At 36.5% G+C, this 72,089-nt stretch overlaps 1 protein-coding gene across 3 annotated transcripts; it reads left to right on the top strand.

Moving 5' to 3' along the window:
- Nucleotides 1-14,567: 14,567 nt before the first annotated feature.
- CHIC2 (cysteine rich hydrophobic domain 2) lies at nt 14,568-47,698 on the top strand. Of its 3 annotated transcripts, none has more exons than XM_045533039.1 (6): nt 14,568-15,044; nt 28,636-28,690; nt 28,832-28,987; nt 42,120-42,176; nt 42,343-42,402; nt 46,271-47,698. In XM_045533039.1, exons 1-6 carry the CDS (start codon nt 14,926-14,928, stop codon nt 46,319-46,321), a joined length of 498 nt encoding a protein of 165 aa, XP_045388995.1. In that variant the 5' UTR covers nt 14,568-14,925; the 3' UTR covers nt 46,322-47,698. The 3 variants fall into 3 exon arrangements, with proteins under 3 accessions (XP_045388995.1, XP_045388994.1, XP_045388996.1); XM_045533038.1 differs by lacking the exon at nt 46,271-47,698 and adding an exon at nt 45,026-45,289; XM_045533040.1 differs by lacking the exon at nt 46,271-47,698 and adding an exon at nt 44,817-45,289.
- The last annotated feature ends 24,391 nt before the right edge of the window (nt 47,699-72,089 follow it).

The raw sequence follows: 72,089 nt of genomic DNA, 5'->3' as shown, positions 1-72,089 counted from the left end.
AGCTCGTTCAGATTAAAAACAGCAACAGCAGCTCACACCTGTAATCTCAGGACTTTGGGAGGCAGAGGTGGAAAGATCACTTGAGGCTGGGAGTTTGAGACCAGCCTGGGCAACATAGTGAGATCCTGTCTCTAAAAAATTAAATATGTAAATATGTCAAGGGGTCTGAAGATCTTTATGGTAGATGGACAGTCTTTGAAGGATGCTAAGCAGAAAACTGAAGTGATTATATTGTAATTATTGGAAAGGCTGGATTGGAAGAGAGAGAAACCAGAGATAGTGTCTAGTACAAAAGTCCATGCTTGAGATGGTGAGGGTCACATTAGTCAGTGGTGGTGGGAATGGGGAGGAGAGGATACATTCGAGAGTCATTGGAAAGGAAGAACCAACAGGCTTTGGTTACTAACTAGATGGGATGGAGTACAGAAAGAGAAATGAGTCAGTGAGGACTTGAGTTTCTAGCTTGGCTGTCTGTGTTGATGATGCTGGTGTTAAATATAGTGGTTACAGATGACAGATAAACAGGTTTTGGTTGTTTCAGATGGTATTATGGGCACAGTGGGTAGAAGAGGAAGAAGATAAAGTATTTGGTTTTAAACATTTTGAGTATTAGGTGCTGGCAGAGCAGCCAAGGAGAAATTTTTGAAGTATGGTAGTAGTTGGGAATAAAATAAGGATCTCAACTTAAGCGTAATTAGGATTGGAAATAAAAATGGCATCAGCCTATAGTATTTAAACTATATGTAATATTTGAAGCAATATGATAAGATGAAATTACCCAGGGTTGGGTCGTGGTTAGGATGGTGGTCAGAAAAGGCCTCAAAGTCATTGTTTTGGTACAAGTCTTATCAGAGCAGTTTGCACATAGTATGTAATATATTTGTTGAATGCCGAGTCTATTCCAGAATCTCACTTCCCTGCTCATAGGAATTGTATGATCTTTTGATGAGTCTACATAGGTATAGTCCCATATATATACCACTTGACAGTGAGACTGGAATATACCTGGGAAACCAAATCAAGGATGTAAGGCAGCTTGGTGTGAATATGAGATTAGAGTTATAAGCAGCCCACCAGGTGCCTCAACCAGGAAAGCTGGCTGAGCGCTGTTTTTTCATCTCATCCCATCTGATAGAAATAGAGTGCAGTAGGGAGATTCTGATGCAGTGTTCAGACACCATGTCTTCTTTTCTCTCCAAAAGTCTTTCTTTTTTATGTAGACCTTAGATGTTTTCTGACTGAGTCAGCTTTATATCCACCGGGCCTGTTGACAATTTAACATGCCGAGGATCCATAGAGTGGAGCAGTCAGATGTTTGGGGCCTTGTGCTGGCTTCCTTCCATAAGCGTTGCAGATTCCCAGTCTGAGTCAGAATCCTGAGCCACTGCTCCGGGTCACAGGATGCTTGTTTGTGTTTCCTGAAGGACTTAGAGTGCTTGTGAAATCATCTGTCTTTCCACCTCCAGAAAGAAGATTGCTCATCTCTGAGATCCCATATAGATGGAAAAAGGAGGGAGAAATGGCAAATCAGTGCACAAAATTATATACATATCACCATTCATCATCAGCTACAACTGTTGGTTTTCCATCAGTCACCTCATTACCCATCTAGCTGCCCTCATCCCTTTATGTTCTGGATCAACCTCTCTGCTTCATCCAGGTGCACGATGGTGTCTTACCGTATAAGGGGCTTCCCACTGACACCTTCCTCCACTTAAAGTGCTTCTACCCTTTTCTCAGTCATCCGTTTTTAATCTTTAAGATGCTGTTCAAAACTGTAGCTTCTCCACCAACCTTTTTTTTCCTACTGGTAAAAACTCAAATCATCCCAAATTCCCCAGTGGTTTCATACATGGCAACTGTAAGTTTTATCTGTACATAGTATATCCTGGGGTATAATTTCTCATTTACTCATTTAGGTGTAAAGCACTTATTTATGTATGCCTAGGACATGTGCCCTTAATCTTTCCATAGCCATATCTTACAGACCAGCCGCAGCATCACCTAGAGAGATGGGTGACTGGAATAGAACATTCAACTATGTCAAATTGAAGTTTCTTAGATGATGAGAATAATAATGATAATAACTATCATTCATCGAATGTCTGCTATGCCAGACACTGTGCTAAGCATTTTATTATGTTATTACATTTGATTGTCACAATAAAGAATGAGAAGGGTGTCATCCCATTTTGTAGAGAAGAAAACTGAGGTTCAAAGAGGTATTTAGCCAGGTGTGGTGGCACGTTCCGGTAGTCCCAGCCACTCAGGAGGCTGAGGCAGAGGATTGATTGTTTGGGAATTTGAGGCTGTAATGATCAAGACTGTGAATAGCCACTGCACTCCAGACTGGGCAACATAGTGAAACCCTGTCTCTAAAAACAGAAAAAAATTAAAAAGAGGTAATTTTCCTGAGGTCTTAATTAGTAAGCAGCCAAACCTGGATGCAAACCTATGTCTTTTTTCCCAGGTTTATTGTGGTATAATTGACCAATAATAATTGTATATATTTTAGGTGTACATGTGATGATTTGATGTATATACATTGTGAAATGATTTTCACAATCAAGCTAATTAACACATCTGTCACCTCACAGTTACCTTTTGTGTGTGTGTGTGCATGTGTCAAGAACACTCAAGAAAGATCTACTCTCTTAGTCAATTTCAAGTATACATTGCAGTATTAACTATAGTCACCATGCTTTACATTAGATTCCCAGGACTTATTCATCTTATAACTGTTAAGTTTGTACCCTTGACCAACATCTCTCCATATCTCCCCACTCCTCATCCCCCCAGGCCCTGCCAACCACTAGTCTACTGTCTGCCTCTGTGAATTTAACTTCTTTTAGATTCCACATATAAGTGAGAACAGACAGTATTTGTCTTCCTGTGCCTGGCTTATTTCACTTAGCATAATGTGCTTCAGGTTCATCCATGTTGTTGCAAATGGAAGATTTCCTTCTTTTTTATGGCTGAAAAATATTTCATTTTGTATTTATGCCACGTTTTCTTTATCTGTTCATCCATTGATGAATACTCAGGTTGATTCCATAACTTAGCTATTGTGAATAATGCTGAAATAAACACAGCAGCGTAGATCTCTCTTTGAGATACTGATTTCATTTCCTTTGGAAATATACTCAGCAGTGGGATTACTGGATCGTATGATAGTTCTATTTTTAACTTTTTGAGGAATCTCCACACTGTTTTTCATAATGGCTGTGCCAATTTTCATTTCTGCCAACAATGTACGAGTGTTCCCTTTTCTCTACATCCTCACCAATGCTTATCTCTTGCCTTTTTGATAATAGCAATTCTAACAGGTGTAAGTTGATATCTCATTCCTGTGGTATTGATTTGCATTTCCCTGATGATTGGTAATATTGATCACCTTTGCATATACCTGTTGGCCATTTGCATGTCTTTGAAAAATTATCTATACAGGTCCTTTGCCTTTTTTAAATAATGTCTTTGCAGTGATTTGGAATTCTGCCTATTTTTAAATCAGGTTAGCTGGTGTTTTACTATTGAGTGGCATGGTGAGTGCCTTACGTATTTTGGATATTAACCTTCTGTCATATGTGTGGCTTATAAATGTTTTAGCTCATTCTGTAGGTTGCTTTTTCATTTTGTTGATTGTTTTCTTTGCTGTGCAGAGCTTTTGAGTTTGATGTAGTCTTACTTGTTTATTTTTGCTTTTGGTGTCATATCAAAAAATTTGTTGCTGACAGCAATGCCAAGGAGCTTTTCCCTTATGTTTTCTTCTAGGAGTTGTATAGTTTCAAGTTTTATGTTTAAGTTTTTAAGCCATTTCAAGTTAATTTTTGTGTAAGATGAGGGTCCACTTTCAATCTTTTGCATGTGGTATATTCAGTTTTCCCAACACTATTTATTGAAGAGTCTATCCTGTCCCCATTGTGTATTCTTGGTGCCCTTATCAAAGATTAATTGACCACATATATGTGTCAAACCCATGTCTCTGAGACTCTGTGGCTCATAATCTTGACAGTGCACCATGTTTTAATGCTCGTTTTTTTTTAAGGGCAGAAATGTTTCCTAGTATTTTCTTGATGTCTTTCTATTCCTCCTTATGCAGGGGTGTGTACTGAACACTGTAATTAAATGGGCTCTTTTACGTTACAGGAACACATAGATGCTTAACTTCCTTCAGAAGAATGAGTATTTTTGGTAATTATATACAGATGATCCCCAACTTACAATGTTTTTTTTTTTTTTTTTTGAGACAGAGTCTCACTCTATTGCCCAGGCTAGAGTGCCGTGGTGTCAGCCTCGCTCATAGCAACCTCAAACTCCTAGGCTCAAGGGATCCTCCTGCCTCAGCCTCCCAAGTAATGGGGACTACAGGTGCTTGCCACCATGCCCGGCTAATTTTTTGTTTCTATTTTTAGTTGCTTGGCTATTTTCTATTTTTAGTAGAGACAGGGTCTCTTGCTCAGGCTGGTCTCGAACTCCTGACTTCAAGCAATTCTCCTGCCTTGGCCTCCTAGAGTGCTAGGATTACAGGCAAGAGCCACTGTGCCAGGGCACGAAATATTTTTATATTTAATGTTATACATTCTAAGTGCAAAGAAATTTTCTTAAATTTTAATCTTCAAAAATGACATATGGTTTAAATTTTTGTTACAGTTTTTCAGTGAGCAATTAAAACACCTTTGAGGTATTAGTAAAGGAAAAAAACTTCACTATGATAATGGTTAAAGGAAAGAAATAATATATCTCAGGAGAAAGAAAATATAGAAAAGATTAAACAAAACAAAAGGTAAGGATAAAAGTAATTTTCTGTAAGGGGAAGTTTTAGCACTAACCTGGAAAAGAAAGTACATAGTAAAATTTCTAAGATTGTGTAATTTAATGTCATGTAGGAAAATATAAAGATAATACTTAATAACTCACAAGAGATATTTTGATGTTGAGTGGCAGAAAAAATGAAAGGTAGGCTCAATACAAATATAATCCAAACTATATTAATAAGGTGGTTCCTATATTATTTTAACTATCCAGAAACAAAAGGGGAATTAAAAAGGATTGCAGAACTGTTCCCTAATGGCATGTGCCTAATATAACTAGATTAAATCTGATTGGACTGCTCTACTGAGCACAGTGATCAAAATGTTTTGACCATCCTTGCAATAAGAACAGAAAATAATATCTGACCCTTTTACAATGGTATTTATCAAACTGACATCTTACATAGATACGATGGTAGGGTCCTGAGCTACCTAAAGTTTGTAAACCCATTTCAGTCATCTGAAAAAAAACCTCTATTGGTGAGTGCTAATTATGGAATCAACATGTGAGAAACATTACATTCATGGGTTGATTGGTATTACTCTTTGTTGATCCGAGATGATCATCTAAAAGATTTTGATTTAGGATTCAGTTGCTAAGTTACATCATTCCTAAAGCATCTCAAATCAGGCAGGACAGGATAGAACCAACGCTGATGTCACAGGGTGTAGATGGCTCCGGATGGTTTAGTCAACAGTCATGCTCTAATCATGAATAATCAGCTGCTCTGAGATACTAACAAGAATGATCACCTGCTCCCATGGCATGCCCTTGAACAACAGGTCCTCATGGTCGGCATGAGGGCTGCCATGGAAATGAAGTTATAGGGACCTAGCAGAACCACAGACAGAGTAGGATCTTTGGGTCAAGGTGAGCAGCAGCCGCGACAGCCTCACAAGTGCATGTTGAGGAAGCATCTCCTTGTGGAGAAACCTCTCACAGGCTAATGACTGTGCTAATCCTCAGCAAAATAATCCGTCCATTCCTTAGATGACGCATGCATTGCCGTCTCAATGAGCCTCTCTCATAGACAATGTGAGCTGTTCATCTGAATCTCAGAAAACAATAAAGTTAAGTTGGCTGTTCTTTCTGGTTCATCATTGAGTTCTTACATTGCCAGGCAACCCTTTTCACTGCCCCATGGTATGGCTTTGCTCGGAATGGCAAGGAGAAAGACGGGAAGAGAGAAATGGTTGCAGGATCTTCTTGTATTTCTTCAAGGCTTTGTGAGGTGCTCAGAACATGATCCATTATGGTGAATTTTTTCTGTGAAGAAGGCAGCTAGAAAGGAATATTGTCTTCATTCTCTAGATAAGAGAATTAAAGAAAGATAACTTATAGTTGGCTGATTATAATGCAGCATAAAAACTCATATCTACTATTTATCTAGAATTCTAGCCACCCTGATTAAAATAACAACATCATTAATAACAACGGACATTTATTGAGTACTTATCATTCTTTACGTATGTTATCTCATTTAATCCTCCCAACGACTCAATGAATGAAGGAATGCTATAATTAGCTCCATTGCACAAATGAGGATAACAAGTGTTGTGTCAACCCAGTTTCCCCAGTTTCTTTTTTTTTCTAAACTCATTAATTGTTTATTTACCAAGAGAAACTATTCCTTAGCCTACATATTCATGTTTCATAGTTCAGGGACACAGGTCAGTGACAAACTTCTGTGGAACTCAATCCGAAGAAATTCTCTACATTCTGAGAGCACTTTGCATTCTGAAAGATACCAGGCTTCTTTAACTCCTCAGAATCTTTCCTGGAATCATAATATCCTTCTGCATATGACTTCTTTCTTGGTTTAGCCAAGGCAAACTTATAGAGAGCTTTAACCCCCAGGGATGATACAAGTGCTCCAACAATATGAAATCACAGCTGCCTGGCCAGAAAGGCATCTGAGCTGTCATCAAAGCCATGGTGGTTATTGTCTTTAATACCAACATCCTTCCTGGCCAATGGAGAAATGCCCAGTTTCTTAAATACCATCCTGTGATTATTAAATGTTTGGGGAGACATATAAGCTTTTTAATAATCACTCAGCAATTGCTCATTATACTGAGTATAAATGGTTAGTTTCATTTTTTTATTAAGTTTATATTTTCTACTTTTTCCTTCTTATTTATGTTCTTTTCCTTGTAGTGGAAACTTTTACCTACAGACTGGAAGTCTTAGATCTTAATGTATTTCAGCCTTTTAGGAGCCATATGAGCTTCAGTAAGTCATTTCACTTCAGTTTCCTCTGAAGCTTATGTTGTGAGGGTCAGATGTGACAGTACAGATGAACATGTTGGTAAACACTAATATAAATATTATTTCTACTTTTTCTTTGCTTCATTTTCCCCCTTAGTTTTCTGAATAAAGAAATTGCATTCCCTTACACGTTCATATCCAAATGTCTTCTAAATGGTGTGATTACAACAAAAAAAGATAATAGTAAGATTCCTGAAGAATTTCATTTAAAACTGTTTGTTCCTCCAAATCCAAGTTATTCTCCCACTAACTAAGGTGCATGTAATTTTCTGAACCTCCAAATTACCTGTTACAGCTTCAGAGGACACATTGGTATCTTTAAATATATCAAGTGCCACATTACTGGATGATCCCAAAGCCTAAAATTATTCATGCATCTCCTTATGTGCTTAACGTCACTAGGAGCAACATGACACCTTGGACATTGAAGCCCTAAAGTTAACTGACTTGAGTAAGTTTGCTTTTAAAAATTTTAATTCTGCCTAAGAGTAACTCAGGTTAAGAAGAGGTTGAAACATAGTAGTCAATGAAAGTAGAAAAGAAAGAAATTTGAAAAGTATGAATGTAAAAAGTAGACATATTCAGAAAGAAAATAATATGAGAAAATATTATAAGAAAAAATTAGATATGAGGAGGGAGGCTGCAAATTTCAAGGCAGCTCTGAACTTGTAGAATAGACAGCATAAGCAAAGCTCACTCTCCTGAATTGAAAAAAATTAATGTTGCAGAAATGTCCAAGGAATATTGCAGGGATTTGATCCTTTTATGAATCCTGTGATAGATGGATGTGTGGAGATGGCAACTGTGGGCAACATAACAATATTGGAGCGGTGGTAATACAAGGAAATAGTATCATCATGTTAGAAGCCTGGGAAGAGTATAAATAATGGCTGTTCAGCAGAGAAATCCACATCCTCTCTCCAAAGGGCCTGTTTTGCTATGATGTAAAAACTGGGTCATGTATATTTTCCTATTGAACTTTTTATTAAATAAACTTTTGTAATAGTCAAGGGGAAAAAATTAGACATGAAGAAAGGAACAGCGTAGCAAGGCCCATGTGTGTGGGTATCGTGGGTGGGTGTGGGCAGCGGAAAAACATAGGGACAAATCTCTTCTGAGTTCCCATGTGAAGCCGGGCACTGCCTAAAGCAAACCAAGTGAGACCAGCATGATTATAACTATTAAATCCAACTCTTCCCTGTACCATATGCGAAGAACTACAGAAAAATCTTAACACTGGTGAGTAAGAAGGCCCTTGGCTACCAGTGACAGTTCCAAAAGGGTAGAGACCAGCACTCATTCAGGAGTAAAAATTGCTTGTGCCTCTCAGGCCTTAAAGGTAAAACCCAATATCCTAAAAGTTATGTTTTGAGTGTCTATGTAAGTTAAGTATGGCACTCTGGCAATGCTATAGAGACAGTAAGCAAAACAACTTACTTAAATATATACCTTAAAAATCTTTTACACACAGACACACCAAAAAAAAAAAAAAAAAAAAAAAAAACCCAAACAAACAGCACCTAGGCTAGGCATGGTGGCTTACAGCTGTAAGGCCAGCACTTCGGGAGGCCAAGGCAGGAGGATCACTTGAGCCCAGGAGTTTGAGGTTGCTGTGGACAAGGCTGACACAATGGCACTCTAACCCAGGTGAGAGAGAAAGACTCTGTCTCCAAAAAAAAAAAAAAAAAAAAAAAATTGGGGGGTGGCGGCATCTTCACATATTTGAAGGACTGTCACACATGAGGAGTAGACTAGTTTTGTGCCTCCTCAGAAATTGGAATGAGAACTAACATGACATATTCTTGGATTTTAGGCAATATTCAAGGGCTTAGAAAACAAAAATAGCCAAGACATAGTCCTAGACTTTGAAGAATCTATTCCTAGTTTTTTATGTGGAAGAAAATAATAAAGTCTTTTTGTATATGCTCAACGTGCTGTAGATATTTAATATACGTATTGGAGGTGTTCAGTTAGAAAAGGAAGTGCCACATGATGTAGACTAATGGACAGTTTTGAAGGCCAGTGTGGACAGGTGACTTCTGGGCTTCATTCTGGCTTTATAAGCCTCTGATTCTAGGAGCAGTCTCCAAACCTTCATGAACTTAAAAGATGGTAGTGAAGAGAACCCCCTACAACTTGTGTTTCACATTTATACTGTTCATTTAAATCAGATATTATTATTTAGATATTAGTATTAAATATTAAGATTTAGATATTGTAGGGGAATCTAAGAGAATTCACATGGATTTAATAGATTTATTATAAAAATATTTGGGGACAGACTTTGAACTAGATATGTATATACTGTGTGAAATGATCTGGAAAAAAATGAAAGCAGGATGATTTCATACATGTAGCCATTTGTTTAATATTTATTAAGCACCAATTATATGCCAGGCATTGTTGTAGGTGTTACAAAGATAGAAGTAAGGAGCCCAATATTTCTGTACTGGTATTTAAGACCAGCATAGCATAGTGGTAAGATCATGGGGTAATGAAATGTACTGTTTAGGTTCAAGTCCTTGTTCCACTACTTCCTAGATGTGTGGCCTTGGGCTTGGTTACCTATCTTCCTCATGCCTCAGTTTATATAATGTATAAAACAGAGATAAAAATGGTACCTCTATTATAGGGATGCTTGTAGGGCTAAGTGGGTTTATATGTACAAAGTGCTTAGAACGCTGCCTGGAATACTGTATGTGCTATACAGGTTGAGTATCCCTAATACAAAACGCTAAAATCCAAAATGCTCCAAAATCTGAAATTTTTTGAGCACTGAAATTTTTTTCCACTGCTCATTGGAACATTTTGGGTTTGGGATTTTCAGACTAGAGATACTCAACCTGTATAAGCATTTAGGTTTTTCTCCAAACATAGTTGGTTCTACCCTCAGGGATCTTCCAGTTTAGTTTAGATCATCTTTTTTTCCTCTCCCTTAATCACCACAGTTGTATGGAAGCCAAAGAGGATCGCTGTTGCTCCCCAAAGGCCTTTCACATAGTTGCATTGCGTACACATTTCCTTAATGCTAGGGTACTGGAGCAACAGTGCTATTTTCCATTACTTATACTCTGGGTATCCAAAACTCTAAGGTTGGGGCATATCCTACAAATTTTGGTAACATTGCCACTGTTGCAATTGGGGATATGGTCAGCTTAACACAATCACCTATACTGAGGATGAGGGGAATACGATTTATTAAACATCCGGGGGTGGTGTTACAGAATGTGTGCTGTTTGCAGAAGACAGGGTGGAAGGGTAATGCATGCAGGGGCGCCTGGATTATTGGTCTCCCGTTTGGGGAGTTTCAAATGCACATCTGATAGTGTCACATCCTTGTGTCCTTTCCTTTTAGCATGAATTTCAGACTTTGTACGAAGGCCATCAGGTTTCAACCAACCTCTTCGACCCCATCTCAAGTCCAGCTCTGCCTTCCTCACTATGATCCAGCCACACTGGCTTTGGTTTGTATCTTATTTGAGCCATGCTATTTTCTACCTCAAGGTCTTTAAACATGCTATTCCCACTGTCTGGAACTTTTTCCTTTCTTCTCTCTACTTTCCTACCATACCTTTGCTTAGCTCATTAGCTTAAATATCATCTTCCCAAAGGAGAAATCCTGATTTCTCAGAGTGAGTTAGGTCTGCTTACTACTTGCATGGTCCTTGGTACACAGGACTGATGACAATTCTAATAGTTATTTACATTTATAATTATCTCTCAGTCTTCCCCAGTGGACTTTATGCTTGTGAAGGCAGGGATTGTGTTTTGTTTACTACATTACTAGTAAATCTCCAGTTCCTGGCATAGTGTGTGGCACATGGGAATGATTCAGTGTTTCATGAATGAATGCGTGAGCAAATGAGAGCTTATATGCTGTCTTAGCTTGGGCTACCGTATAATATACCATGGACTGTCTCCTAGTCTGTTCAGGCTGTTATAACAAAATATCCTAAACTGTGTGGCTTATAAACAACAAACATTTATTTCTCACAGTTTCGGAAACTAGGAAGTTCAAGATCAAGGAGCTGGCAGATTTGGTGTCTGGGGAGAGTCCACTTCCTTATTCATAGGTGGCTGTTTTCTTGCTGTGTACTGACATAGTTAAAGGGGCAAACAAGCTATTTGGAGCCCCTTTTATAAGGGCACTCACCCAATACATGAGGATTCAGCCCTCATGACCTAATCACCTCCCAGAGGCCCCACCTCCTAATACCATCACTTTGGGGGTTAGGATTTCAACATACAAATTTTGTGGGGACATAAACATTCAGTTCATTATAAACTGGGTGGCTTATGGTGGTAGGAAAGAGAAACTGCTTTCTGGTAGCTCTTCCTATAAAGGCAGTAATTCTACCATGAGGGCCCCAGCCTCCTGACCTCATCTCAAGCTAATCACCTCCCAAAGGCTCCAAGTACCATCACATTGAGGTTCAGGGTTTCAACATATGCATTTGGCAGGGGTTGGGGGGGCACGAGTCAGTCCACAGCACATGCATTATCTCATATGATCCTTGATAACCCCATGAATTGGTTCCATTTTAGGATGAAGAAAAGGAAGCTTAGAAAGTTGAACCTGCCTAAGGCCGCTCAGCTAGGTAGTGACAAAACTTGGAAGTTTTTGAATCTAGGAATATTTGTATTAAAAATGACAAGACCTGCTGCCTCCTGAGGCCCTGAGGCACTATCCTGCTTGGCTTTGAGCCATTTGGTCTGCCGGGAAATATGAAAGTGTAAGGGGAAGGCAGACGGAGCGGAGTCTATGGTGGGGGAAGGGCACTGTGCAGGGTGCAGGAGAGCACCTGAACACCAAGGAAGAAGATACTGAAAAGGGTGGTTCACCCCCAGGAAGGAACTGGGGGGAGGAGTTTGACAGAAAACTGGACCCTGGAAGGTTGTTTGGAATTATGATGTCAACTGTCAGCAGGGAAATATTTGACTCATCTTCCCTCATCCTCTTGGCCTTGTTCCCAGGTCCCACACCCTTTTGCTGGCTCTGACAGGTTTTTCAGAAGAGGAAAAAAAAAAAAAAATAAAGCAGCCCCCACCTTACACCCAGGCGGTGGGAGTTACAAAGGTCTCTCTGTTAAACAGATCTTAGAATAAGAACTTTTCTCCCACAGAACCAGTGTTAAGATAAGGGTGAGGTTCTCACAGTTCTCTGAAGCCTAATTAACTCATGATGTTCTGGAAATAGCACTAGTAACAAAGTATCTCAATTCAGATAACATACATCGAGCTCCTTCTCTGAAGCAGGAACTGTGGAAGGTGCTGGAAACGTAAGGAGCGGTGGGTGGCTTCCTCTGCCCTTGGGAAGTTGTCAGCTAAGTGATGACTTAGTCACTTTGGTGCCCCAGCCCTTTGTCTTGGCCACTGTTTCTGCATAAAGGTGCATTCTCAGCCACAGCGCACCAGGTGTGGGGACATGCCCGGGACATGCTGACCTTACTTTCTCTTGTTCCCTTTCCTGTCCTCCCACTTGCAGAGACTCCTGGAACTGAGTGCAGCCACTGGCCTCCTGGTTCCTGCCAAGAAGGAAATTCAGGAGCTTTGCCCACCCAGTGCACTGAGTTAGAAGCATTCAATAGTCATGTGGCCATGAGAAAGCTACATAGCATCTCTGAAACTAAGGAATAAATTATATACCCTCCTTGCTTACCTCACAGGCTCTTGGGGCAATATTAAATAATATGCATGTGCTCCATAAACTGTAAAATATTATATAATGCAAAAAATCATGGCGATCCTCATAGAGATGATGAGCTGGGCGGGTCCTTAAGGCTCGCCTGTTATCACTCCACATTTACTGTGTGCTGGGCCCTTCTAAGCACTTCACAGATATTAACCTGTTTAATCTACTGAGCAGCCCAGTGGGGTAGGTACTATTTTGATCCTCCTGTCCACATGAGGAACAGAGAGGTGAAGTGTCTTGTCCAGGGTCACATAGTAGGTGGCATAGCCGAGATTCAAAGCCAGGGAGTCAGGTTCCAGAACCCATTGTTGACCACTAGACAAAACTGCCTCCTGTGTGCTCCGTTAGCACCCTCTGTATACTCCTCTGTGAGCACCTGGCAGGGAATTACAATCGCTTGCTTAATGACAGATACGCTACTGGAAGGCAGACACTGTACCTCATTCTCTCTCTCTGTCTCTCTCTCTCTCTCTCTCTCTCTCACACACACACACACACACACACACACACACACACACACACACACACACGCCCAGTGCTTGCCACATAGTTGGAGCTCAGTAAATATTTGTTGATTGAATAAGTATCCTCTGGGGAAGTGTACAGTAAATCTGACACACCTACTGTGTTTTCCTGCATCTTTCCTTGGTTAACCATGCTCCTTTCCTTCCACCAATTCCAATAGGACCCTGTTTGGCATTTCTCACTGTCCTCACTGACCTCCTTTGCACTCTCTCCATTTCAACCATGACCCAGCTAAAGTGAACTGCCAGGACCTGAGCACTGGACTTGGAGAATAGTCTGGCTGGCCTTGGGTCCAGGGGGAGTATCCCTTCCTCCCCCTACAGGGCTCTTCTAGGGGGCCCGTTCCTGTGCCTGTACCATTTGTATGCCTGGGTATGGTTTTGACTATGAAACCAAGTACCCAAAGTGACCTTTAGGCCTTTACTAGGTGAGGAAGCAGAATTATTAAGCTTTTCCCTTCCTTCCCTTCTTTTCCTTCCATTTCCTTCCCTCCTTTTTCCCTCGCTCCCTTCCTCTCTTCCTTCCTTTTCTTTGTGGGAGGAACTAGTAAGAAAGGAAAAGGGATTCCTAAGGTTTTAAGGGAAGAAAACAGAGTATGTTTGGTAGGCGAGTTGGGGCAGGAAACTGCATCTTTTAGTATGGAATCCAGAGAATTCCTGGACTGATAAATTTATCAGTTTTGTTTCATAGCATGACTACAGTGAGATTTCTGGTAAGAAAAAGAAATCAGCATCGTTGGCATCACATATTGGACTATATTTAAGGGGATAAAGGGACATGATGTTTGAATTGGGAGATGTTTTGGAAAATCCGCTAGTACAGTGGACAAAAATGTTCGCAATTTTGGGCTCCACAAATAGGCAAAGTACAGATTCTCGTTCTCCTCATCGACCTAAAACACTGGCGAAACGCGAGATTCTGTTATTAGATAAACTGGCAATCACACGCACGAACAATTTTCTATTCCAACCACGGTTTTTCTTTTCGGTTGTTTGTTTTGGTCAGAGACGACTTTGGGGAACTGTGTGTCCCACTGGACGCTCCGAGCCCTGCTCTCCGGGTCGGGGTCACGACCTCCAGTCCGCCGAGCCGCCGCCTTCGCGGTCCAGACCCGGGAGCAGGAGGGCGGGGCCGCGCCGGCGGGAGCGCGCGCCCAGGCGCCGTGGCGTGTGGAAGCGGAGGCGGGACCGCCGCCCGGGAGCGCGCGAGGCCGCACGTGCGCGCGCCCGCTCGTTCGCTCTCCCAGCCCGCGCGCCCACGCGCCCACGCTCGCGCCCGCCCGCACTCCTGGGAAGTCTCGCGATGCCGTAGCCGGCTGCTCCCGCTGCGGGTGGCTCCGGCTGTTGCTGTGGTTGCCTGAGTTGCTGCGGCGGCGGCGGGGCCGGTGGAGGTGTCGGCCCCCGGGCGGATGTTGACATTGTGTTGTTGTTGCTGATGGTAATGGCGGCGGCGGCGGCGGCCCGGACCCCATCTCCTCTGTAGCCGGAGCGGAGACAGCCAGGAGCGAACTCCGCGGCCTCCGAGCCGGCAGCGCCGCGACTCCCCTCGGCCGCCGCCGCCTCGCCAGCCCGGCCCCCGGCGCCGGCCCCGGAGTCAGGCCCCTCGGGCGGGGGAGTCGGAGGCTCAGGATGGCGGATTTCGACGAGATCTATGAGGAGGAGGAGGACGAGGAGCGGGCCCTGGAGGAGCAGCTGCTCAAGTACTCGCCGGACCCGGTGGTGGTCCGCGGCTCCGGGCACGTCACCGTGTAAGGCCCGGAGGAGGGCGAGGGCGAGGACGGGCGGCGCAGGGCTGGGAGGGCCCCACTCCCCGGGAGCCCCCTCCCCGGTGGCCGTCCGGTGTCGGGGGCCTTGGGGAAGAGTAGGCGGCCAGGAAGTGCGAACTTGCTGTATGTTCATTTGTTTAGGGCTCCGGAGTGGGGACAGACACTGCCCTTCCTCCTCCACACGCCCCTTCTGGCAGGCCCTGCAGGCCCGGGCGCTGTGACGGAGCCGGCGGAGGGTTTGCCTTCAGGGTCTGCTCTTTGGGCCACCCCTTCAGCCTCGGGCTGGAAGTGCCTGTACTTGTGAGGAGCCTCCCTCTTGTTTTCTCGCCCGGTTAGCCCCTGGTTCTCTGTGCTTCGGAGCCTAGTGACATACGGCTCAGAGGCCAATCCGGGCCGGGTGAGACCCCAGTGACAGTCGATACTAAGGTTCACTGTCGTGGGTGTGCTTCACACAGACCCACAGGTCTTCTCACTTTCCAGCAGTTAATTTCTGTGGGACTAATGCAAGTTCCTGTAATTGTATCTGATAAAAACGTACAGATGAACATTGATTGGAGATATGCAGAAAAATAGGCTTATAACTTTTTTTTTAAAAAAATCAACATGAGGGACACACACTCTGCCCAGATTACTGAGGGCTCCCTGTGGACTAAGTCCTTCCTTGGGGCGTGAACTCCAGGATGGCCTCTTGATTTGGTAAGGGTTCCTGTAAGTCCGAGTAGCAACATTAAAAGTCCAATATTATTCAAACAATAAGCAATGAGAGCTTTCCGAAAGGTCATGACTAATAAAGGAATGTGAAGACTTGAACCAAATTATGAGCTGTCCGGAAGCAGGAAGTTTTGTAATGTTTCTCTGAGAAGTCCAGAGTTTTGTACAACTTGAAGTATTGATACTCTTTCATTTTAGATCTGTTGTTCAAATCACAGATTAAACTTCCATGCTCGTCAGATATCTCTGGACTTTTCAGTAAAATAAAAGGGCTAGCAAATCCGAGTGTCTGGAACAATTTTCATTATATTTTGGTATAGGGTGAGTGGGCTGTGCTGTGAATAACTTAGTGAAACAGTAAGACTTCTCATATAAGATTGTCAGCAGAATCCTTGCATTTTTCAATACATAACATGACCAGACATATTGTTGTTTGGATATGCTTATGTAGTGCTTTGATTTCTTTAGCACCTGTTAGTTTATATTCAGGTGACTTAACAGGGTAAAAGCACTGTATCATTGCTATCACAGCACCATGACAAGACAATGGAATTTATCACCACAGTAACAGTTTCTCAGTGTTTTGTCATCATTAGCTTAATGAAGAAATATAGCCGAATATCAGATATTAAATTTTTCACACATATCACAGAACTTTTTTAGTCTCGTAACCCACCATTTAATTTTTAGTTTGACTTTCTGTTGTTGTAAGCCTAAGGAGTATGTGAGTGCTTAAAGGAGGGATTTCCAAACTTTTTCAATGCTATCTACCTTTCCCGCTACTTCCCTCATGTCAAAGAAAAGCTGGCAAAATTTTGTGATTTAAAAGGGTGCAGCTATAGTTGTAATGTTTACTCAGTTTAAAGAGAAGAAAAGCTAAGCACTTTGTTGGGTAAACAGAAAATATAGTAGTCAAAGTGCTCAGAACCAAATAGGTGATCAGTGAATTTGATTGTAGTTGGCTAATTAGACTGGGAAAGAATTACTAGTGTTTTTCAATCATAGGTGCCCATTAGAATCACCTGGGGAGCTTTAAAAAAAAAAAAAGCCCTGCCCACTCCAGGCTAATTGAAGGCCAACTACTGAGTGATAGCCAAGGCCAAGTATCCAGGCATCGATAAATTTAAAAAAAACAACAAAACAAAACCTACAGGTGATTCTAATGTATATCGAGGATTGAAAACCACTCTATTCCAGGAGATAAAGGGACTATCTGCCACTGATAAACAGTATTCCTGTCTGCGCTGGGAGTTAACATTTCTATGATCTTCCTCCATAACTTCTCTTTCCTTCCAGGAGAGATTATAGCCTCTAGGTTCAAATCTGTCTCAGCCACTTCTTGGATAAATTATTTATCTATGCCCCTTCAGTTCAGATGGAGGTAGTTATAGTCCCTACCTTTTAAGATTATTAAGGATTAAATGAGATAATAAATACAAAGAATTCATCATACTGTGTGGTAATGTGGTTAATAAATATTAGGCTTTATTAATTATTCTCCTCAGATACAGTTTTCCACTTTGAGAAACACAGGTGTAAAATACAGTACTATGAAATCAGAACTGCCATTTTCAAACCTAACAGTGATGCACTTCAGTCTTATTTTCCCATTTCTAGACAACTTGTATGTGCTTAAATTACTGTATGAGGTATTTTGATGAGAATAAGGATCTTTCAGTATTAGACACTTAAGCCTGTTTTATGGTGCCATAGATAGAGTAATACAAAACTTTCTTTTACATGACTCTGGGCATACTCTGCCCATGGGTAGCCCAGTTAACACTGGTAAAAGTTTTTGGAATTGGTGCTTATGTGTTACTATAACTGTTCAGTTTTTCCTGCTTTCAAATATAAATGGGAAGAGCTATTAGAACAGTTGTAGTAAGACTGGTTAAACTTACCACTTCCCCCTTCCTTTTTTTTTTTTTTTTTTTGACTAAGGAACTGATCAAAGTAGTCTTCCCTTACCAATTTGCTAGTAAATGATAGTGTAAACGGAATCATTTGTAATCCAGATCAGCCTGGAAGGATATATAGATCTATCCATAGGTTTTTCACAGATTTAACTTTTGAGTAGGCCTTTTCAGTTGAATATTTCTGCTCTTTTTTTTCTACCTTAATATATTACAGTATTACTCTTACTGTATTTGAGAAATCATTCTCATGTGACATGATTGGCATATCCTTGTGATGTGAGAAAGTAAGTTACCTTATATTTTCTAGGTTAGTTTTGTGGCATAGTCAGATTTTGGTGACATAGCTTGCAAAATGTTTAATTTCCCTAAGTAAGTCTGCTTTACGGTGGTCTTTAATACAAATATTTTTATATTAACCCCAAATCAGACTCACACTTTGTACTTCTCCCATGATCAGTATTCTTTCTTGACATTCTTCTGGCTAAGTATTAATATTTTCTTTCATTGTTAGATTTGCATGTAGCAATATGGAGAAATCTTGTACAGAAGCATATTTTGAGGAATGTGGTATTGGAAGGAAGGGAGGGAAATGATAAATTCATATTATTGCGTAATATTTATATACATGTAACTTAAAAGTCTCAAACTTACAATTCAGTTAAAAGTGGATTTCCTTTTTTTGTTTTTGGCGGTGACTTCTCATATAATGAAGATGAGGGAAAAAGTGACTAATTAGGTAGTGTCAGCCAGATTCTTTAATATTTTAAAATTATGGCATTCTTTATCCCTTAGAATAAATTTGTACAAGTTGGTTTAGGCCAATATTTCCTGCCTGATCTATCATTATAACTGACATTATTTGTTCTCATCTTACTTCTTACCCCTCCTATATCAGAATCAAACTTGGACCTTTGCTATAGTATGTGTAATCTTGACTTCTGTCATAGAGCCAAGTTATTTTGCTGAGGTTTGTTTCTAATGTTATTCTTTTCTAATTTCACTAAATTACTGTCTCTTCATGTACTCTGTCCTGAGGTGTAATCTTTTTATCCACAAATAATTCCTCATCCTTCAACACAAGTTTTTATCAATGGCTGTGGGACGCCAATCTTTGCTTGTTTTTATCTCAGATATGCCTAGGAAAATTGAAGATTTAGAAATGTGAAACTTGAAAAAGCTTGGAAACTACTTTGGGGTAAAATATAATTTTTGTCTAGGGGACATCACAAGAACACCTTAGTGTTTATTGGCTTTTCAAATGGTAGAGTTAATAAAAATTTGTCTGTCTTGAAATGTGTATCTCGAGACTGCTACTAGATTCTGTGGTTAGTACTAAGACCTGAACTTGATTTATCCAAGTTACAGAATCCCTTCAATTAAGCAAGTTTTTTAAACTTTGTAATTCCTACCTTTTTCCTCCACCCAGCATAATATATAAGAAATATTCCATTTATAGAGATTTAACTTTTTTTTGAGATTTGTTTTTGGGATTATTGATATTTCGTCACAGTTGTACAGTTCGTGAGGGCAGGGATTTGTGTTTATTGGTCTTTATTTCTCTACTATTTAATATGGTGTCTGGAATATTATAGGTCCTGAAATATTCTCTGAATAAATGAGTTAATTGCATACATCTTTAGATCTTGTCAGAATTGTAAAAGGAACCAGTGTTCTTCCCTTTCTGTGCCTCCTAATGAAGGCAAACAATATTTTATAATAGAACACTTACCACATTGAAAAGACAAATGGCACCTCTTTTTTTTTTAAATGAAATTTGGTAATTGTGAGGAAATCGTCAAATTAAGGTATACTTCCCCCCCGCCCCCGCCAGAGGTTTTTCTTATTCCTTATAATTTGAGAAGAAATTAATTTGATTATAGCTTTGACATGTCTTTGGTAATATGAAGGATTACCAACTTCTAAAGCTTCTTAATGGATAGCTTTCCTTGAAGCAGTGAGAAATATGATAATGAACTGAGGTTTCAAAGTTTTACTATATTTGAATTTGAAAATTTACATGATGTTTCAGTCCAAAGAGTTCAATGTTGAATTTTTGCTTACCAAGAGAGATGAAATTGACTAGTACTTAAAATTTTATGTGATTAGCTAAGTGGAATACAGGGACTAAATGGTGAAAAGTAAATTGTATGTAATTATTTATGATGGTAAATAACTAATCAAATACTATTATTCTAAATAATAACATAACTTTAAATAATACTACTCTAAAGAGTAATTAATTGAAGAGATACTCTTGAATTCCAACTTGAGTTTATACTGTTAACAGTTAAAGGCCCAAGGACTACAACTATATACTCAAAAAGGAATCTTTTAAATCTCTTTCATAGCTGTGTCTGACTACTATAAAGTTATTAAGATTTCATTCTCAATAACATTAAGTTTTAAATATAATATGTAGTAACAAATGCTCTTAAGTATCCTTACTCTAGTATCTTTTGTGTAAGATTTTTTGGTGATTTTTGACCCCACCAGAATCCTTAGGAGAAGAGTCTAGGAATTTTCAGTTTTAACAAGAGCTTAGGTGATTCTCATATCAGATATATTTGCAAAGTAATGGATGATAAACGTGGGAAAGGTGTGGTCTTGATGTTAAACAGATTGGTTTCAATTCTCAGATACTTCCTGATTGTAACCATTAACAGATTAACCTTTCTTGACTTCAGTTTTCTCATCTGCAAATGTGAAAATATCTACCATAGAGGTTAGATGTGAAAGTCAGAAATAATTTAATGACCTGGACCCATCATAGGCATTCAACAAATTATTATTTATCTCATATTTTAATGTTTATCCCTGTATGCACATTATTTGGTTAATCTTTAGAAATGAATCTAAAATGTGATATACACCTTTTAGCTTTAAGACAAGATCCTGAGCATGAGTCAGAATTATCTTACTGACTAGATGAATCATTTAATCAAAAGCAGATATTACCAGGTTGGTACATAGTGATGCCTTAGAGGCCTTAGGTATGTTGGGGTTTGAGAACCTTCTCTAAAATGTACTTCTTTTGGGGCTGTTTCTTTCTGTTTACCTTTTTCTCTCATTGTAGTTGATCAGCTATACTTGGAAATGAAACAACCAACCTTATTAGAACTATGTATAAAGTAAAGGAAGTTCATTCTGTGTTGAATAGAGATGCTTGAATTTTAGTACTTGGGTCTTATGATATTTTTGTTTGCTTAGCATACTTTTTGCTTAATCTTTGACTATCAGCTGTCTTATTGAGGTTTACTGATAAGTAAATTAACAAGTATTTATTAAATGCTCATTTTATACCAGGTATTATGCAAGTCTCTGGGTGTAGAGTTGTGAATGAAACACACATAGTTCTTGCCTTTGTAGAGTTTACAACTAATAGACAAATTATATCTGAGAAAATTTTGGCAAAGGAGACTGATAGGGTGCTGTGATTAAAAATAATGTGATTAGGAATAACCTCTCTGAGGAAGGTAATATTTACGAAGGATGAAGAGCCCTGTGAAGAGCACCCCAGATCTGGAGACTAGCAGACTCTTGCCAAGATTTGGCCTGCCTGAGGAACTGAAAGGATGCTTCTGTATCATGGCTAGGATGTAGTGAATAAAGGGGATAGTGCCTTGAAATGAGGTTGGAGGGCTCAGTAGGGGCCAGAAAGGATTGTAAAGGGATTAGGATGAAATTGAGGGAGGTGATCAAAGCAGTCTAGGTAAGACCTGATAGTGGCCTGAGGCAGGGTGTTGGTCTTTAGATAAAAGAGTTATTACAGTCTGGTTATAAACCATCAAATTTCACAACTTTTCCTATGAGGTATGGAACAACATAGCAATGGCCATTTTTGCTATCTGGTTTCCCAGTTGTTGTGTTTGTATGGTTTTTTGTTTTGGCTTTGTGGAGGGTGAGGTCAAATAACTGTGATTGCCCTTCCTGTTGACTAGGGACCATCTTGATGACATACCTGCACTTTCTGTTGTGCTGTTAGAGGGCAGCTAGTTTGCCAAGACAGCAACATGTGCCAGAAGTGGAGAGGCGCCTTTTAAAACAAGATCATAGATTTTGAAGTGAGGACCCTCAGAAAGTGATACCCTGTAGCTACAATATATGTGGTGTTTGACAACCCTCCTTAGATGGTTCATTAGATTTGAGGAAAATCTAATGTGCTTTTATTGTACTTTTTATATCTTACATTGAGGGCCAAAATGTTCTCACAAGGTCCCTGAAATATAAGTTTTTTTTCTTAAGCTTTTTTTCTGTTCTGCCATCTAGTAAATGAAGTTTACTTTTGGTAGAGTTGGTTGGACTTTGGGATAACCTAGCTTTGTTTTTTTTGGTTGATAACAAGTGAATATACTATATATACATATATATCAGAGCTTCGTGCAAGAGCTCCTTGTTTTATTCTCTTTGATCTTACATTGCAGTTACAATGGAATCCTTGGTTAGTTCAGTAGAGGAGTTCCTATGTACGCAGCCTTCTGTCTCTGCCTTTTCTAAACCATTAAATTATACATGTTACTTCAAATTGATATTTGTTGGTAGTCTATATTATAAACCAATTCAACCATATATTTTTCTTAAATGAACAATATTTAGCATTGTTGTTTTGCTCACAAGCTTTATATAAATGTGAAGAATATTCTGTTAATAAAATATGAATAAATTAGATATATACAAATCATTTTTCTCCTTAGGCTGGTACAGATAATTTAAAGTAGTTGAGTTAGATCAGTTGAATCCCTGTACCATTAGAAGTTAATACAGCTAGGCGCAGTGGCGTGTACCTATAGTCCCAGCTACTTGGGAGGCTGAGGTGGCAGGATCGCTTGGAGCCCAGGAGTTTGAGGCTGCCGTGCGTTATGACCTTGCCACCTGCAGTCCAGCCCAGGTGACAGAGTGAGACCCTATCTCTAAAAAATAAAAATAAATAAATAAATTTTAGTTACTACCATGAATTTTAGTAAGTATACATTTATGTAACTTTCACTGTTTAATAACATGTAATTGTTAATAATTAAAAATTGGTAAAATGCTAATGCTAGACTATTATAAGACTGTGTATAGGGATGAGGTTTATGATAGAGTGCATTTTATACACAATTTAAACAATTAAGTCTTTGATTTCACTAGTTTCATGAATGAGATTATACTTTCACAGAGCTAGATGAACTCAAACATTGTTCAAAATTTGGTCACAGAGTTAAAATTTTTAGACTTAATTCTGAGACTTGTATATATGTCTCCAGCTCCAGGGGTTCTGTATCTTCTGGGCAAATGGAGTACACTTTGAGTTCTATCCCTTCCTCTTTGAGCTACATTGACATTCAGACATTTATTGAGGCAACCAGATAAACTTAAAGCATGATTTATATATATATAAAATCTGTTAATTTCTTCCATAATTATGACTTCATCTCCAAAAATAGCTACAGATCTGATTCCATTGAGCTCAGAGTTCAGCATTAGGAAATAAGTACTGTCTTCATTTGCCATCTGCATAATCCATGTGTTCAGTGTGCGTCTGAAATTTCTAGTTTATATGTTCATGGGTCTTGTCATTATCTATAGGGAAATAAAAGTTTCTGAATCTGTAGATTTACACAGGTTGAGTATCTCAGAATCCAAAATATCCAAAACTGAATTCATAATCTTCTTCTCAAATCAGTGTCAGCTGCAGCCTTCCTGTTCTCAGTTGATGGCAGATCCAGCACCCTAATTGTTTAGAGCAAAAATTTTTGGTGCATCCTTGATTTCCCTCTTTCTCTTTGACTGCATCCATTCTGTCAAGAAATCCATTGGCTCTAACTTTGAAATCTGACCACTTTTTGCCACCTCCACTACTGGTGTGAATTGCCAGTCTTCCTTCTGCATTACACTTGATACTATTCTTCTCTGTTTCCACCTTTGGCTTTCCCCCTTGACAGTCTCTTGGTACATCTGCCATAATGATCCTTTTAAAACGTAAATCAGATCGTGTCTGTTTTCTGTATCAAGCTTCCCAAAGGCTCCCCATCTTCTTCAGCATCCTTTTAATGGCCTGGAAGACCCTCCCTGATCAGGCCCATTGATTGTTACTTGTCTGATGATCTCATAGTTTCTGCTTACTATTGGCTTCACCTTATTCTTGACTTCCAATTATTTATGGTTTCACTATATCTAGGCTTCACTTTAAGCCCTTTCTCTGTCTTTCAGCTCTTATTCATATTACCAACTAGTGTCTTATATTCAAATACCTCAAGAGAGATCTGATTGAGTTAGTTAATGTTGTCTAAGTTGCACAGGACTATTGGGCTCTGCTATCCCATATGCTGTTAGCCAGCCCAGGGATTAGCTGTTCTTAAAACAGATGTCTGTTTGTGGTCTAATTAGCCAGGGTGTAGGGAGCTCCTCGTTAGGGATTCAGAGTAACAGGCTACTCTCTCTAGTATACATGGTTTTGAGCTGTGTCATATCTTTTCATTAATTGAATATAAGATATTTCTATTTTAAAACTTTCACTGCTAAAAATAGCACTGCTACTCAGAAGTTATGAAAGTAAACATTGAACAAATATTTTTGGCTAAGGGTAAAACAAGTTGAAATAGCCAGATTTTTGCAGTTCTGTATTTATAAGGCAATATTCACCCTGAGTTCAAAACATATCTTAATTCAAAATGACAGCACAATAGTGAATTCTAAGAGATGTTAATATGGGGAGATACAAGGAACATAGAAGAGTTAGAAACTGAAGTAAAAAGGACCTGGGGTTATATGATCTTGAGCCATGGAAAAGATTGAAATGCATTCAAGAAAACTATTGGTTAGTGAACCTAAACCTCTCTGTTTACTTATGATAAAATACCTAGTTAATACCAAATAAAAGATTCAAATAGAAAAAAATTATGATTGTATTGTATATTACAGAACGCTTTTAAAGTATTTACTTAACAACAACTATACAGTACTGAAAAATAGTCCTGTTTTAAAAAGCAGATGAAACAAAATGTCTTTAATATGCCTTCTCCAACCGAAGTAATGCTGAAGAATACTTGATTATTCGTTAACGTAGCTGTGCCACTGTAACTATTTCCTTCTGATGAATTTTTAGAAGTAGAATTGCTGGGTCAAAGGGTAGAAAAAATTTTTAAGACTCTTTTTATGTACTATCTGATTGTACTCTTGAAGATTCTATCAATTTATAAGATTTTTTTTCTTTGCAGTTGAGATCATGGTGTAAGTACAGTTTTGAATTTTCTTTTTTTACTTAGCAATATATATACTTTCCCTGTTATTAATTTTTAATGGTTGTCTAATATTCTGTATTGAGATATCACAATTTACTTACCCATTCCTATTCTGTTGTGAATAAGTATTTTTATGAATAAAATTTCAGTGAACTTACTTGGGCATAAATTTTTATTCATATTACAGGTTATTTTTTAGGTTACATTTCTAAAAGAAAAATCACTGTGACAAAGGTATAAATATGTTTAATGCCAAATTGGTTTCTAGAATGATTGTAACAATTTATAGTTCCACTGATAGCACATGATATTTTTCATTTTAAGACTCTTGTTAACATAAAATATTTTTAAAATATAATTTTATTTATTAGTCTTGATAGATTACTGAATTAAGATGCCACCCACCTTGAATCACATCTTTTTAAATTATTAGGTGCTACTTCCAGCTTTTTGGATTAGTAGAATGTTTGGTTATTAGAGTCTGAAGGAATTCAGCTCCCTATCCAATGCAGGAACCTTTGCTATTCTTTCAAGCACATCAAATTGTTATTTTATGGGATGAAATTTGGCCTTTGTACTTCGTCTTAGAATAAAGTAAATTATTTTTACTGTATTTGAAAACTTCTGTGTAAACTTGTAGGAGCATAGTAGATACAAGGAGTAATTATAATTCTGTCAATTTAAACTAAAATATATCCCATTTTTATTCTAATAATCCCTGTGTCCTACCAAACTTTAAAAAAATTAAAAAGCCAGCACTAAGGTAGTATCAAAACTTAGCAGTTTGTATCAAACCAAAATCATTAAAGGTAGTATTTTGCAGTTATATTGACAAACATGAAATGTGGCTTTTCTGATCTAGTTAATAAAATATAAGATGGTCTTGCTAAAACTTTACCTGGTAGTAATGCTTTGGTTGGCCTAGACATATAAAAAAAAAAAGTGCTTTGGCAGGGATGAAAGATGTAGCAAAGGAGGTATTTGCTGTGGCCTGTGCCAAGTGAGGCATTCTGATGCTCAAGCTCTTTGCTAGGAGAATGCCATGTGAAAGAGGACTTCCTGAAAAGAGCTGTTTTCAGCTGCTCTTTTGAGAGCAGTGTCATCAGTAAAGAAATGTGGGTAAAAGTGCCTGGACTGTGATAGTCTGGATAATGAATGGGAGGTAACGTAAAGGTAGTGAATGTAAAGAACTCTTTCAGGACATTGGTTGAGGAAGGAAGAGGGATAGATACTATGATACACTGAGGGAGAAGAAGGATTCTCAGGCTGGATAGACTTGTGAAGGTTTTTAGGCTGTGTAAAAGGAGCCTAAACAGAGGGAGAAATGCAGTAGATTGCAGAGGAGTCTAGGAAGATGGAATCAGGAGCAAATGGTTAGCTTTGGGCAGCTTTCCCCATTGAGAAACATGATAAAGATACTGAAGACATAAGTAAATCCTAAAAAGGGGTAGAAAGGTAAAGCAGTTCATAGTCAACAATATTTTTTTCTCTTGTTGGAGTTACTGACTGTGGTTATCTGCAAAAAATGTGAGTGGTGAGGATAAAGTTTAGCACGTAAAGAGAGGAGCAACAACTACTAAGTACAAAAGGAAACCGATTGGGAATGAATAAAGATTGCTATAATAATATTTACTGAAGTAAGAAATAATATATTTATAATAGTTACGTGATTTTTCTCCAGTATCTCTAGGCAATGTGAAGAAAGTGAAGAAAGTAAACAGGTTAATTGAACCTGGGTTGACAAAGAACACTCTAGAGATGATAGAAGGGTGTGTGTTGGAGTATGGTCAAAATAATTGCCTAGGTAGTCTGGCAGATAAAGAAGGAAGTGGAGGGAGCTGCAGAGGGGTGGGAAGCAGTAAGTTATAACCAGAGGACCCCCCCACCCAAAAAAAAAAAGGTTTGGCAAGGCTGGGAGAAATGAAATGATTGATGGTAGTGGTAGGAGGAGAATTTCACAGTTCAAAATTTCAGAGATGATACAATCGCAAGTGACGACAATATCCAGAGTATATTACAGTGAATGGACTGCTAAATTAGATGGAGGTGAATTTCCTCAGAATATATAATGTCAGGAATGAGCTAGAGTTAAGGATTTCTGTTTTGGTTAAAGTAAGGATATATACAATTACATGATGCTTAACCAAGGTTCTGAGAAATGCATCCTTAGGCGATTTCGTCATTTTGCATACATCATAGAGTGTACTTATACAAGCCTATATGATGTAGCCTACTACACACCTAGGCTATCTGATATGGCTTTTGGCTCCTAGGCTACAAACCTGTACAACATGTTACTGTACTGAATACTGTAGACAGTGGTAAATATTTGTGTATCTGTACATATCTAAACGTTGAAAAGGTATAGTAAAAACAGAGTAGTATAATCTTATGGGATCATTGTCACCGTTGTTGACCAAAACGTCATTATATGGCACATAAATTTATTGTGGTGTTTTTTTTTTTTTTAAGAGAAGATATAAGGAGGTTTACTGGTCGTAGCAGATCTACAAATTAGGAGTTCCATAGAAAGGTTTGGAAAGGGAAGGAGCTATCAGGAAAGGGAAAGTCTGAATTGGGTGAAGATAAGAATGCAGGGTAATAGATGGGAGTGGTTTACTCTTTGAGGTATGGCTATGGATTGTAGGAATGAGGAGCTAGGGAAATGGAAGTATGTGGGATATGAGTAAAACAAGCCTATTTTATTTCAAGATTCTGCTTAGATTTAGGTATGAAGTTGGAGTTCCTTCTTCAGAGCTTTACCCAGTAGTACATGAACTTTCAAAATTAGCTTAAATTATATAAAAGCAAAATTGGCCATGAAGGTGATTTCTTAAAAAAAAAAAAAGCTATAAAAGCCTGCTTATTGTTGGATCTCCTGAAGTGTTATATAGAAGGTGGCACAATATTTGCCATTTGAATGAATTCTGTTTTCTCCAAGTACTAGTAGACTTCTAATAGGTAAGAACAAAATAGGTTCTTAAGTTTATTATGTCTTTTACCTTCTTGTCATATTTGCCATTCTTTGAAAATAGTTTAAATCTTTTATCAATTCTAAAGCCAAGGAATATTTTAACCATGATTCAAGAAAAGGTCTTTTAGGTAATAGGAATAGAAGTAGATATAGCAGATGTCCGCATTTTTCTTTCATACCGTCTAATGCACTGACAATTAAGTAGATATTGAGTGAAAACTGAGACAGTTCTTGGTAGCACTTTGTCAATCTCCACTTTCTTTTTAATTTTTTTCTCTCCCTTTTTCCTTCCTTTCCCCACTCTTTCCTCTTCATCTTTACTTCTCATTGCTTGTGTATATGCAAGATCACCTGCTAAAATTCACAACCATTGCTTATCTTCACCAATAACATTCAAAGCTAGAAAAAATTGCTAGGCCATCTATTAAAATAATATGCTTTACAGTTTTTAATATACAAGTGGTAGCTCAAATTAAGTGAACCATTTATTCTTTTGTTTATATATTGCTGGTTAATTAACATTCAGCCTCTTATAATACAAAAGTTTTTGTTTAACTGCTGTAATAATTGCTTGCTACCTTTCGTAAATTTGCTTATTACAATGATTTTCTGTCTCAGACTTTATATGTCTCAAAATTGCTCTGTTTATGAATCTTCATTCTATTAATATTTACTTGACCTTTAAGTTAGATGGTCTACATGTTTTACAGCAATGATATGTAATAACATTCTCATTTTTTTTTTTTTAATAGATTTGGGCTGAGCAACAAATTTGAATCAGAATTCCCTTCTTCATTAACTGGAAAAGTGAGTGAATTATTTATATACTGTTTATATGCCTCAAAACTAAAGTTTTTTCCTAGTAAATTAGAAAAAAAAGTATGCAACTGAGACATGTTTATTGACATTAATATTGCAATGTTATTATTTCTTAAAATTTTTCTTTAGGTAGCACCTGAAGAATTTAAAGCCAGCATCAACAGAGTTAATAGTTGTCTTAAGAAGAACCTTCCTGTTAACGTACGTTGGCTACTTTGTGGCTGCCTTTGTTGCTGCTGCACGTTAGGTTGCAGTATGTGGCCAGTTATTTGCCTCAGTAAAAGAGTAAGTTGAATTATATATTTTAATTTAAATTTAGAAGTAGACAAGCAAGTCTTGCATTTATCTAACTTTTATTTTTTATGTTGAATAAATCATACTATCCTGAATACTATCCAAAAATAATCTGATCCAGTAGAGGAGTGATTAAGTAAAATTGTTATATATCCAACTGCTGTTATATTAAACAGCCATCTAAAAATTGTATTTATAATTTTAGGAGCAGAGAGTAGAATACAGCATGGTCTATATGTTGCAGTGATAGTGATATAGTATAATAATCAAGGATGCTGGGTTCATCTCTACCACCTATCTCTGTGACCTTAGACATGTTTCTTAACCTCTTTAAACTCTTGTTGAAACAACTGTGAAATATTCGTCTACTACTTGAATAGGATTGTTGTAAGGATAAAATTAAATAGTGCTTAGAAAGCTCTAAGCTGAATAGCTCAAAGGAAATGGTTAATACGAATTGATTAATAGCATTATTACTGATAAGTAAGATAGTACCCATAGAAGAAATAAAGTAGTTTTCATGATTATTTCGAGTTGGTAAGATTATGGGGAATTCTGTTTTTCTTTTTCTTTTTTTTTGTATTTTTTGTAAGGTAATGATTCTTTAATCAGAAAAAAAACTAAAGACTCAATTTTGACTGCTTGTAATAAAAAATTCCCAAGATGTTGGTATAGATGGCAAATGAGTATAGATTACATTATATTTCTGTTAAAGTTTTTAAAAAGATGGTATTCATATGTATAAAAATGATATACTGTTAAGTTGAATGAATGGTTTCATATGGCTACAATTCATTTTGTCACCAAATAATGGTAAGAAATATGGGAAAGCAAATTCTTGTCCCTTGATTTCTGTTATAAAATATAAGAGGTGTATTCCTACTAAAAATTTTTTAACGGGTACATTTTATTGATAGGAAGGAGATAATGCCTTTGTTATAGAATTACTTTTGTAATATTTACTCTGATGTGTATAATATTTTTTCTCAGAATATTTATTTTTCATAGTTCTCACCAGATCATCTTTAGACCATAGAAAATATTTTTCATCTCTGATGGTCTCTGGATCCACAGTTGAATTTGCTGCTCTCTTGTAGTTTAGATCCGCTCATTCCCTTCTACTATTTGAGTGTTTCATTGTATAAGTAACTGCTATATCTCACTTGGTTTCTAATTGTTGTCATTACATAACCTAAGGAATCATAGAGTTTTATTGCTATAAAAATCTTTGATATCTAGCTTTTTTGTTTGTGTTTGTTTTTAGAACCTCTTTTTTTTTCTTTTTACTTTGTAATGAATGACACAAGATAGTGCAGTATGTGTACAGTGTATTTAGAAAACAAAGGTAAACGTCTTACACTTCTGCACACATACTTATTAACTTAAGGTCCTTTTTGAGATGGCTTCATTAAATTGCTTTTTATCTGGGACTTAAGATAGATTTTTTTTTAGGCTAGTTCCATCTGTAGTTTCAGAAAGTATATTTCCTTTAGCACTGTAGTATTCAGTTTAAGATCTCTGTATATATATATATGACTAGGTGTAAAGTTTATTTGATATATTTAATATTGTATGGACTCTATCTTTAGGGAACATAAGCAAATATGACTTGCTTTTTTTTTTTTTTAAAGCTGTTTATTTCCCTGTCTTGTGTAAACTATTATATAACCATAGAGAGAGAGTGACACTTCACACATGTATGAAGGGTATTAGAGGCCCTGGAGAAACAGGTGATTTGTAAAATGGGGCAGAATAATTTAAAGCAGAGATTTTTAACCTTTTTCTTGTCATAGACCCCTTTGGTAGTTTAGGGAAGCCTATGAACACTTTCTTAGAATAATGTTTTATATGTATTTTAAAACATTTAATATATATCAAATGTATAAAATAAAATAAGATTACAAATGAAACAAATTATATAAAATCTAGTTATCAAAATACTATAAAATTTCAAATATATGATTTATTAATGCATATAAAATAACAGCAGATACATGGTAACATGATAGGAAGAATCTGTGATTTCTATGAGTGATAAAGACACAGGTCCCATTTAGTCTATGGAATTTAGTTGCATACATTTATAACCTAAGGAAATATGATACATTTCAGTTAGAGGTGAAAAATGAAGATGAATTTTTGTTTCACCCACTTTGATGTATTCCCAGAATTCTTTCTAGGTATTACATGTTAAGAACCCTTGATTTAGAAGTACTGGTATAAGAAAAGGCTAAAACTCTGCTTGATTGCCAGCCTGTGAACCTCTCTTTTCTCCTCACTTGTGATGTGGAATCCTCTTATATAGTTAGAATTGTCTCAGACTCTGAGACAAATCAGGACCAAAGACATACTTGATATGCAGCTCAGCGTTTACACCTTCCTGACATTATTCACTGATTTGGGTAACTAGATTTCTGCTTTGCTTTTGAAACCCATCCCCAGCTTAGTGCCTTCTTTTTGTGACCAGATCTTCTTCCTGAGACCTTGTTTTTAATTATCCTATTATTTTTATTTTTTTAGAACTTCCAGATTGCCTCTCCCTTTTCTAAACTGCCATATTATTGAAAATTATTTTTAATATGCAATGAAATTCATTTTTTAGTGTACAGTTCTATGATTTTTAATAAATGCATAGAGTTGTATGTATAACCACCACCTCAAGTCAAGATATGTAACAGTTTTCTCACGATATATAAATTTTTTTGTGTTGTCCCTTTGTAATCAAATCCTCTTCAACTCTTAAACCCTGGCAACCACTGATCTGTTGTCTATCCCTACAATTTTGTCTTTTCTAGAATATTATATTAATGGAATTATACAGTATATGTAGCCTTTTGAGTCTGGCATCCTCCATTTAGCATAGTGCATTTTAGATTCATCAATTTCTCTCATGTATTAATAGTATATTCCTTTTTATTGCTAAGTAGTATTCCGTTGTATGAATGTATCACAGTTTATCCATTTACCAGTTGAAGGACATTGGGTTGTTTCCAGTTTTGGTGATTTTAATAAAGCTTGCTATAAACATTTATATACATATTTTTGGGTGAACATATGTTTTCATTTAGAAGTGGGATTGCTGGGTTATATGGTAAGTGTATGCTTAATTTTATAAGAAACTTCCAAACTGTTCTCCAATGTGAGTGAATCATTTTGCATTCCAACCAATAATGCAAAAGAGGTCCCAGGACTTGGTATTATCAGTTTAGAAATTTTAGTCATTCTAATAGATATGTAATAGCATTTTATTGTGGTTTTAATTTGCATTACCCTCATGACTAATGATATTGAGCACCTTTTCATGTGCTTACTTGCCATTTGCACATCTTTTTTGTTAAAAATTTTGGTTGAAATATTTTGCCCATTTAAAAATTATTTCTTGTTGAGTTTTGAGGATTCTTTACATAATTCTAAGTCCCCTGTCAGATATGTGCAGATATATTTTTCCAGTCTGTAGTTTGTCTTTTCATTTTATTGCCAATATCTAGTTGGCAGAGCAAAAGATTTTGCTTCTGATGAAATTCAATTTATCACTTTTATAAAAAATGAATTGTGCTTTTAGTATATCTAAGAATTTGCCTAAACCAAGGTCATGAAGATTTTGTCTTATGATCTCTTCTGCATTTTACTTTTAGGTCTGTGATCTATTTTGAGTTAAATGTTGTATAGGTGTGAGGTACAGGTCAAAGTTTTGTTTTTGTTTGTTTTTTACATGTAATTTTCCAGGTTTTCCAACACCATTTGTTGAAGAAACTATCCTTTCTCCATTGAATTACTATTACACTGACATTTATTGTCAAAAATCAGTTGACAGTATTTGAGTGGGTCTGTTTCTAGACTCTTCTGTTGATCTATATGTCTATCGTGATCTTAATATCACAACATCTTATTTACTATAGCTTTATAGTAAGTCTTGAAATCAGGTGGGGTGAGTCTTCCAAATTTGTTCTTCTTTTTCAAGATTGTTTTGGCTATTTTAATTTCTTTGCCTTTATATATATAAATAATTTTAGAATCAGCTTGTTAATATCTACAAAAATGCTGGGATTTTGGTTGGGATTGCATTCAATTTATAGATCAATTTGGGAAGAGTTGACATTTTAACAATATTAAGTCTTCCAAACCGTGAACATGACATACCTCTTCATTTATTTAGGTCTATGTTTTTTTAATTAGTATTTTGTACTTTTCTATATAGCATATAGATTCCGATCGTATTTTAACTTTATACATAAGTATTTCTTTGTGTTTGGTGTTATTCTAAATGGTATTGTGTTTTTAAATTTTGATTTTCAAGTGTTCATTGCTAGTACATAAAAATGCAGTTGATTTTTTGTACATTCTGTCCTTTGACCATGCCAAATACTTACTAAATTCCAGAACTTTTTTGTAGATACCATGGATTTTTCTACATAGATAAACTATGTTATCTGAGAATAGTGACAGTTTTACTTCCAATCTGTATACTTCTTGTTACTTTTTCTCTTCTTTTTCACTGGGTAGGACTTCCAGTAAAATGTTGAATAGAAGTGGTAAGAGTGGATTCCTTGCTTTATTCTTGATTTTCTCTATTTTTCTGTTTTCACTTTCATTGATATTTTTTATAAACTAGTAGTGGAAAAAGTAGAAAATATGTACAGTTTAATCAACCTAGTGGAAGCTAGCAAAGAAGAAAAAAGAAGTGGCTAAACTATATATAAATAAACAGAATACAATGTCAGAAACTTTCACTGATTCTTATTATTTTTATTATTTCTTTTTCTTGCTTTGGATTTAATTGACTCTCTTTTTTAGTTTCTTAAAGTGAAAGTCATTGATTAGCCCTTTTATTCCTGGTGTAAGCATTTAATGCTAACTATTTCCCTCTAAAGCTCTGCTTTGACTACATCCTTTCTACAAATTTTATATAGTATTGGATTTTTTTTGTTTGTTTTTTTGAGACAGGGTCTTACTCTGTTGCCCACCCAGGCTAGAATACAGTGGTGTCATCACAGCTCACTGCAACCTTGGACTCCTGGGCTCAAGTGATCCTCCCTAGTAGCTAGGATGATAGGTGCGCACCACCACGCCCAGCTAATGTTTCTATTTTTGTAGAGATGGGGTCTCACTCTTGCTCAGGTTGGTCTTGAACTCCTGAGCTCGAGCAATCCTCCTGCCTCAGCCTCTCAGAGTGCTGTTTATACATCAACTACTTAACCTTTTTAGTTATCTTACCTCCTTTTTAAAAGCACTTTACTCTCCTGTATAAGATGAACAGAACTGTATGGCTTTCTAAAAGTGCTTTCTATATGGATTTGTTGTAAATATATTTCTATTTCCTTTGTGTTTTTATTTATATTTAGTCCTATGTCAGGGAATCAATCACTTAGGAATAGGGAAGTAGCCTGCAACATGGGGTGGCTAGGATTTGCACTTGGGTGCTGGAAGCAACTGGTTTGTAATGTGACACATCAAACTGCTCTTTAAACCCTTTAAGAATTAGAGTAAGTGCATGTGTAATAGTTAATATAGTATTTTGCCTATAGAAGGTGCTTAGTTAAAGGCTGTTGCTATTTTATCATTTTGGTGTTATTAGTCTCAGTGACTGTCTTGTTAACTACTGTATCCTGCTGCCTCTCACAGTGCCTGGCATCTATTAAATACTTGGTGTTCAATAAATATTTGTTGAATTAATGTATTCTTCAGGTCTTTAGCATTCTTGAGTTAGCAAGATCATAACACTTCAGAAGATACGGTCCTTACTAGTCAAAACAAGATTCCTTGGTAAATAGAAGTGTCTTGCCTTTTAGAGTAAGACATTTTTCTGTAGGAGCAGTGTGATAAAATGTAAAGCATGGTAAAACACCGGTGTTTGAAGCTGGGTGACCTTGAGAGAGTCACCTAAAACCTCTTGGAGCCTGAGGGATTTTCTCTTCCTTCCCTTTCCTTTTCTTTTAATCTGAGAAAAGGCCTGGCTAACTCCCCTCTCAGGTACTTTTTCCAACTTTAAAAATCTATAATTTTTGAAAATTGAGCTCTGTAGGACTCCAAGTTATCTCTATTTCCAAGCTTTAAAAAGAAATTCTCAGTGTTGACTTTTATTTCAAATCTAAAGAATTAATATTTTAGTAAATATTTTCACATAGATTTCTTAGGTTTTTTTTTTCCTTCTCTGCATTTTTTAAGATAATTGCTATTTAGTTTTTGAAACTTCAGCTAAAAGGACCTGTATTTTTCTTTTTTTAAAGTGTTTTGTATGCAGACAAATAAATAGTAATTCAGTTTTACTATATTTCTTTTACTTGAAGTTCTAGTTTACTTGAGTTTGCTTCTGAATACCCTTTGTCTCAACTTCAAGTTTAGTTACTCTGTAATTATGAGTTACTCCGGTGAGAGTGCAGTAGGGGTTGAGAATCTAAATGGGAGAGGTGAATAGTAGAGTCTTGTGTCGTTCTTTTTTTAATGAGAATGTGGCCTTGAAAGGCTTAAAGAAATTCAAAGGAAGGTGAACCTGGGGAAATCATAAGCAGAAAGCTAAAAATATTTGTATTTGAAAGGAATTTGGATTATACTTATAATATTAAAAGTTACCAGAACTTTCAGAACTGATTACTTGGTGTTTGGGATTTGAGCATTTGTAGTCAGTAATGCTGAATCATAACATGAAAGGCATTGAACATCTAGATGAAGAATTAGGTAAAGAAAAATATCTCTAACATATTGCAGATAATAAAACAAAACAAATTTGAAAGAATATTGAAATTTTAGTGAAGGTGAAATCCTGAAAATTTCCTAGTGTACTGGGGATGATGAATGAGATAGATTCTTATGACTGCTATTATTAATGTTTGAAGATGTAGAAAATCAATGCTATTTTTTTTAGAATGTTATCCAGTTTGCTTTGTTTTGTTAAATATAAGGGCTTTCATATGGTCATTAATGATCTTAATCTTCATTACCCTTTTTTTCTTCACTTTCATGTGCTCTTATTATAGAAGTTTTTCAGGAACATGATGTTTGTTGTGGGGGAAATGTTTATACTGCTTTAATATATAGTGAGAGACTTGTACTACAAAATACCATTTACAGAAATTTCTATCAGGTAAACCTAGAGAAACAAACGTGAATTTTATGTTTTTGTATTTAAATCAGAGACATCTTAGTTTTTATATTTAAGAAAACCTTTCATATCATATATTAGATGACTTTTAGACATACTTAAATGTAATTTAGGATAGTAACGCTTGGTTTATAATACCAGTTACTCCAAATTGCTAAATTCCTGATATTTACATAACTTAAAATATTTTGCTATAACATGTAAAATCTATATTGATATGCAATGAAATAATAGACTACAAGGAACAAATGAAGAGAAAGATAGTAATTACTGTGTACCTGCTATTAGCAAGGCTTATTATATACATTCTCTTTTAATTCAATCTTCACAATAATCCTATTTAGTAAATATCATGGTAACATCTCATAATTATTGAGTGCTTAGTAGAGCACTTAATATTGAGACCCAAAGTGAGAATCAACAAATGCTGGTTCCTTATCCCTTCTTGTTTCCTCAGTTATCTATCATAATCAACCAGCAGGTGATTTTTTTTTTTTTACCACCTTTTTATCTGTTGGTCCTAAGCACTGATTCTTCTTTTTGTAATTATGTAATTATAAAAAAACCCCAATACTAGTACCTTTTACTGAAATTCATTTGTCTGATGAACAGTTTTTCTAATTTTCTGCTGTCAATTGAAGCTCAGTTTTAGTTTTTAGAAATGTTATTAGCATTTTCTCAAATATTATCCAAGGTTGGTATCTAATAACACCCTTTAAATTGTATGCAACATTTTATGTATTTGAACATATCATTGTTTTTTCCTGGAGAGAGAGAATCCATAGCTTTCATTATTCATAGTCAGTGTAACCTAAACAAGTTAACAACCACTCACTAGCCTAGGTCATAAACTCTTGAAATTCTATTTAAGGTTAGCACTTACAAGTTACTGCTCAGTACTAAATTAAGATGATAATTTTTGATACACAAAATGTTAGCAGTTGTTTAGCTTATCTCCGTCTAAAAATATTACTTTTAACAATTAGTACATGATACTTCAGTGGATGTTTTAGTATATTATTTAAAAGTTAATGTTCACATAAAAGTTTTAAAAGGAGCTTTAACATATAGAAAGAGAATTTGTTTAAAAATCCTTTTGAGGAATCATTCTCATTTGTCTTTTTGGTAAATCCAGGTTTTTCATGTATGTGTCATAATATTGAGATATGGCCATTTAATTTTCTGCACATCACTGGAATATAATATTTAATATTAATCCAGAACAAACAAATAAATAAAATGTTTTCCTTTTAAGTTTTTCCTATGGTAAAATAATTCATTTAAAATTATATATGGTTTTCTTCTAATAACATAACTAAAAACATTGTTTCACTTATTTTAATAATTTTAATTTGCACAAATGTCTAAAGACATGTATTATTCCTATTTGAAAAATACTTAAAATAAGATTATGAATACATTCAAAGCATTATTCTAGTTAAAGCTTAATGCCTTATAAATTTAGGAGTTTAAAATTAAAAATTTGTTTTACATAAGAAATTGAACATTTGAAATTTTACTTTGACATTCTGTGATACCAGTAAATCCAATTCAAATTTTAATTGTAGGCTTAAATAAGTGAACTTTTATAAATAGTTATTAGTGAGATATTCTACTTACACATTTTGTTAACATATATTAGCGTCTTTATGTTCTAAAGACTGATAATACTGTTCTTTGGGAAAAATTCAGAGAAATTTTGTTATAGTTTCCACATTTAATATTTTTTCTTTGGCTATAAATACTCTAAAAGTCATCAGATTTCCATTGGTTTTATTAGTAACATCTAGAAAACCACTTCTTTGACAAACTACTTTTTCAAACAATTGATTGTGAATAAATGAGTCATTGGTAATGAGTATACTATTAAGTAATAGTGGTAACAAAGTAGGAGAGTAATACATTCAAGATTTTCTAAATGGTTCCTTGCTGCTCTAAAAGACTTAATTCTGTCTAATGGCACATAATTTGCTTATAGGGAATAATAATTTCTTCCTTAAAAAGTTATGGTATTTAAGAAAATTTACAAAAATAAGTCAAATTTGAATTTTCAGGAAATCCTAATTTTATATTATAGTAAAAGAAACGGAAGCCAAAATTTCTGTGGTTATGTTACTGTACTTGTGTTCAACTTGTCTATTTTTTATTTGGTAATTGAAATGATATTTTTTTAATCTCTTATTAATTTTTACTTTAACACAGCTGAATGGCTGTGTTAGAACTACTTCACCAAACTAATATAACTACCAAGGTGTTGAAATGAAGAAATGTGGGGTTTTTTTGTTTTTGTTTTTTCAAAAAGTCATTTAAAGTGAGCTCTGAGAGGGACATGGGCGGGAGTCCAGATGCTTGGAGCTGTCTACTTCCATACCAGGTTAGTGACATGACATCATTCTCACAAAAAAGTTGTTTTTCTTGCATAGTGTGAGTTGGTAGTCTTGGTCCTTTTAATTAAAGATAAGAGTCCATGATAAAATTAGATTTCTTGTTGATCATCTTAAGCAAGAGGACTGAGGATTCATTGGTAAAGAACCACTAACCTGTCCTCTCACCCCCAGGGTGTGAGCAGTGAAAAGGATTAAGACCCACTGTAGGGAAACTTGTACTGAAGCCGGCACTGCCCTTTCCCCTGTTCTTTCAGCTAAATAGAAGATTTTTAGTTCCCATGACTATCAATCTGGTGCTTTTCACAAGTACTAAATTCTTTTAAGAAAATTAAGATGGCTTATTTTTAGAAACTGACTTAGAATACTTGAAAGATGATTTTTTGTTGGTGCTGTGTTTCATGTTGACAGATCCTATACATACCATGTTTTTCTAATGCATATTTGCTTTAAGTTATTTTGAATTTGGAGGTCAATATCAATGTTTAAAAATCAAGAACAGGTTTTTATATGATTAGGTTTGCTTGTCCAGTTAGTAAGTATAGAGTTCAGCAGTACTGAACCTTTTATTTCATCAGTAATAGCTACCTGACAGCCTTGTGGACATAAACTCTTATTTCTTGATGACTGCAGGTATAAGATACCTTATTTTCACGTTTAAAAGTTTTTGAAGAGCTTTTGTAAATGCTGGAGTGTCATAAATATTTTCAGTATCTGTCAAATTGGTATTATATCTAATCTTGAAAATATATTTCAATTTTGTAACTAAAAATAATTGCAGAGTATTAAACTTTCTTACTAGTTAAAGCTTTTTCCCCCATTTAATTGAGCTTTTGTTGTTACTAACAAATAATTTGTGGCACAGTTTCTTTTCTTTCCTTTTTTTTTTTTTAAGTGACTGCTAGAATCTATATACTTGTCACCTTACTGTGCTAGAAATGTTCCACTCAAATCAAGGGTTCCTTTCTGGTTTTGTATGTTCTCACCTGCTCCTCACTGTAAATCATTGAGATGTCAAGTACAGTGATTAATTAAGCTGCACGTGCAAGTGTTTTTTTTTTTTTCACCTGTCAAGCAGGAAAGAAGTCTTATAGCAAGATTAGATGGTACTGATTCACAGCTTTTACTTCAGACTGCTAAGTTTGTAGAAATATTTTATATTTAGATGCTTATTGAGAATATGGCATACCAGGATTTGTTTGGTTTAGAATTCTTAAATATTGTAAGATACAATTATTATATCAAACCCTATCATTAAACTCCTAATTAGAGGCGAAGAATAAATTCAGAAATTGCTACATAAATATTTTGGAATTTAAGGTTCATATTTTGTAATTATCTTTTAGTCAAATACTAGTAGTCTATTTAAGTTATTTAAAGTAAGTAGTTTAAAGTTTTTAAATTGATTGTGTGTATATATGTCATAATGAAATCTATTCTTATAGCATTGGTTTAAATTTCTGATGAGATGATAGTGGCATCTACATTATTTTCTTTGAGTAATATTTGTAGAAAGCAGTGTTGAGCTTTTGGGTACTATTTTTATACATTAATATAAAACAACAGACTTGGAAAGCTTGTTCCCCACCCCCCAGTTCTTTCATCGTCCCCCCTCCTTTAAACCATCAGTAAAAGTAAAACCTCAAATTGTATAGTAATCTTAATCTATTATTAAAAGGTCCTAGAAAGGAAGATTACAAGGTAGATTCAGGTTTTGAATCGGTTTTGCCATTGGTTTAGCAGCGGGTGGGCAGGCAGATGCCTGCTCAGAGTAGAACCTATTGCCATTTTTCACCATTGATAGAGTAGCCTTTCAGAGTCAATGAGCTCTGTCAATGTGAGCTTGTCAAGGCTACAACTTCATAGACCTGAGAGGCGGTTTGAGAGGTCAGCCCTTTTCAGGTTCGCTGTGATGCAAATGAACTTTAATGCTTAAACAACTATTGGAATTTTTATGTCTGCTCCTTGTTCTTTTTTCTTCACAAAGTCATTGACGAGACATTCAGTGCTTTTTAAATTGGAAGTTGCATTGTGCTAAAGACCTAGTACAGATTTACGGAGGGCTGAAAGCAGTTAGATCATGTTCTTTTCATGGTGCGATTAGAATCAAATCGATTTCCCTACAGCCTTCAGCATTCAGATGGCAATTTTAACAAAGCTTGGGGGCTAGACAAGGGACAAAACGACTGAACTGAATGTTAATTACACTCTGCAGCCTTATTTTCTTTTGATTTGGGGCTGACTGGCAACTAAATTAACAAAAAGTGTGACCATAACTGCTGCCCTATTTTCATTTAAAAGGAGAGCTGCCTCTAAAAGGCTATCTTTACAAAGAAACAAGTGAGGTCTGCTGATCATTGTTAACAAGGGCACTTTTTTCTTTAAAATTCTTGCCAAAAAGACTGTTCAAAAAAAGTAATGTAATAAATTAGTCATTGGTGTATTATTGTCCAGAGAAGTAGTTGATTTTCTGATTTTTATGACATAGCTTAGAAAATGTAAGACAATAGTGGTAATCCATTGGTGTTATGAATTATATCAGCCACTTATGTAACTGCTGTGTGTTTTTAGCATGTTCAACATGCTAAAAGGTAACTAGCTTACAATAGATACTGTAAATAAATGTTAACATTTTATTATATAACATTAAACTATGCAAAACCAACTTGATCCTAACAATTTTTCACCTAGTTTATGCACATTTTCATATTTGATTATTAATACTTATAGTTATGCCACATTCATAGCGGTAGATGCTTTTTTCCTTTCCTCTCAAGAAAGGTGCAGCTGCACCAAGTTGCAGTTGATCCTTGTGGCAACACTGTCATTTTTGCACCTGCAGCTGTGTCAGTCTCATCCTAACACCTGGCACCATGAATTATCCTCTCCTTTATTCATACTCCCAAGCAAGAAACATTTCATGCTGCATAGCATATCTTGCACCAGTCAAGTGGAGTAAATTTCTCAGCTGATTCCTGAAACAATAGTATTAAGAGTTTGATTTTACTGTCAGCTGGTACTTTTATGTTGGTTTAAATAAAGTTTTGGCTCTGTTTGGAAAACCTATCTGTGGAATAATCAATAAGCTGGCTTTTAAATGTGGCCATTATTTGTAAGTATGATGTGAAAATTAGTTTGATTTTTTTTTAACTCACTGGTATTTTTTTCTTTTATTAACTTTCAATTATTTTGTTTTGAATTAACCTAAAGGCCATTTGCATTTTGTTAACTTAATATTTAAGTTACTTTTGTTTTAAAATATGTATTAAGGAACTTTCATTACTATTTAAGTATTACAAAGATATTTTTGAGTAGAGATTTAAAGTAGTAGATTTTTGAAGTAGAGATTTAAATTTGTATCATGTGGTAGGTAACATTAGCTTTTCAGAGTTGATAGTTATATGTCAGATGCTAGTAAAAAAAAAAGATACATGTGCTAAAAAACTAAGCCATATCTTTATTAAAAAAGAGTACTGTTTTTGTTCAGGTTACTGTTAGTGCTTAAAACATTGATAATGATACAGACTGTCCTACACTCAGTCACTGTCTTACACCTCTCCTCTTTTCACACAAAAAGCAGCTGCAAAACAGTTTTTCTAAAACCAGTCAAGAGTAAACTTTTTTCTCATTTGTCTTCCAGACACGAAGATCGATTGAGAAGTTATTAGAATGGGAAAACAATAGGTTATACCACAAGGTGAGTACCGCAGGGAGCAGCTTCGTACTGTTGGGGTCTGAATTGCACAGTATGGAAACAGATGCTTTTGTTGAACTAAAAATATGAAAGGTGGACAAATGGGTTAGTCTGTGTGCTGCAATAAAATAGAGCTCATTTTTCTTCTTTTACTCTCCTACTTGTCTAGCTGTGCTTGCACTGGAGACTGAGCAAAAGGAAATGTGAAACGAATAACATGATGGAATATGTAAGTTAAAGGGCTGTTTTGTGAGTTTCTCTATTAAATGATCATTTATTTTGCTTCTGATCTTATTCTTTCCATGATTATTAATCAGCAAAGGTGTCAGGAGCTTAATCTCCTGAGTGCAAGGATTTTCTACGGTTCACAGATGCATGGTTTCATGTGCAAGACTGATTTATAAAGTTATGAATGACTTGAAAACAAGGCTTCACTGTGTTCTGAAAAATAATAAATTAATTGCCAAGATAAAATAGCCTGAACATGTGTTGATGGAGTGTGAAATTTTAGATGCTGTATGAAGAATAACCACAACTTTGGTTACGCAGCAAGTTAGATATGGCTTTTTTATATAATGCTAATCAAGTTTCCAAGTATGGAAGAAAACCTTTCAGCCAAGCCATTGGAGCTTAAGAAACCTTTAGCCTTTATAGATTTTAACTGCCCATACCTCAGTGGCCTTTAAAGAATCTTTTAAAGTGTTATTAGAATATTGCTTTGTAAAAATTATCTCAAAAGTAAGCTGGAGATGAGATATTCATCATCCTGTGTTTATTCATTAAAAGATATCTAATTTGGCATGTATATACAAGGAATTTTAGAATGTATTCAGTGTGGGATTTAATTTACTGACTCCCTGATTTACTTTAACAATTTTTCTCCTTTTGAAAAGTTCAGAATACTATAGAAAATTATGAACTTTTATTTATTCTCCCTTGAGCTTAGTTGTTTTATTTTAAATATGGAAAGGTTATTACAGTAAAAGAAAAAGATCTAAGGAAGAGTTAATTGTTAAAGATTAAATTCAGAGCCTTTGTGAAGTACCTGGTATAACTTTTGTCTATTCTTTGAAACAATATAGCCATCATAGATTGTGTGTATGCGTGCATATAAAAGATTGATTAAAACAGTGTTTAAATAGTTGGAAATTATCATAAAATCATTTTTCTGTTAGCATTTTCCTGTTCTTTGATTATCATACAGTCAAATCCCATTTTTAGCCTTGAACATAAAAGATACTTTTAAAATGTCTTTTTTTCTTAGACTAGCTCTATTTAATGAACTGAATAATGTAGATTTTATCTTCCTCTATTATATCAACCATGTTAATTTATGATGATGAGAAAGACACTTGATACTTCTTTATAATCATAAAAAAAGCACATTCAAGTAACTTGTGAGGTTAACCTATGAAAATGCTCGTTTGTATTCTCATAGATAGTAAGAGAGTTTATACATTTTGGAGAGAGGGATGGATACTTTGGAGAGTTAAGGGATTCTATGAAAAAATATTTGCTACATTTATAAAACATTAATCTTAAAATTGAGGCATTAATTTTCTGTGTGCATTTCTAGATTTACTTTGAAGAAAAAAACATAAAAGTTATTCCCAATGCTGTGATTTTCAGATAAAGCTATATGAATATCATTCATGTCTAAACTATATTTCTTATATTCATTTTTATTTTATGGCATTCTCTTGTTAACTAAAATAATTTAGTAACCCTCTAAAACATTCTGAACTATGTGCTTTGTAAAATAGTTTCCTTGAATTTTTAGATAATTAAGCATTTCTACTAAAGTCATTATATTATTTTTCACACCATCATAAAAGATATCTAGAAGAGTAGTAAATTCAAAAAAATTTTTTGAATTGCTGAGAAAAAGCTGGGCATAGCGGCACAGGGCTGTAGTCCCAGCTACTTGCGAGACTAAGACGATAGGATTGCTTGAGCCTGGGAGTTCAAGGACAGTGAGATCCTGTCTTTTAAAAAAAGATTTTGCTGGGGGAAAAATGTTTTTCTAGATTTTCTCAGAGTATGTATATTTGTGATTATTGACAATGGGAATAACATAGCTTCAAAAACTCCCTAAGAAGTAATTCTAAAAAGTTAAACTAGCAAATCTAGTAAGAAGAGAGTGCTTTTTTATTTAATGAATTTGGGCCTTTTTACCACATGTCCCTCTTTGCCTTCAACTTTTCTGTAACTTACAGAAATTCCATTTGTAAAGGAAAATAGTTCTCCTTGATTATAATGTGAATATTGGAGATAATCAGAACAAATACCAATTTTGATGCTAATTTTTCTCTGTTCAGATGTGGTAGAGACCTATGATTTAGAAAAAATGAGACAAGCGGCCACTTTCTGTGTGTGGCTTCTGAAGGAAAAAAGTTTGTAGGATATGTTCTTTACAAACTAACTCAACTATAGTCAAAGGTAGTCCTTATGTTATGTAACGTACACTACAAAATGTGATGCCCATACCTGGGGACTGAAATTGTAAAGACCACTTGGTAAGGACAAGTTTAAAATACAGAAGTACTTATTGAATGCTAACTCTTAAGTAGTTTAAACATTTAAACATTGAATTTTAGAGCTGCAAAGAATCTTGTCTTCTAGTCTAATCCTTTTATTTTATAGATGAGGAACCTGAGAAGCAGGAAAATATAGCTCAAATGAAGATGTTAGATGGGACAAAGTATTTTAACAGGGAGCTAGTGAATATTTCATAGGCAAACAGCAGGTCAGGAGAGTGGCAAATGTGGCATCAAAGGCTTAGTGTGGAATAACTACAATAGGATGGGAATGTATTTGAGCCACATGTAGAAGCACCTTCTTTATTGAGGCAGATCAAAAGCCAGGAGAACCAGAGAGCGAAAGCGAAGATTCCTGGCCTAGACAGCTAGCCAGCTTGTCGAACCAACTAAGCCTGATGGACACGTAAAGCAGCAGTTCCTGGAGAAGAATGAGGAGTTCACCGGACTTGGACACTGTTCAAGTCAAATACTTTTTTAGTAAGCATATGTTCCGTACAGAATTGGAGCACGGGAAAGAGTTGATGTAATTTAAGATAGTTTAAGTTTGGAATAAAAATTAACTGGTCAACTTGTGTATTTCTGTGTTACTATGTTTTGTTTTTGTTGGTTTTCCTTTAGTTTTCTATTAAAAGGTCTTTTGGAACAAATTTTAACCTTTAATTTTGCTAACCTAAGAAAAAAAGAGTTTTAAAAAACTTAAGAGGTAAAGGACCAGTCTTTATCTAGAGATTACATATCCTGGTACTGTAAAATGAAAGCAACCCTAGAACTTAGAGAAGACCCACGGAATTGGGTTTATAAAAGGGAGGAGGCCTGAAGAAAAAATACTGAGTCAGCTACAGTCGTGTACTGCAATTAGAAAGGGCAAGGCTTTGGAATTAAGACAATCTTTTTTTTTTTTTTTTAAGATATATAAAAGTGAAAAAAAAAGTTTATTTTATCCTCTTGAAGGACAGAGAAAATGAGAGAGAGAGAGAGAGAGAAAGAAGAAAGAGCAGAGAGATGGCATGGCATTCCAAAGAAAGAGAAGGGGATGCCAGCCTAGTTAAGACAATCTTTTGCTCAAATACTGACTCCACAGTGGTGATATAATTTCTTGGAACATCAGTTTTCTCACCTGTAAAATGGGGATGATAATACTTGCCGAATAGAAAAGTTCTTGGGATTAAATAGACCCACGTAGTTGAAACACCCGGTATGCAGCTAGTTCTCAGTAAATGCCAGCCCCCTTTTCTAATGTATGTATGCATGCTGACTCGTCTAGTGCACCCATCTCCACTTGCCTTCTCAGACTTTATTATTTTACTTACTTATTTATCTCCCTTTTCATAGAGCTGAGGTAATTTGTGTGTTTGGTAAAGATCCAGAAATAAAAAGAAAAATTCCCAATGATGGAAATCTGGGTTATCAGATAAATGTCTATTTTAATAATGCAAAGTTACAATTTTTAAATGTTGTACGGATTTTCAAAAAATTTTAAAGTGATAGAAAATAACTGAAGTTTTAAGATAAAAATCTGTTTAAATCTTCTTAAAACTTTTTCTTCTCCTTTTACAGGTCATCCTCATAGAATTTTTACCAAAGACACCAATTTTTCGACCAGATTAGCATTTACTTTATTTATAGAGACTTTCCAAGTATGTTGTCTTTCCAATGGTGCCTTGCTTGGTGCTCTCCTGGTGGTGACATAACATTGGTTCTACAGAATCGTGTGGTGTTTTTTTTGTTTTTTTTTGTTTTTTTAAATAACCGCATGTTCTAAGTGTGCATTTTTGTCAAACTTTGCAACAGTTATTTCATACAGATGTTTAATACTTAAGTTATTGTGCTCTTTTCTGTTATGTATTCTGATTTTCAAAGATTACTTTTTTGTATTATCAAAAAAATACATTTGAACTTAGCATAAAAAGTGGCCAGCCTTTTTTATTTTATCACCAAGGTACACACAATCCTTTACTTATAAATTCTTAACATAGAAAAACACCTTTGTAAGGCTCTGATCTATTCTAGCAAGCGCACTCTTTGTATACTTTTTTTCCTTTTTAAATTTAAGATAGTCATTATTTTAAAATAGTAAGTTTTCTTTATAGCCTTTGGAACCTAACATAACGTTTGTCATACAATTCCTTATGCTGTTTATAGCAGATATATCTGTAACATTATGAAGACCTATCAAAAAATTTTTAAAGTATTTCTGTCTTCAAAGGTAGTAAGACAGGATTAAATTATTTTTATTAGAATAGACAAATCAATGAATGATATGCATGCACCTAATGGTTACTAGAGCTCAGGATCACAAAATATAGTAACATACAATCTCTGTATATTTTTGATCAAGATGATATTAATAATGGCCTTACTTGGGTTATTTTTATTGTTTATCAAATCTTATATACAAAAGAATGGAAGTATTCGTTTTAAAAATTTCTAAGGAAAGTATTTCTCCCAATCTCATACAATCGTAGACTAGATATATGTTTCTGAAAAGTTTTTGAAAGAAAACAAAAGTTCTAGAATTACAAGAAGCTGGTGTTTAATACCCCATTGATATTTAGAACAGATTGTTACTAAGAAATGGAGGATATATTTAGTACTATTTTTACCCACTAGTTTCCTTTCAGTATAGTTACATATACCTTTTTTTTGACTGAGAGTGTAACATATAAGTTTAAATCAGATTAGCTTGTTTGTTTTAAATATACACAAAAACACATACCTATTTTTTCTCCTGCTTTTGGTTGTACATATCTCCATGCATTTTAAAATTTTAGATTTGTGAATGACCTATGTGTAAATTTTTGTTTTTATAAGCTTGAAATTATACAAGTTTTAATGTGTGTCAAGAACTTGTTCCATACAACTGTGGTATCGAGCAATAATGTGAATAACTTTTGAAATTATATAAACTATGCTTAATAATTTGTATTAAGAATTGGTACCACTATACAATACTTTTTTTCCTTGTATTAAATCTTTTAAATACCAGTTTCATTAATTTATATACCTGTATTTTTAAAAAACATTTCTTTGTACTTCAAAGTACTGTAGTCCTACATAAATTTGAATAGTTAAATGCCATTATCTCATGTCCTATATCCTATATTGGATATTAGGAACTATCTTAAAAGCTAGGATTTAAAAAAATATATTTTGTTTGAGAATTGTTTCCGTTGCCCCCCAAATAACAACTTGAATTTATAGAACACTTTTCCTGTGAAGAGCTCAAAATACAAAGAATTCAGATACTGCTCTCTTTATATAACTTGTGTCTAGGGTATGTCCTACCCCCTTGAAATAGTGCAATTAATTAAGTAATGCTCTACAAAAACTCAAGTATTCCTCTGTGGTTTCAGAATGAAAAATATTATATTCCCATAAAATGCTAAATCTGCTTCAGGATTCAGAAAGAGCAGAAAAATACAATAATTGTGTAGACTATGCCAACACAGTGTTCCCTATGTAAAAGGTGTGTAAATCCATAGAGCACCATATCGATCAGCTTTATGAGAAGAACTTAACTATTTAGATATAATTTTTATCCTTATTAGTCTTCTGTCAATTATTTTTAAATTATTTCTGCAAGAATATTTTAACAGTATGATAATTTTCACAACTGATAATATTAAGTATAGGATTTTAAAAAGCTTTTCTGACTTTGTTGAGAGGTGTGTCATTTGCCTAAAGATTCCCTATAAATGTGCATTTCCAATATATATATAGAAAAGAACTGTGAATGCTTAATATGTGGCATGAACATAAGCCAGTTATGCCTTGATCAGTTAGATTTTCGTGCTTGGTACCTACAGTATAATTCTAGCTTATCCTTTCTTGAATCATGAATTTAAGTGCCCATGTTACTGGAAATCAGAAATGTTGGAGATGTCTATGTTACCAGGAACATCAGTCCAAGGAAATATTTAAAATGATGATTAAGCTTCTGTTTTCTGACTTAAAGTTTGTAGGACATGAACCATAGTGCTTTTTAAATTGACCAAGGAAAAATATTATTGGCAGAAAATCTAATGTATAGCTTTTACACGGGCTAAGTGAATAACTTACAATCTTTTTTATACATTACTGGCAATTTACAATCAGTCACCACTTTTTTGCAGAAACATTCTTTTCTCAAATAATGTACTTTGCAAACCTTATGATATTTTAATACATAACTTTGCTTATAAATGATACTCCAAAACCTAATGACTGCAGTAAAACTGATGTGACACATTTAACTTCTAAGGTAGAAAGTGCTGCTCCCTCACAAGGGAGTCAACTTACCTTTCTAAAATGATCATCAGATGTTTTATTAAGACTCCTTAATGACTAGGTTTCATTTATTTAAAATATAAACATGTAATTTTGGCCTAAAATCAACAAAATAAATGCAACAAAACCTTGAATAATAGTAAACAATGATTTCCTCTTCTTCTTAGAAAAACTAGTTTTATATATTGAATAATTTTAAATCAGGAAGAATCACAACCTTCCCCATGGTTGTGTCTTCAGTGTTATTTATAGAGAGCTTCTGATTGTTTCTTTATATTAGTAGACACAGGCCAACCATATAAAACTGACAACATTCCATCTCACTCTTTGGTTGTAAAAGAATGATATTAAATAGTAATATGTGCAGTTGGACCCACAGTTGCATAAGTTCAAACTACACTAGTTTTATATAACATTATGTACATAGTCATACTGTTTCAACTTTTATGGTATTTGACTTCACAATTATAACCTTTAGCTGCATGCCTGATGTTTCACTGTAAATATTTGCTTTGACTTGCTGTTTCAATACTTACTAAATCAAATGTGCAGTGTGTTTAAAATAGTCTTTGATGGAACTCCAGCATCTAGTCCTGGACTCTCTTTCCTTCTATTTTCCTGGACACAGTGTATCCTTTTGCTGTCCTCGATGTCCAGAGTCTTCACCCAAGCCTGGACATAGTTCAGAGTTGCCTTTTTATCTTTCTCCAAGCTCCCAGTAAGAACGTTAATTCTTTTGCATTCTTAGCTAGGTGTTTAGAAGACCAATTAAAGTGAAGTCACATTAAGTAGTGATGAATGGCTGACACCCTCAATTCTGCTAAGGTGGTATTTACATTTTAAAAAGGGAGTTTCTTAATTGGTGCAGTGATGCAATTGATGTTTTTCTTCTCAACAGACCCTATTGGTCCAGACTTTCTAGAGAGGGAGGAAGGAAAAGGATAATTGGACATGGGGCTGCTTCTCAAACCATAGTTTTTGAAGGAAGCTGATTTATAATTAGTTTTGGGGAGGAAAGAATAGGCCAATCCTAAACCAAATTATTATCCCACGGTAGTTTGTGTTTAAATATTTACTTTTTTAAATGAAATAAAGAAGCTCTTAATTTTTTCCTTGATATAATAACCAACTTTATATTGTTTTTAGGAACACATCTTTTGTGTAATTTGAGATTTGAAGAATGTCTTTAAATCTTGAGTTAATCTTATTCTGCACTTTTACAAAGATCTTTAGATAGTAATTAAGAGAAGCCTAAGTATAGTTTATATTATTAGTCATAATTTTGTTTACTTGTTTCTGTATTAGGGATCAATGTTCTTCCCACTCCCAGTGCAAATTTGAACCAACACATGTTGTTTATAACCCTGATAGATAACACTCAAAACAGAAATTCTGGATGTCGATCCTGATTTTGACATTTCTGATCTTTTATTAAGGTTATTAAACATGAAGTGTCCGATTTCCTTACGTACTAAGTTTGACAGTTGGTAACTCTGACATTTCATTTTGACATTTCTTGTTTCATTTTTATTGTGAGGGTACATCCTCAGCCTTTCAAATGCACGTTTTGGCTTGTGAGTATCTTCCAAATTTTTTTTAGAGTAATTTTTGTGAAACCATGGATAAATCAAAAATTCATGTTCTTTTCAAATATGAGTTCCATCGTGGAACCAGTGCAGTGCAGACAGCTTGAAATATCAACAAAGTGTTTGGGAAGGATGGGACTAATGAACGTCTGTGGTTTGAGAAGTTTCGTTCTGGTGATTTTCATCTCGAAAATGAGCCACATGGCGACCTGAGACCAAGGTGGATAATGATGAGCTGAAAGATGTAGTGGAAGTGAATCCATCTCAACCTACACGTGAATAGCAGCAAGGCTTGATGTTACCATTCGAACAATATTAGACCATTTGAAACAAATGGACAAGGTAAAGAAGCTCGATAAATGGGTACCACGTGAATTAAGCATCAGAAGAGAAATCATCTCAAAGCTTGCCATTCTTTGCTGTCACGACATAAAGGTGAACCATTTCTACACTGTATTGTTACGTGTGATGATGAAAAATGTATTCTTTTTCACAGTTCCAAGTGTTTGGCACAATGGTTGGATAAAGATGAAGTGCGAAATGCAGTCCAAAACCAAATGTTGATCAAAAAAAAAAAAAAAACCTAATGGTGTCTGGTGGTCCAGCACTGGTATTATCCACTACAGCTTCATAAAACCTGGTCAAGCAATTACAGCAGATGTCTACTGCAACCAATTGGATGAAACAATGAGGATATTTACAATTAAGCAGCTGAGATTGGTCAATATCAACAGGCTGATCCTCTTGCAAGACAATGCTCAACCACATGTAACACAAACAATGCTGCTCAAACTACAGCAGCTAGACTCGGAAACTGTGTGTCGTTGACCATATTCACCAGATTTTACACCAACTGACTACTACTACTTCCAGACTTTGGACCACTTCTTGCAATGAAAAATATTCAATTCTCAACAAGCTATGGAAAATGCCTTTTGAAATTTCATCGCCACTTGCTCTCCATGCTTCTTCAGTGCTAGCATAAACAAGCTACCGTTAAGATGCCAAAACTGTATCTATAGTTTAGGCTCATACTTTGATTAATTGTACTGCTTCTTGTTTGAGATATAATAAACTACACTTTTGATTTGAAATCGGACATTTCATATTTAATGATCTAATACATGTAAGTTACTTGGACTCTTTTATTTCCAAAACAGGAAGATACTATGACTACCTCATGATACTGTGAAACAATATTTTTCAATCATTTATTTTCCTGTTGTTAAGTCTTATAGAAGTGTACGGAGCTAGATATTTAATAGCAATGATTGAGTGGCTTTTTTGACTTATTTATAGTATCAGCACAAACTTAAGTTATTGTCGTTTTACATTGAAAACTAAAGAGATTGAGTATTCCCTATATGTACTTATGATAATGCTTTGTGTGTTTAGAAATCAGGGGAACATTAAATATAATACTTGAGAAAAGTTTCTAATAAGATTTTTTAAAATATAGTTACATCTGAAGATACTTAAACTCATGCCTTTTTTTTTCTTTTACATACTCTCTACTTCATAAACATGGTGCTCTGAATTTGAGAGTTAACTTCTTTTTTCTCTTTATGTAAAATAATATATTGCTTCCCTAGCTCTTTATCTCAAAAATATTTAAATGAACTGACCATACCAGGCATTCTTAATTTGAGCAGATAAGCTATCTCTTGCTTTGTTGTTATTTTTTATTGAAAGAAAGAGTGTCAGCCAGCCTTCAAGAGAAGACAAGCGATGAGTCAGTGTTTTGTCTACTTCCCTTTATTGAGACATAATGTACCCTCAAACTGTGGAGTTTCTATCCTATTATATTTCCTACTGGTTCTTAATTTAATAGAACTAGTTTCAATTCTTTCTATTGGCATAAATACTATATAGATTTAAAATGTTCTAGAGGGGAAGAATCTTTTATTCTCTTAGGGATCCTTCTGCACTAATTAAAGACCTCCTTTTCCTCTAGTAGCAACTTATTTAATTAAGTAATTACAGCCATCTCATTATATTGCCATGGAGTCTTTGTAAACAGGAGTTTGTTTTAAATATCAAAGCCCTTTTAAATTCTCTATTTTTATATTTGTTGAAGCTGTTAGCATTATGCCCTTTCAGAAGAGTTAAATATTGTGAAATTCATAGTCGCCATTGAAGCAAGGTAGACATGATTGGAAGGCAGGTTGCTGAAATCTACTGGCTGAGAGAAATAACTGTCTTTTTATCCTATACTTTGGTTCATGTGGGTGAAAGTTACACAATGGTCAGGAATTGTACACACCTTTATGCTTTTCTTTTATACATTCTTTATGTATTAGATGGGGAACTATTTTCAAAAAAAGAAAAAACATTCTAGATAGGAGTTTTCTCTGCTATCATGTCCTTTGAAAAGATAGATAGCTTCAAGGGAGGCTAGCTTGAAAAAATATATACTTCTAATTATCTTTTATAATTTAACAATAGCATTTTATTAAACCCACTAAATAAAGGATTCTAGGAATTTGTTGGTATATCTTTAAATAATCATGGAATAGTTTTCAAGTAAAATAATCAGAACTTTCTGATGAGTTGTTGATGTAGAACCAAGAGCAGGATCCCTGCTCTATGCTTTCAGGCAATTACAGTAACAATTCAGGTTAAGTCTAGTAACATTAAAAAAATGAAGATAACTTTGGTGAAATAAAGTTGAATTTTAAAGGTGCATAATATATTTTTGCTTTCATTATTAAGAAATTAAGTAAGGCCATTGCCAAACAAACATGGTCTGTTTTTCTTAATAAGAGATTTTTTTGGTTAGATAAAAATTTGTTGGCCTTCATAATTGTGAAAAAATATGTAGACGGATTATATCTAAAGTAGCTTGGTTTTTGGTCCCATGTTGGTTGCAGTATATTTAGTCTTGTAAAATTAAGTCATTGACTATGCTTTTCTAATGAACAAATGGAGACCTAATTTGAGTTAGGTTTTTCTTTTTTTCTTTTTTGACTTTTGACTTTTTGTTTGCTTGCTTTGGTTAGTTGAGTTTTGTTGCTTTTAAGTGAGTTTATTGCAACATATGATTTCAATACATAATCCATCCTCAAAACTAAAATATGGCTAATTCATAGCATTTGATCTTTAAAGAATATATGAAATAAAATAAAATCTTAAGCCAATGTAGATGGAATGCTAAAGGGAGTCTAGAACTTAAAGATCAAATCACTTTAAAGGAAATTAATCAAACTAATAATGTCTTTTGATAAGACCATATGATCAAGTATACATGCACACACATATACCTCTGTAGACATGACCTGTGCAAATATCTGTGAATAAAATAAGTTAACAGTATTATGAATATGAGTGTAGGAACACTCATACTATGAATGTGAGTATAGGAATGTACAGTGACTTTAGAGAAAATTTTATGTGTTCATGAACCAACATCATTGTTGGAAAAAAGAATAGGAAAAAAATGCAACTTATGTATTACCCTTTTTTCTTCAACAATCTTATTGTCTGCCCCCAAGTTTTAAAATCAATGCAGTTTTTAAATAATCATCCTATTTAAGTTTTTAAGATTTCAGGAGAAGGAAAAAATAATTCTAATCACCAGTCCTGTAAATATACATAATTAGCAGTATTTAACTAAAGCTTATGCATTACATTCTGTCAATGACTATCACACATACTTTTATTTTTTTCATTTTCCTCAATTGACCCAGATTCCAGTGCAAATCTTTACAAAAATATAGATCCATATATGGAAAAAATATATATACACAGGCACACATACACATACATGTATGTGCATACATACATAGAGATACAATCCTAAGATAAGTTAACTGTGATTCAATTCACTAAAACATCTCTTTGCAGTAGGCAGTAAACATACCTCCATCAGGATTGTTTTGGTCAAAATACAAAATAACAGTTTATTCTACATGAAATGTTTAAAAACTAAGAGAAATTTTGTTTGTAGATTGTTTTTGTTTCCTTGAATCATCTCAATATTGTAGTTTGTAAATAATTGATAACTTATTTTCTGAATTTTATTCTTTCATTTTTTTTCATACTGACCCCCTCCCAAAAATTTGAACGTTCTCAGAAGTGTATTGTTTCGCTTTTCACAAATGGAGACCCAAGCAAAAATGCCATTACTGCTTGTGGTAGTTACTATCTTAGACTCTATCTCAGAAAGCCCAACCTTTTGTACCTACGGTCTTAGATATTGTTAGATACCCATTCAATTTTCTTTGCATTGTGTGTGAGATGAATATTTCTTGAGACTTTTTTGTTTGCTTTACTAAAGAAATCAACCAAGGGAAAAAAAACCCAAAAAACAAAACAAACAAAAAACACCCTGTAACTCATGTGAAGCATGCAGGGTGTTGTAATTTCAGTTTGCAAAGCGGTGTGATACAATGTTGCTGAGCCAAAAGCACACGATAGATTTAATGTAGCCAATTGTGTACTTTTGAAAAAAAGAGTAACTGTTCCCTGTGAGTTAATTTTGGATTTTTTCAAAATCTCTCTTTTAGGCTTTGTGCTGGATTCTTCCAGACAAATGCGTATTCCATGTGGGCCACTGTTCTGCTAAATGCTCTCAGTTCTCCTTTTGCAATCAAGATTATGTTGCTAAGGAGATTTTGCTTTTATTGGTGCCATTGATTTGTGTTAATACGTTTTGAATACCTCTCCGTATTCTTCCGCAGACAAGGCCAAAAGAAAAACTTCCCCGAGTTTCCCAATTTACATTACAAATGGAGCGGTGGTGTAATGAAGCCGATATAAAGTGGGCAGTTGAAAGGGAACTAAAGAAGGGCACTCAAGTGAGAAATGAAGAAATGTGCCCAGTGCAGTCTGTGGCTGCCCTTGGTCCAGCTGCAGGAACTTGCTCCGGACAGAGGTAGAGTGAGTGAGCGCCTCCCTCTGCAAAGACCACCCACTTCTGGAGCCTTGGTTGGCACACCATAGATTACCTCATTGATTAATATAGGACCATTAAAAAAGTGAGAAACTTTTGAGGTGGCAAGAGATGGTTGCCTCTTACTCCTTAATCTCTTTTTTAGTTCTTCCTAGAGCATAACAGACCAGACTTCCATACTTCATGACCTTAAGTTGTGTTATAAAGGGAGTCCTATGGATGTACCAGTTTTGTGGGTTCTGGGGACTAGCATATTTCAACTATTGTTGGTGTAGGTGAGAAGGATATTAACTAGATTAAGTTGGTTTTAGTGATATGCTTCTTACTTTGTATCATATTCGAGACTCCAGAGACTCTCTCTTTACTATAAACCTCAAATATTCTCTCTATGAGTGGAAGGAGAGACCAACCAGACATGTCTTTAACCAGTGAACGTTTGCGTAGGTTGCAGTACATGAAGGTGCTAAAGAATATCGTAGCACGATCATACCCCTTTCGTGGCTTACAATGTTTGTTCAAATGGCATCGTGTTAACAGTTTTTTAAAAAATCTTAAGCACAAATGCACCTATATAACTTACAGAATTTTTAAATATTTTAAATTAGAAATGTCAAAAATAATATAGAAACCATGAAGAAAAATTGCTACAGAAATTTGAAGAAATTAAAAATTGGTCACAAGGGAAGCCTCTCAAGTGTTTACTGTATTTTTGGAGATGAGAAATGACTGTAAATATCAAAACAATTAGTTAATTAGCAAAATAGAAGTCTAAACTCTCCTTTAATGTTGGATGATCTGGACAAGACACATAAATTGTGAAGACATTCTGCTATCACTGGGAAATATGAAATCTGTAAAAACATCTGAAAAAGGAAATTTTTAATTCCTATACTTACAGTGTCTTTTTTAGTAGATTTTCCCCAAAAGGTGCTTGTTAATCACTGTACTTTATATGCATAAAAATTGCAATTTCCAGGCCATATGTGGCAGTAATTTTTGTCATATCACAAAATCTTGATTTACTTGTACTTACAAGTTTTGTTTTCCCCCATAATATTTTTAAAGCTTTAAAAATTACCTCCAGCTTAAAGACTAAAATAAAATATAGGGATGAATTTATATTTTCAACCTAGTAGTTCTGACTGTATTTGTCAATGGTTTCTATGTTAATGTTATCATTCTTCAATTACCTGAACCTAAAGAATAATAAGAATGAGAAAAATAGCTATGAATTAATTATAGGTAAAAGGTAGTGAGAAAGATATATTTCTATACTATATATTGATAAATTTGTATCTTTTCAAGTTGGAATATATTAAAACTGACTTTTAAATTACTTTAAACTTTAAAATTCTTATGCTAGGAAAGCCTGACCTGCAGAGGTAGACAAACTTGTGTGTGCACATAAAAAGTGAGCAATGTGGTTTTACTCTGAGCATCAAGCACGTTACAAAAACTCTCACTAGATTGTTTCCTGAAGATATGTAAATTTACCTGAGGTACTCTAAGATTTATGAGCTCTGCAAAGCCAGCTCTTCCAGTCTTCTGTGTGTAACATACTACTACCTGCTGGGTGGTGATTTTATAAAAGAATGTAGGAGTGCAAACCACTCTGTCCTGATTGTCTGACCAGTGTTTATTTCTTCTAATGTTGCTTAGAGTGAAGATGAGTTAGGTCATCTATAGCTAAATGAGCTACATGTTTTTAAATCTATCAAAACCATAAACAATCATGTTGCACCAGGAAAGAGAGCTTTGGACAAAGTGTGTGTATGGGAAACCACTATCTTTTCTGATTCTGTAAGCATTGGGTCTTGCTCTTTAGCCATAGCCCACATCCATTTAAAAGAAGATGGAAGCTGGGCGTGGTGATTTGCCCCTCTAATCCCATCCACTAGATCACTCGCTTGAGCCCAAGTGTTTGAATCCAGCCTAGGCAACGTAGTGAGACACCCCCCACCCCACTCAAATAAAAGGTGGAGTCTCAGAACTGGAAGAAACTCCAGAGATGTCCAGCAGGAATGTTCATTAGAATCAACTGGGAAGTTTTCTGGTCTTGGTTTTTTAAAATGTATTTGGCTATACCTTCCCTCCCTTCCCCGTTAGAATTGGGAGGAGAAGGAAAGAGATCCTGTATATTTTGAATACTTCTCTCAATTATGATAAGACATCTTCCCTTCCCATGCAAACCTAATTTTATAATGACATTAAGACCCAGGAAGTTTGTCATTTATCTAAGATCACAGATTGTTAGTAACTGTGCCAGAACTAAAACGCCAGGCATATGACCTCTCGTTTACAAATGTGGGATCTTTCCTACAGTAAATACTATAAATGGAATCTTCCTTTTTGAAAACTTAGCAATTGAAAAAAATTCTAAAAGTGATCATTTGGAATCCATGTAAGAAAGCATCACAACTGGTTTTCTGTAATGGAAGGAACATCACCTATGCCTAGAGCAGCTAAAGGTTGGACTACACCCCCACAAAAATTGTTTATCTGTTTCCATAAGTGAAGAAAGTTTAGTTCTATCTACTGTCCAATCTGAGAACTGTGACTTAGACATCTAATTATTTATTGATCAGCCGTGTGAAAACATTTAGAATGGCTGGCAGCCTACCAGACCCCGAGTTAAACATTCGACAGCCTGACCAGACTGCTCGCTAGCCAACTTCACATCAGATTAAACACATTCTCTTCATGATGAATAGCTTGGAACCTAAAAACTTGATTTCATTACAAAAAATGCAAGGGGTGGGTTGTTTTCTAAATTAAAATTATTTTAGGTTTTACTGCCACCATTCTGATTTGTGGTTGTCAAATGTATTTTCTTTGGTGGTGGTGAGATGGAAGGGAAAGGGACAATGAGGGACTTTTAGGTCTAATAAAATTTAAAAAAGGACTCCTACAAGGTTGGACACAATGCAGCCTAGGGATGAACATTCATGAATTTTGTATTGAAAAAATTTACATTTCATTACCATTTTAAATTACAAAGGCAGGTCTACAAATACTGATTTGTGCTTGTGTGTTCTCATTGCATTTTCCAAGCAAACAAGTGAATAATGTAGCGCTAACCATATCCTGTGTTTCTTTACCATTGATTTCCCTTTTTATTTTAAAGTGTAAACTAACTGTAATGTGTAGTAACATTAATTTCAATGAAGCTTACTTTACATTATCTATACATCTATGCCCATAACCTCCATGCAATATTCCTTTATGTAGTAAATGCTTTGGGATAATGAAGGGCGCTTTGGGCATCACTGCTTAGCAGTGGAGTAAACCAGCTCTCCACAGACTTGCTATTCTAGTTTTGCTTCCATGTGGATAGAAATTAACCTCTTGAAAATGTAATATTTGATGATTAACATTCACTAGGAATTAGGATAGAATCATTCAACTCCAGTTTGCCATTCTTTCAAACGTCTTTTATTTGGGGAAATTCTGTGAAGTTGTAAACATAATTTGAAAAGTGTGGTGGAGGAAAATAGTGGCTGACTAATGTAATGAACTGAAACGTTCGAATGAGAAGTCTGCTCAAGGGAGCTGGATGTCTCGCAGGTGGCCAGTGGAGTGGATGTGACAAGCAGGTGCCTGTGAAAGACAGGAAAGTCCCTACTTTTAGTGATTGGCATCAGTAATCGTGACATTATGACTTTAGACCATGATTGAGGAAGATATTTTCTGAGAGTGAAATTGTATATCATATAAATTTGAAGTGTGTTAACTATTCAATGGCAGAAAGGTACAATGTCTAAAATTTTTACTGGCCATGACTTTTGATCAGAAACCCCCATTTAAGAACTTGTTCTTGAGCAGTTTGAAAATTTAGCAACTTAAATTAGCTTTAGATATATTTTTGATAAAACTATAAAATGTATACTTTAAAAATCATGGTTTATGAGTGTGCCTTTTCTTTTATTGAATGCCTGAAGCACTCTTAGAAACTTACATAGCTTTGGAGTTCTTTTCTTGAAAAAACAGGCATCACTGAGGAATATTGCAAGATTATTGAACTCTGACAGTTATCTTTCTGATACTGTCTTCTTCCAGCACTATGGTGTCCCTATATCTATGCTTGAAGTATGCTATCATTCTTGAATGCCACATTTTCAAATATGGGTAAACATGAACAATATTTTGGTTATTTCCTTTGTTTCCCTTATAAACTACTTTTTAGTAAGTCCATGTTAAAACTCTAATTTACTCAATAAAATTGCATTTTTAGAATGAATTTGTATCAAGATCACAAGTGAAATTCATTAACTCATTTTAAATCAAACAAGGAATGGTTTTAATTAATTAAATGAAGTAAAGAAGCTGACCATGTTGAAACACACTTGAATAGTATGTTAAAATTTGTTTAAAGTGTGCTATTACGTGATATATAAAATCAATTGCGATAATATTTAAATAGCCTAAAACAGAAGGAATAAAAAGACAATTTTTGTTTTTAAATAATCACAAGCATTGGCCAGAGATAGCAAGTCAGTACTAAACTTGCCTTGGAATAACATTTGGATTTCAGAATTTGAGTTATATTTTTATGTTTGTTTTGACAAAATGGTTCTTTTGCTTTCTTCAGGAAGATACGGTTTAAGGCTTTGAACTTTTTGAAACTGCTTGATATTAATTGTTAAGGTTTTTAAAACAAATCCTATAGAAGTAAGGTAATGTCAAATATAATTCAAATAAGATAGAATTTACTATTATAGCAAGTTTACTCACAAAATTGCCTTACAGTCTTACCTGTCTCAAAAACAAAAATGGAAACAAATTTTTCAAACTTACTGACATTTTAATGCCACTTTAAGTCTGTTTTCTTCATCCCCAATTTTATTGTTAACAGTTTTAAAATACATGATTAATCCTTTTTCCTGAAACAAAAAGGAATCCAGCTAAGTTACTCTTTTAATACATTTTTCTTCATAGAATCCTTGCCTCTTAATTATCTCACACTGGCTACTGTTACTCCCAACAACTACACTTTTAGCTTTAAAGAATATTTTTATTGATTTTTTGCATCAATTCCAAATTTAGAAGATAAGAGAGCAATCGCTAGTTTCCATTTGTCTTCATTTTGGTTCCCCAAAGTGATCATTCTATTATGAGGTGTTTTGGTATTAGCATTTTGTTATTAGCATTTACTTTTGTTATTAGCATTTGTTATTGCTAGTTATCAAGAAGATTCATTATTAGACCATGTCTCCAAATCATGTATAACCAGTGGCCTGGAATAGCAGATGAAGACTTCCACAAAAAAAAAAAATATATATATATATATATGCATATATATATATATATATAGTTTACTTCAAGACATGAGTGAGAAATTTTTAAAAATCTATTATCTTCCAATCCACAGTAGATTTTAGGAAAACAATCTGAAAACCAATTGTCCACCCTCATAGCTAATGCACAGTTTATTGAATAATCAACTTAGATATCTTGAGTGCCAGGGTAACAGGTAGAAACATGATACTAATGAAACTGAAGACATTTGGATTTTCCTCCTTCACGGAGTCATACTGTAAGTTGGTTTGGTGAAGAAAGGGCTCAAGGAACATGTGTTAAGCTTGGCCCATTCACAGGCATTGTGCCAAATGCAAAGGACATCAAAGGGAATAAGACCTCTTTGCTTCTGAAGAGTTAAGGCTGGAGGGATAAGTGTGAACATGGTATGATGTGGCTTATAATCAAGGAATGTACGTGATACTGTGGGGCTACAAATGAGCAATAAATTTTGGGTGGAAAGGTCATCAGTTGTAGCTTAACACATGTTCAAAGACAGATATAAATGTGGTGTGTTAAAAAACCGAAGGGTTCTGCATGACTGGAAAATGAGGAGATGGTCTAGTCCACAATAATCTGTTAAATTAATGATTTGAGGGGAAGTATCAAGAGATAAGGCCAGAAAAAGGGAGAAGGGACAGGTGTATCATGCTGAAATTTTAACTCTAGCCTGACGCTATGGAAAGATACTGAGACTATAAGTGGATCTGATCAGGTGCATCATTGATACAGCTCATTCTGGCCCTGCAATAAGCCCAAATTAGTGAGCCCCAATGTTAACCTGTTTTAACTAACCAAGCGAACAAGTCAAAATTCCTTAATTAAAAAACTTACCATTTAGCAATAAGGCCAAAGAACAGATAAGATGGAAGGAATGGAGATGTAGAAAAACTGTTTTGCACTTCATTAAACTGAAACACTAACCCACTAACAATTCTAGATAATTATCTGGGGCATTATCAGGAAATCTCTGGGGGTCAAACCTGGAATCTAATTCTGGCTCTGCCACTACCTGTGATCTTGGAAATGTTAATGAACAGCTCTGTGCCTCTATTTCCTCTTTGTAAAATGGATTTGTTAATAACACCTGTTTCAAGAAATAGCTATGAGGATTATCATAGTGCATATATTCCACTGGCAAAGCCACCCAATGGAAGACCACCAGGAACACACAAGAAGTTGAACAAAGTTGGGCTTTTTGTTTGTTGAAACTAGAGCATACACCATGGGGAATCACGAGTGCTGGAAAGGACTTATTTTAGGATTTGGGCTTAGGTTAGGTGATTTGGGAAGGGCTCGAGCAAGAGTTTGCCCTGGATTTGGATTCTCTCAGGAGGTGGGATGATCTTATCATTAGGTTTCTTAATGGATCTCATTTAGGAGGTGGGAGAAATGAAGCCAAGTCAAAGCTGTAATTGGTAAAGCAGCAGCAGTCACTTTAAGTGCTAGAAGCCGGTGTTTGGTATTTTGTGCTTTGTATTGTGACTTTGTTTTTTTTGTCTGTACTTGGACAAGATATGAAGAGGTCTTTTCTATTTGTCTCATTCCGTCATGGCCACAGAGTGACCTTGCCGCCTGATGCTGGTGTTGTGTGACATTGTTTATGTTCAACGGGAGAACGCCAAGGCCTAGCTGACAATAACAAGCAACTCCTGGACGTCAGGGGCTGCTTTTCTCTTTCCCATCACTGAGCACAATCTCTGGAATAAAGTTAAAGCTTAAGAAATATTTCCCAGCCGGGCCTGGTGGCTCACACCTGTAACCCAGTACTCTGGGAGGCTGAGGCAGAAGGATTGCTTGAGCTCAGGAGTTCGAGACTACTAAGACTACCGTGAGCAAGAGTGGAAAGACAAGGAAAAAAAAAAAAAAAACCCAGCTGGGTGTGGTGGCCAGCGCCTGTACTCCCAGCTACTCGGGAGACTGGGGCGGAAGGATCACTCAGAGCCCAGGAGTCAGAGGTTGTAGCGACAGTGGTGCCACTGCACTCTACCCAGGGCTGTGAGTGAGACTCTGTCCCAACAAAAACAAACAAGGCAGCTGAGCACCCCTCATCACACCCCCCCACCCCTTTAAAAAACAAAAAAGGAAAAAAAAAAATATTTCCTAAGGAACAATTCCTTAGGAATTGAACCCAACTCTCACATGCATTCTGACCCTAACATAATGGCCAGTTTGGTCCACTTTTGAGGTTAATATAACAGTTTTGTTTCAGCTTTATTGGTCAGCTCCTTCTAACTCCTTTGTGAATAAATTTGTTTTAGATTTTTACTATGAGTTACTATTTTTTCATACTTAGATAAATCAGAATGTTAAACGTCTAACAACAGATTCTTTGAACATTTTTACAAAAGTTTAAAAAATCTATTCTCTCCAACATCTTCCTTTTATATAAATATTACACTGGTCAACCTTCCCAGTGTTTATCACAACTGAACTTAAATATTAAGTGTAGTTGTTTGTAAAATGTCTGTTTTCCCTACTATACTGCGAAAGCAGGTTCCTGTCAGCCTTGTTATTTCATCTCTGGCTCCTAGTGAGGCGCCGACAGAAACTAAGTGTTACAGAATTGAATGTTCAGTCACTGTATGAGGAAAAGAAAATAACTTGTGCTTGGGAAGGGGAGTGGGAACTGACGCATATTAAGTGGATATTCAATGCCAGGCACTATTTTAGACACTATACAGAAGCTATAATTAAATCCTTAAAGGAAAGGACTTAAGGGGTAGTATCACTGTTCTGCAAAGAAAGCTTTGACTTAAGTGAAGTTCAGTAACCTGCCCTTGTAGGAAGTGATAAAGCTTGATTCTAGGTCTGGGTCATTCATCAAACATTTAATAAACATGTCTTGTATTGGGAATTCAATTTAACATGGGCTGTCATTAGCAATTGCTTCTTTGTAGTCACATCAACTCCTTCATCTACTCGCCCTCTGTCCTAGTCATATGGGAGTCCCAACTTCTTTTATCTTTCTTATTTATTTGTTTACTTATTTAGAGACAGAGTCTTGCTCTGTTGCCCGGGGTAGAGTGAGTGCTGTGGCGTCAGCCTAGCTCACAGCAACCTCAAACTCCTGGGCTCAAGCGATCCTCCTGCCTCAGCCTCCCGAGTAGCTGGGACTACAGGCATGTGCCACCATGCCCAGCTAATTTTTTCTATTTTTAGTAGAGACTGGTTCTCACTCTTGCTCAGGCTGGTCTCAAACTCCTGAGTTCAAGTGATCCTCCCGCCTCAGCCTCCCAGAATGCTAGGATTACAGGCGTGAGCCACCTCGCCTGGCCCCAATTTCTTTTAAACACAGCTATCTTTGCTTGCAGCTAACAACTGAATGGGGTTGGAGAAAAACCTAAAACCAGCTCTGGTATTGAACTTAATTCCATTTTCAGTTCATGACCACAAATTTCAAATAGGTACTAGCTAAAAATCTCACAGTGCTTCATAAATATGTGTGTTCCCTTAATTCTCCAAAATTGCTCTGTCTGAACTTCACTTGCCTCTTCAACTTCCCAGCACCGGCTTTCTCTTACTACTGACATTCTCTTTTGCCCTCCATCTTTAACCAAAACAAAACCCACCCTTGACCTCATGTGCCCTTCCGCCACTTCTCTTACACCGTCACAGAAAGTCTCTTAAAAGCTTCCCCACATTTCCAGCTCACCTCTCCTGATCCTAACTAGGCTTTGGATCCCCCCACTCTCCTGAGACTGCTCTTGTCAGGATTACCAAACACCTTCATTTTGCCAAATCCGTATTCACTTCTCTCTGTTACTCTGCAGGCTTTGCGCACTTGGCCGTTCCATCCTCTTGAGGCATCCCCTCCTCTTGGCTTCTCTGACAGTCTGCTTTCCCGCCATCTTGCTTCTTGCTCCATCCATTGGCTCTAGCTCCTCCTTCTCTGGTGAGCTCCAGGGCTCAGGCCTCGGAATTCTGCATCTCTTTTTTCTACTTATCAAATTCCACAGTTTAGATATCATCCATCTGCAAATTTATCTTGCCAGTTCTGGCTTTTCCACTGAGCTATAAATTTAGATACCCAAATGCCACCTTGACCCTTCTCTGCTTGAATAAGAAATAGGCATTTTCACACTTAAAATGGCCAAAATAGCACTCTTGACATTCTCCCTGTGAAAATTGTTCTTTCTTCATTCTTCCTTATCTCAGTATACAGCACCTCTCCTTTCACTCAGATATTCGGGACAAAAGTGCGGGCATTGTCATTTCCCTCCCCTCCATTTTCCATACCTCCCGTGCTCTCTACCTAAAAAATGCATCCTCAGTACATTAATTTCTCTCCATATTCATTGCTTTTATTTTTGTCTAAAATTCTATTATCTTCTGTCAGTTCATACATGACAGAACTTATTGCAATAGCCTCTTTTCTTAACTGTTCTTCCAGCATCCTCTACAATCTGGCCATTGCCTACCTTTGGACATCATTTCCTACTGTCCACTGTCCCACCAACTCCAGTCTAGCTGCATTGTCTTTTTGGTTACTCAAAAAGGCAAAGTTAGTCTTCCCTGGGAGCCTTTTGTTCGTTGCTGTCTCTGCCTAGAATGATGAACTCCTCTTGGCTTCAGATCTCAGCGCAAATGTCCCTTCCTCAGTGAGACTTTTCCCAACCACCCAATCTGAATTTGCCCCCGCACCCTGTTTCTATGACATCATTTGTTTCCTTCGTTATGCTTTTCACTATCTGAATTTATCTTATTCATTTTTTTTTTTTTTGTCATTTGGTATCTCTTTTACTAGAATATCAGCTCCAGGAAATTGAGAGCCTTGTCTGGTCATCTTAATTCCCAACATTATATTCCCAGCACCAAGCCTATTGCCTGACACATGATAAATGCTCAATAAATATTTGTTGAATACATAAATACATTTTGTAATCATATTTGTTTTAAAACTGTTTTTACCCCTCAACTCTGACCCTAGGAAAATGTGCCTTGTTTCTCCCATGACTCTGAGTGTCTACGGCTTCATTACCTCATTCCTACTTTGAGCAGCTTTGTCATTCTTTCCACCTACACCAGCCACTGCTAAAAAGTAATAGTCTCCAAACCCTTCCAGAATGAAAAGGGGGACAGTAATGTCTTTGAACACGCATCCAAGAGGAGGCTCATGAGTACATTATCAACATGGGCCAAAACAAAAAACAGAGACGCTGTCATCTGAGAAAAACCTCCTCCCACACACTTGAGTATTTGGTTTGACCCTTGGCTTAAATAAACAAGTATACTTCCCTGATGTGGCCGGTAAAAGGTGATACAGTATCGTGTGATGTGAAGAGAGATGAGGCAAAGGCTGCTTTGAAAACATGTAAATCTCCGATAGGTCATGGTTTTAGACCACACACAGACTGTCCTAAGAGGGGGAACACAGGAAAGAAAAGCAGCATAGACATTTCTATCCTTTTTGTGTTCGTCCAGAGTAGAGTTTAGAGGATGCCCCCAAGAGTGCGATACTCCCCAACCACAGAACAATATTTCTCTTTCTCCAAATTGCATAAGGTAGATTTAAATTTTTTTTTCAGGTTTTATTGAGACTTAGACTTACTTAATTCCAATGTATTTCCTAATGTATGAATGTGGAAAGCGGAGTGTGATTACTACTCTTATTTATGTCACCTTTTCTTCCTTATTCAAAATTTGTTTTCAGATGGAAACTCTTCTTCTGTATGCTAAAGTAAATATTTAGGAAACAGGTAGCTCATGGGCTAAATTAAAATTTAGCAGTTTACAAATTAAAGGTTGTCTCAATCTAGTCTGTTACCACACTTACTTTTGCTGCTGATTTTCAGTAGGTCTTTGCTTCCTTACCTGCAGGAGATAGTGGTCGAGTCAGTATTGTTAGGTTATAAAACACAGAGTTCTAAGGGAGATTAGAAAGATGTTAAAAAGTGGTCATTTGCACTTGCTCTACCCACTTGGTTGTTATCTGTAAACAAACCATGTTGAAATGATTTGGAATTTGACTACGCATTCAAAACATTGTTTTTGCCAAATGGGTTGGGAGATGGGTCGGTTCAGAAAAAGAAAAAAAAAAAAGAAACATATTAACAATTAGTCATAAGATTTTAATTACTTGCTAAGTCATAACTTTAGATAATCAAAGCTGGAAGGGCCTGTTTAGCCTGTGGCCTGGGCTTTAGCCATCTCTTAGGATACCAGTTGCATAGTGTTATTACGTAAAGCTAATTTGACAAACTCTGGTCCTTGTTTTGCACTCATTCCACTAAACCCAACCCCTCTGGCACTTAACATTGCCATTGTCAGTAAGTCTACGGTAGTGACTGCCCTCAGGGCTCTCTGCTGTGTGCCTTGTCCACTGGTCCCTCACTGGGAGAGACAGCAGAGAACAGAGGCCAATGCCCTCTACTCAGCATGGCCATTTACAGCTCAGCTGAGGAGTCACTGGAGTCAGAGAATCAAACTGTACCCCAGAGGGAAGGCTCAGGGAGGAGGGCTTGGCACGGTACAGAGAGGCTTCAAACATTCTCACCTTGAATTGGAATTACAGTGCCCACTGCACACAAGTATTAAGGCTTTCCCACAAAGGGAACACACAGCTCTGAAGAATGAATTTCCAGGGTAAAGAGAACTGTCCTGCCCTCCCTTTCCTAGTGACCAGGTTGTGGGGGCACGGCTGGCTGCGAGGAGTAGGGGATGGGATGGAGGTGGTGGAGGTGTCGACTCGTTTTTCTTCCTTGCACTGCAGTTATAACTGTTCTTCTTATAAAAAGAACAGATAGAATGGAACACAGGAGCCAGATCAAATCTTTTTTGCAATGAGTCAGGGTGTACAGTGTTAAAAAAAACATCAGCCTGGAGTTCTTGAAAACAAGAACATAAACAAGGAAAACATAAAGTAAAAGTGTCACTGCGGATTTCCTCAGTGGAACAACAAGGGCCACGTAGGATGGGACCCTTTTCCTGGAAACGCAGACCGTCGAGAGGGAGGCCGTGTGACTAAGAGCCCGTAGTGGAACAAGGCACACAGATGAGTCACAGACGAGCTAGGGAAGCTGAGGAAGCAGCGGAGTGCATTTGCGGGTTTGGGACATCCTGTGCCAGGCTCTCCATCCCGCTTCTCTGAAAGACCCTCCGCCCTGTGTGGGGAGACAGCAAAAGGGGAGGGGGCGGGAGGGGGGGCCGTCCTTGAAGATCTGGTGCTGGTATTGTCCTCAGCTCACCAGAGAACTCTCTGAACAATGCACTCCTATCAGAAATGAGAACAAGTACCTATTGTTTAGGCTTAAACAGCTCTAAGTGTTTCTTGTAGAGATAATTAATTTAATTAAAATGGCCCCCGAAGCCAAACTGAGCTTCATATTGAGCAGTACACACATTCCTTGCGAATTCCAGCACCAGGCTGTTGAGAACCAGCAAGCTCCCAGCCACCTAACTCACGTTGACTTCTGTTGGAACGGAGGCCCCGGGACCCGGCTGGGACAGGGGGCTCTTCCTAAGCCGGGGGGAGTGGCGTTAGTTCTGATGCAGTTAAAGAAAAGATCATCCTTCATCTGTGGATTTAGTTCCAGAAAGGATGTGGGGCACTTTTTCCTTCATAATGGTTTAAAGAAGAAGAGCAATTTGGCCTACTGACTGCATCCAAACCAATAGTCCACGGTACAGCCCCCAGTGTTGGTGCTCAGTAAATGAATAAGTGCAGTGGGGCTTTTGAAGGCATAATCCTCAGGTTATTCACGAAATACTCCCTGCACGGTCTGCTGATAAGTGGCCAAGAACCTACACAGGTGGCCTCGGGGGTAGCTCCTTTGCAGTCCCCTCCCTCACCTGCTTCACACGGGAGCCCGTCACGGGCGGAACAGGCAAGCCACCTGGTGAACCGGCAAGCCCACGTTCTCCCCATGACTGCTGATGGGCGCGTGGATGCGAATCCCAGCAGCCTGCCCGCTTTCCCCGCGCCGACAGCCCTGCGCTCCAGTCTGTAGCGCAAATTGCAAATGCTTTGGAAAATTGCATTTTGAAAATGATGCTTAGCATTGTGAGGACTGTGATTTCTTCGAGGCGCGAAGCTGCCTTCCTGGTGATGGGGACATCAGGGAGCCATCCAGACGCCTGAATTTAAGGAAGACTCGGGCTTCCACAGACTGCCAGAAAACACCTCTCTGTCCGACTGAGGGCTTTGGTTCCATTGGCTCTTCCGAGGACTTCAAGTAAGGAAAAAAAAATTCACCACCCGCCTTTCCTGTAGAAATTGCTCTGCCCCCGAGGGTGGGCTGATGCAGCCAGTTTCATGGTAGATGTCACCATGCAGCCGGCCGCTGATGCCACACTGGGTGTTAATGTTGACAACTCTGCCCCTTCCCCACCTTGCTGAAGGATGGGAGCTACAGAGAGAAGGAAGCCCACGTGAACAGCGTGGTTTTTCTTAATCCAGTATGGAGAACGGCAAGCTCTTAAGGCCTTTGCTTCTGAATCGATGTACCTGGTGCAGGGTTCTGTTTTTTGTTGCTCCCAAGCCTTCTTCCCCGAGCCTTTCCTTCCTGAAGCTTTTCTTCTCTGGAACCTTCTTACAGCACATAATACTGTAATTTGTGCGCACTTATCTTACTCCCACCTTGGAGCAGCTCAGAGCAAAGCTTGTGTTTTATTCATCCCTGTACTCCCTGTGGCTCCTTCCCCAGCAACGGGCACACTCTAAGTGCTCAAAAAATATCTGCGCAGTGAACAAGTGAATAATCCACAACAGCCACTAATTACCTTAGAGATGTTTATAGGAAGGAATGTGGAAGTGTTATTTTCTCAGTTTGGTTCAAGTGCTGATGTTTTTTTCTACTTTAAATTTTAAATGTGGAATTAATACTAACTTTGTGGCTATGGTGTGCATCTTTCATGTACAAAGTCTATTATCAATTGTCTGCATTAATGGAGAAAGAATTATTGAACTTAATTAGAATGGGTCTCAGAGATTATCTAGCTGGCTAATAATAGTAACTATTAGGTCCAGCCAGGCATGGTGGCTCATGCCTGTAATCCTAGCAGTTTGGGAGGCTGAGGTGAGAGGATCCCTTGAGGCCAGGAGTTTGAGACCAGCCTGGACAACATAGTGAGACCCCCATCTCTACAAAAGATAAAAAAATTAGCCAGATAGCTTGACACATGCCTGTAGTCCTAGCTACTCAGGAGGCTGAAGCAGGAGTATCACTTGAGGCCCAGAGTTCGAGGCTACAGTGAGTTATGATTGCACCACTGCACTCCAGCCTGGGTGATAGAGCAAGACCTTGTCTCTAAAAAAACCCCAAAAAACTATTATTATTAGTGTCTATTATTTATTAAGCATTTACTATTCCAGGCCTTGTCCTAAACACTGGATATACATTATCTCATTTAATGATTGCAAGAACTTTATAAAATAAGCATTATTATTTCCATTCTACTAATCAACAAAACATACTCCAAGAGGTTCCATAACTTGCCCTGGGTGGCCGAGATCATTTAAATATTTTTATATTTGACTTTGATCACAGTAGATTTCCAATACATTTCATCTGAGCCACAATGAAACTCATTTATATTTTTAGAAAATAGAAATTGATGTGCCCAAGTAGGGAACCTAGCACCTCTTCCCTACATCCTGCTGGTGCCTTGTTGAAGCTGCTCCCCAAAGCTCTCTGGGGCCTGTGCGTTCCCCTCCACTCTCCCTGCTGTGCAGAGCACCTCCTACCTGGACTAGCCTAAGAGTCTCCCAGATCTTCCCCTCTCCAGCTTCTTTTCCTTCAAGTTAATCCCCGCTATGCTGCCGGGGTGAATTTCACAACCAGTAATGCTCTACTCCTCTTCTGCTTGCAGTTCTCCATCACGTGGAGGACAAAGACCACACCCCTTAAAAGGGCATTTAGGGTCCTGGTCCCTGGCTGCGGCCTCCTCTCCTTCCACTCACCTGCAGCCACCTGAGCTCCAGTCACACCTGACTTCTCGCCGCTCCCCTCTCGAGCCTCTTGTGTGTCCTTTTGGTGGTTCCTTCTGCCCAGATTGTCCCTGATTCCCGCTCCCCTTGGAAACCAACAAGCATCTGAGGCCTCCAAGAAGCGCTGGTGCTCCCAGACTGTGAGAAGCTCCTCCAGGGTCACCCTGGGACTCACTCTTCCTGTACCGAGGGTGGGCACAGCGAGGCCCTAGCAGATGCTGTCTCGGTGCGGCTGCTGTAACAAATTAGCATGGGCTGGGCGGCTGACACAGCAGGCATCTGTTCCGCACAGTCCTGGAGGCCAGGAAGTCCAAGATAAAGGCACCAGCATACCCAGTGTCTGGTGAGGGGCTTCCCGGTTTGCAGGTGGCGCTTTCTCCGTGTGTCCTCACATACTGCAGACAGCGGAGCCCGAGACAGAAAGCTCTTGTGTCTCTTTTCATAGAAGCCATAATCCCATTCACGAGGGCTCTACTTTCGTGACCTAATTACCTCCCAAAGGCCCCACCTCTTAATACCATCACACGGGGGGGGGGGGGGGGGGACTAGGATTTCACAACATGCATCTTGGGGGGCTCACACATTCAGCTCCTAACAGATGCCAAAGGAGGAGCGAAGAGTTCACAATCTCAAGTTTCTACCCTAATGCTTTGAGCAACAAGTCTCCGTGGGGAGCTAGCCTTTTTATTAATTCAGACGTTTATCTTATAACATACACGATCAGTGGCAGTAAAGGGTAGTTGTCACAGGATCCAAAATCACTTTTCCCTCGTTAGGTTACTCCGCGGAGCTTGGCATGAGGGAAGTGAAAGCACTTCGGGTGGGGACGAGGAAGACATAGGATCCCTGTTATCTTCCTGCGGCCTCGCTGAGCCGTCTCCCCCAACCCTCCCCTCCACCCCCTTAACATTAAAAAATGAAGCTGAGAAGGAAATTATTTACTCTGTGAAATGTCACTTCCGTAGGTGATCTGCCGCCTCGCAAAGAGATCTCTATTGTTACACAACATTATTAATGATAGCAGAATTCTGGAGGATTAAACTGTCATTGATCTTTCATTTTTAAGAACACTTTATATTTGCAACATAAACTAGTAAATTCACGACATTATAGAAACCAAACAAAAGATTAGTGTGATTAAAGGAAAACCACCGCCAATTAGTTTAATCTAGACTAAAAACTGCAAAATGGTTGCTAATACTTATCATAATGACAATAACACGAAGGCGCCTTTTCGGGTTGTTTTTGTTTCTTTGTAAATGGGATTTAAGTAACACACCCCACGAAAATGATAAATCGAGCTGCGTGACTACCAGGTGCAAGAATTCTATTTGTGTGGCAGGAACAGGGCCGCTAATCCCTCCCTCGCTCTTTTCTGTTTGGCGGCTAAACATTTCCTGGTGAGCCCTG

The sequence above is a fragment of the Lemur catta genome, chromosome 19 (genome assembly GCF_020740605.2).
Source record: "Lemur catta isolate mLemCat1 chromosome 19, mLemCat1.pri, whole genome shotgun sequence".
Taxonomy (NCBI): Eukaryota; Metazoa; Chordata; class Mammalia; order Primates; family Lemuridae; genus Lemur; species Lemur catta.
The sequence above is the reverse complement of the archived record's forward strand: the minus strand, read 5'-3'. Positions and strand labels throughout refer to the sequence as shown.

Bases quoted from the DNA above. Each gene is read 5' to 3' on its own strand.
- CHIC2 (XM_045533038.1), top strand. From the start codon at position 14,926: ATGGCGGATTTCGACGAGATCTATGAGGAGGAGGAGGACGAGGAGCGG. The intron at 15,045-28,635 runs GTAAGGCCCGGA...TTTTTTTAATAG, and splicing joins GGCTCCGGGCACGTCACCGT to ATTTGGGCTGAGCAACAAAT. The intron at 28,691-28,831 runs GTGAGTGAATTA...ATTTTTCTTTAG, and splicing joins CTTCTTCATTAACTGGAAAA to GTAGCACCTGAAGAATTTAA.